This window comes from Rattus norvegicus, chromosome X, assembly GCF_021556685.1.
Source record: "Rattus norvegicus strain SHRSP/BbbUtx chromosome X, alternate assembly SHRSP_T2T, whole genome shotgun sequence".
NCBI lineage: Eukaryota > Metazoa > Chordata > Mammalia > Rodentia > Muridae > Rattus > Rattus norvegicus.
This window is the reverse complement of record NC_141554.1, coordinates 151,466,758-151,538,846: the sequence shown is the minus strand read 5'-3', so window position 1 is coordinate 151,538,846 and position 72,089 is coordinate 151,466,758. Positions and strand designations below refer to the sequence as shown.

Below are 72,089 nucleotides of genomic sequence, written 5' to 3'. Positions count from 1 at the left end.
TTCTGCCCTCTATAGTTTTTGTGATAACATATGATTAGTCCTGTTAACAAAGAACAGTTTTTGTTGTTACTATACAGAGATTTCACAATACAAACTTTAAAATGATGTATTAGAAGCTACCTTCTCAGTATATTCATGCTGTCTTTCAGCACTTCAATGGCTGTGGAAAAAAGATGAATATAAAACTAATTTTATAAAAAGAGATAAGGCCTGAGTGTGGAGCTCAGTGGTAAGCCCTTACCTAATCCATGTAAGACTTGAAGTGAAATTTCCAGTAGTCAAGAAAAAATGAGGAGAGAATATTGATAGCCCTTAATGGCATTGCTGTAACAGGGAAATAACTCCAGAGAGCAAAGGAACTGCTGAAGGGGTTGAGGAAAGGGGTAATTATAAATATTCTTCAAAGCATTACTAAAAGCAAAGATGGTAGCTATAACTATTTCCTGCCTTTGATGGCCTTGTGTATGATAATAATTAACTTATTAGATACATGTTCATAGAAGTTATTTTGGTGTGTGTGTGTGTGTTTGAGTGTGTGTGTGTGTGTGTGTGTGCGTGCGTGCGCGCACGTGCGCACACATGGGTGTGTTTGTTTAGATGCATAGGAACAAAGCTTTTTTATTTTATTTTGTTTTCCTTCTCTCCATTCATTCTTATTTTATGTGAGGGATTCCTGGCATCGAAGTTTATGATTTAATAAACTGGACATAAATTGTTTGCATAAAATAAAACATGTATTTAATACTCCCTAAAGATTGACATCATAATTGACAGTGTTTTATGTTGAGGAAGGAGGAAGACATCTTCAAGTAATGAATGTGGGATCATTGTAAAGTGACTAAAGGTATATGGGAGGATGGATAGGGATACTAACTAGTTAAGTAGGACATGCTGATTATTTAGCCCATCACATTGTGCTAGCCAGTTCCCTATTTGTTTTGGACAATGGATGGGCTTGAGAGTGGCCACAAGGTTGGAAGAGAAACAAAAAGTCTTCTTCTTCTCAATCAGTTGTGGATCCTGTGCAAATTCTCTGTCTTATAGCAAGTATCTCCTACATTTTGTTTTTAAATCTTGTTTTGTGTTCTTGCTTTTCTCTTACTTTCTACCTTATCAGTTAGGTTTATTCTAATCTATATATTATAATACATCTTGATATCTATTTAGATTCTTCAATAGGTTTGTATCAATAAGAAAATATATGTGATGCTTCTTAAATACAAAAAAAGAGATCAAAATTTGAGCTAAGGCTCAATATGAACAAGGAAACAATCTTCCATATTAAGCCTTTTGGAAAACATACAGGCAACAATCCAGATGAATGACTAATAAAATAAAAAATCAGTCAAATAATAGTACAGCAGGAACAGCAGGGAAATATTTTTTCTTTGCAAATAATTTATTTAAGGAAAATCCAAACTTCAAATAGTTTTAACAGCAACAGCAGATTTCCATGGAAGATGCCAAACAACAAGTGTTTGTCTGTTTGTTTCCTTTCTACCTCTTTTCATTTAGGGGCCTGTGGTACAAAAGGGGGCAGAGTGTTTTCACTGTTGTTTAATTGTTTTGTTTTTGTTTGTTTGTTTCTTTTACTTTTTTGGTGCAGCAAAACAAGGGAATTCAGCAAAGAAAGGTAATTTCCTGGCTACCAATTTTCTAATGAAATTATTCCTTCAACTGAAATACAGTCCACAAAAGACTTGTTTATTGGTGGTGGGCTGAAGAAATAGAGAAATTAAATTTCATCTTAGAAAAAAAGAAACAAACCAAAACTAAGAGAGGGGAAAACGTAAAGTATCTTGATATCCATAAACAACAATTAGAATCACCAACAGGTTAAAGTATTTATTCCAAGGCTAAAGAATATAAGTAATGAAGCCTTTTGATCTATGGAAAGAAAGACCTAAAAATTAATTATTTTTTCTATTATTGTGAAATATTTTTGAGTAGAATTCCTCTCAAACTAGAATCATTTTCTGAGTGACCCATTTCACTATTATTGTACCTAGGTGGGAATCATTGAAAATACAATTTCAAACTGCATGTGTTTACATTTAGGTAGTTACAACCAGCTCATGTTTATTGAGACTATGTTCAATTTTTTTTGTCATTGTTGGTTCTCAGTCACTAGAGAGCCTTAGAATTATATATACTAAGTGAGAAAGACATGTGTGCATATAGTGTTCTTAGTTCCATTTGTGAGGCCAAGATCCCAACAGCTGCACAATATTCTCACCATTCTTATGTCACCCACTCTAAAATTCCCGTAGTTTCGACAACAAATTTGATAGGATCCCTTTTGTTTGAGGCTTTCTTTCCTTTTCTTTCTTTTGCTTATGTGGGTTATTTTTATTTCTGGCCTTTCCAAGTGATTTGATTTCTTATTTTATAGAACATTTCCTGCTTCTGTTCTTTCCAAATATGCCTGGCACACAGTGAATTGTGACTCTGTATTCTGGAGGAATATCAAGGATTTAGACTGTGTCATCTCCAGAAGGACATACGAGTTACCGACCTTACCATTAGATGGAAGGCAATGTACTGATTTTCTTAATTTCTTTGATTAGGTGCCATGGAAGCCTACCATTACTGCCTTCCACTCTAGTGTTTCACATCAGTCAATAAAAGTAACAAATTTGATAAAGTTTGAAGATTAACATTCAGAAGTTCCAGGTCATTTGCATTTTATGCATTATATAATAGTATTTGATATAATCCAATCCCATTGAATTATCACTAAGATGCCAGATCTTGGAGGACAGGCAGTTCTTTTTCCCTTGCTATCCAGAGCCTGATGTGTCATAGGTGTTCAATGAAGACTCATTGGCCTAAAATTTCTGATTGAACAGATAATTTGAATGCAGACTACCTTGACAATTTTTTGTTCTTCAAGTCCAAACTAAAAGACAAATTTCTATTTCAAGAATAGCTTGCATGAAAATGCTAAGTTGTTTTAAGGGTTTGCTTGATTCTTTAAATAGGTACATATCAAATATTACTATAGCATGAGTATAGGAAAGATAAACAGCAGTGATGTATTTTGTGTAGTTGTAGAGAGTTTATTTGCATATGATGTGATGTAAGTGACTTCTTAACAACATGAAAAATAATCATTCTTTCTAGAAAAGCTTTGGGTGCAGCTCTGGTTAGTTCAGAGGTTTCAGTGAATAATTAAGAAGAGAAAATGCTTGGTTTGCAAGAGGTTAATTACTTGAAATAGGTAATAATGTGAATGAGGACAAACACCTACTTGAGAGTTATGTGTAATTTATAAATTGAATTCATGAGTGTGCTGAAATGTCATCCATTTCTCCTTTATCAATTTTCCCCTCTAGGCTAGTCTGTTCTTGCCACTAGTCTTAATAAATGATAAAAGCAGAATCTCTAATGAATTGGAGGCATCTTATATAATAATTTCCAATAGTGAGCTGAAAAAGAGACCCAGATATGGTTACCTTTTGAGCTAAATTCCACTTAATTTCACCAGCAGTCTTGTGGGTTTATTGCTACTATGAAAACTATACATAAAATGTTTCTCTTATAGCATTCCCATTGTGTTTATCAAATGCAAATTCTTTTATGAGATGTTGCTTTCTATATAAATTTCTCTTTCATAAAATATAGCAAACTTTTAAAAGCATATTTTTTAACAAAAAGGGGAAGAATCTTGTTCATACATATGTAATATCAATATTAAATGTTAGGAGTAACTAACGGACATTCAGCTGTAAAAAGTGTATATGGTAAATACAAATTTAGTAGTTTCTATATTTAAATCAACTCTCTGATTTGGTCCTCAATCAGGGGTATATGGAAAGACGACCAGACAGATTCCTAGAATTATGGTCCAGGGACAGAGAAGCCCTATCATATGTTACATAGGACAGATCCTCAAGGAGAAAATTAGAACGACTATCAGTGAGAATCTCCTCCGGTCAAGGTTCAGGAAACTCATATCTCTTGAGACACAGGCAGATGAAAGGAGTCATCACTGTATGGTTCATTTATATTTTTTTCTCATCGCCCTGAGTACTTGGATCTCATAGTTTTGGCATGCTGAATAGTCCTTCATCCATAAAGATAATAAAAATGAAATTTTATAAAATAGCTTCAGTTATAAATGGAAGTAGGATGCTCAGAACTTTAGCTCTGTGGGGGGAAAAGCACTGCTAGAGGTCACCCCCTGAACGATTTAGGTTTTAGCTTAGAATAATTTTACTATAAGAAGGTTTTATAAAAAGCATTGAGATAACATAAGTTATAGCTCAGCACTTCCAACAATGAATATTCTAAGATTTAATTAACAGTAGATATAGTAGAGAGTATATCTTTCTGAATACTTATTGAATGACTGAGGTTGAATTAATTTGCATATAATTTATGAGATTTAATGTTATCTTAAGTCTGACTGCATTACAGCTTGTCAGGTATGACTTTCTTTTCTCAAAAACCAGCGTATGTCATCCTTAGTGCACACAATTCTTAGAAAAATACTAGTTATATATATATATATATATATATATATATATATATATGTGTGTGTGTGTGTGTGTGTGTGTGTGTGTGTGTGTGTGTGTTGTCTGTGTGTGTGCTCCCAAATCATTTGAATCTATTGTGCATATTAAAACAAAAATATAAATGCTTGGTTCCATTTTCTTCTCAGATTCTACTTTCCTTTAAAGATATTCAGAGATAAGTTTTTGAAAAACATTTTAATAATCCCTCTGGAGTCTTGACAAGGAATTTTCCTAAAATATTAACAATGTTTACTGTTTTGAGCTCTTTAAATACAGTATCCATTATGATCTATCAAGTCAGATTTCAAGAATAGTTGCTGAATTTATAATGCTTAGCTGTCCAGGGCTACTATTATTAATTGCTTAAAAACCCACTATTGGTCAAGGGAAAATAGAAAATTAAAAAGAAGATAGCAGGAAGATTAACAATTTGTAGATTTATTTAAAAAATAGTTCTAACTTTGAAATAATTTAAACTGTTCTAACACAAACTCTATAATGAATCTCACTGATCTGCATTGTCTACTTGTTATGTTTAGACTTAAATAGAAAGTGACCATATGATCTGTAAGGCTTGCTTTTTGAACATGCAAAAGTTGACTTTGATTATGAAAAAACAAAAGAAAACTAGCTTTCTAGAAAGGTATGAAATTGTGTGTTTCAGTTAATCTTCATTAACTTTGAAAAGAATTGATTTCTCATTCCCATTTGACAGATGAGGTAATTCAAAGACAAAGATGACTGCCCTAAATATGGTAGACTATTAAGTATGGACATGAAATTTTTAGTACAAATTTATTTGAGGGTAAATTTCACAATCATTTTATCCTAGCAGCTCTAACGTTATTCCATTTACTTATAAAGACAAACATTTCAAATTTTCTGTATTATTATTCTGGGAGATCACTGGATATTCCTTCTCAGTGAGCTCTCTGTCACTGGGTTTCATCAAAACAATTATCGTTTACCTGGTGTGTATTTCAAACTTGATTGAAGGTGGTTAAAATAGAACTTCATGGTTTCTGTAAGCTCTAAAATTGCATTTAGCAAGAATGTTACATGCATTAAAAGTAGCATCAATTCTCTTGGTGACACTGTTTGTGTCTATAACAATCCCTTGGCTTGGGGCTGAGGACAGTTTTCTTATGACGACCTTATGTGGGTGGACATTATTCAATTTGAGTCAGAGTGGAGAATTAGAAGCTCCAATTTTGAGCTGAAAAAAGTAGTCAATCAAATATATGTGACACTAGCTTACACAGATATTCTGTTTTCCTCTGACTCATTCTTAGAAGATCATAAAGGGATAAATTTTATTTTTGATACAGTAATTGGGGTACAGTCATACTATAACTCATGTCTTTCATAATATGGCTTTTTGCTATGTTTTAATGCTCCTAATTTTGACCCAAGTTTTAAAGTGTTGAAGCAGGCTCTAAAATAAAAGAGGATATGTTTGTACCAGGATCAATTTTGAAAGGAAGTTATAAGCTCATATTTCTAAGGAAAAATAATGCTCTCATAAAAGGATTAGGGAAAAAGGACCCTCAATCCTTATGATAAAAAATAATATTGGCGATGTTTTTCTGGCTGGTTATAACTCTCTTGTTTCCTAAAAAGAGTCAAGCATGGTAAAACCAAAGTATTCTCATCAGGTTTTTATCTCCTTTACAAAGTATTAGTTGGCATTATGGAACTTGTATAGCACATGGGAGTAATTCTTATACAAGGCTGTTTAGCTCTTAACTTCATATTTTTTATTTCACAATCTTTATTATCTTAGAGAGGTTGAGGACAGCTCAGGTTATTTGTAGGCCCTAGTCTTCGACAGCCAGTGACAAAAATGTGATTTGTTCAAATTAAGGAATGCACACAAAGAAAAATCGTAAACAAAACAATGACATCCCCATGTTATATCTGTGGAAAAAACAATATTGTAGACAATGTAAGTGATACCAAATAGACTTTAAAGATGAAGTTCCAAATGCCCTTCAACATAGTTCACCCTTCTTTATTGCTCTTCTAGTTTACAAATGGAATTCCATGACTGTATCAATGACTAGAGTTTTTCAGCCTTTAATATGTTAACCACTCACCACATAGCTTCTGAGTAAGAAAAGTTACTAGTCATTTTATAAAGAGATATGGAGGACATGGAGCAGGGGATTCAATATCATGTCCTCTAATTCACTCTATATCATATTGGATACCATTTCTTTTGTCACTAGATGGGAATAAACCAAGATATGAACATTGTTCCTTTACATAATTCCTCTTGGCAGTAATAGAAGCAACTGTCACTTACAAGGGACAACTGAGGTATCATTGAAGACTGAGGATCACCTTGATCAGAGACTCTGAAGACCAGCATTCATAACACAAGCAAACTATTGGCAATGGGTAAAGACAAGTTTGATTTAAGATATTCTGTCATAGATAATTGTTATAAACTGCTTTTTACATAGTTATTGATCTATTCTTGTGCTAAATATTGATACTTTAGTACTTGAAAACAATTATGTCTTGAATATTTACATATGGAAAATCTATAATGCATTCAAATCTATTCTCCTTTCAAACTTAGAGGTGCCAAAATTGCTCTGAAGAAAAAGATTTGGGAGCAATAGAATGGCCTCCAAGACTTGAAATTAAAATCCTGATTACCACTTATTTACAGTGTGATCATCAGCAAGTTATTTAACTTCCCTGGTATATTTTTTAAAAGAAACACAATCACTCCCTGTGTCTTTAACTAAATAATGGTAAAGAAGAGGCATTCACAAAGTAGAAGTTGCCACTATTCCATTAAATTATAACCCAAAAGCTTTCTTTTACCCTTAAGTTACCAAAAAAATTACACAAATAAACAATCAATACAAAGTTCTCAGAGTAATAATAATAAGTAAAGTCCGTTGTCAAAGAAGTTTGCTACATGCTGTATCCCTTTTCTCTAGTGAATAAAAGTTCATTTTAAATCAAATATATTGAGGAATCTTAAATTTTTAAAAATAACTTGGTCAATTCAAGGAACCAATGGTCTTACATACACATTTGATTATGAAAAAGCCTTTCCCAAATTATTAACTACTTAATAATGCTTTCTGTTTCACTTACAGAAACAAGAAATGACAAATTTTTAATTGTTAAAAAACCAGATGATAGATAATGAATACTCCATATTAACTTTAATAGTCTATGGTAGCTGCACTATAAAATTAAGACTAAACAGTGAAAATATCAAAACAGAATAAACAGCGAGGACTACTATACGAGTGGCAGGACGTTGTCTAGGAACTAGCTTTGCCATTGTAATCATATAGACCTACTGTTGTTTAATAACTGAGACTTTGTTTGAAACTCAAGATAGTCAGGAACTTGTTTAAACTCCTGGTAAAATTGTTTGTCCTGAGTGAGAGATACACAGCATATCTGAGCATTGTCATATTATGGGAAGTATTCCCACAAAGACAAGATTATGTTTAGTACGACAGTTAAAGAAATAAGGGGAGGTAGCACAAAAAGTATTGCATATTGTATTCAAGGGCATCAACTATATTTTCCTTAGTTTTATTTATTTTATTTGTTTGTTTGTTTATATTTCATGTGCATAGGTGTTTAGTCTGTATGAGGGTATTGAATCCTCTAAAACTGAAGTTGCAGACAGTTGTCAGCTGCCAGCTGTTACTGGTACTGGGGATTGAACCCTAATTCTCTGGAAAAGCAACCAGTGCTCTTAACCATTGAGTCATCTCTCCAGCTCAACTCTATTTTTTAAGTAGCATAACTAGTACTAAAGTTTCTTTAACATATACCATTTCTGTATCTGGTACCTGCAATTGCTTTCAGTTTGCTTTTCTCTCCCTTCATGTTACGTGAACATCTTGGAAGTGGGAAAGTGGCTACAGGACTCCATGTTTCAACTTTAAATTGCTTCTAAGCAGAAATAAATAGATAAATAAATACATAAATAAATAAAGCATACAGCTGTTACCTCTATTTTATGGTTCCATTTAATTCTTTTTAAATAGAGTGATATGTTATTTTAAAACATTCATTTTAGTGAGTTGTTGAATATAAATCACCAACACAGTTTTAGTAATATTAATTGCAATTTTTCAGTGTTCTAGGTGGTTTTGCTTTCAGACTTCTCTCTTCATATTTGTGTAAAATGCAATTTTCCATATTTATTGCAGTTAAGTATAAGTAAGCTCCAGAACAGTTTTAAAAGTTGAATAAAGATGCACATTTAAATAATCTGGTATTTACTGTCCAACTCTGGCCTTTTGAACTATTCCAGAACTTGAAACATGCGTTATATTTTCAGGAAAAATAGTTCTTTCTATTGAATCTTTTTAACATTTATAGCAAAGAACAAACAATTCACCTACCCTGATAAAATACATGGTAGCTTCCTGAATCCTTTGCATTTAAAATAAATGCCAACTTGTTTTGTTAGCCATTACCAGTTGTAAATTGCACTATGGGAAGTAATGCAAATTTGAGCTCTTAATTAGCAGGATCTGTTTGATCAAATTACAACATTGGGGAAATTTTTCAACATATTGCAGCTGATACCTAGGGAAGAAACACGTTTCACCTCAGTGATAGAAGATCTGCCAGTACACATGTTGTGGACTGATCCCTTAGTGTGTCTTTAAGCAATATTATTTCATCGTGGGTTTCACAATGAATGTAACAAATTTTACCATTGTGGCTCACTCAGTTTCTGCCTCTAGGTTGTTTTCAAAGGGGAAAGGGATAAAAAAAATCAAGGCAATAGAGAGCATAGATAAAGGATGAGTTCTTTGTGAAGGTTGCATAAAGAAACAAGGTCATATATATTTGGATGTTTAAATACTGCCCAGGCCTTTCTATAACATGATGTGTTCAACTATCATTTGCATGAATATAAACTGATGAAATGGCAGACTGAAAAACAAAAACCAGAAATAGACAACTACCTAGATAATACAGAAGGTAGGATATTAATGGAAAATAACATGAATCCATTGCCCGTTGACTTTTGTTCACTAGTTTGGTTTGTTCTGTGGATATTTGGAACCTTAAATTTCAATCAGTTATTGCATATGTTTGCCTGTAGACAGCATAACTGATTTCAAAGCTATTGCTAGTTTTAGCTTAAAGAATTTATCATTTGTAAGCAAATGCATTTCTGGGTACTGGCTATACTAGATTGTGACTGGAACCATTGAGATTTGAGTAAGTGAACTGAGCAGAACACAGATCTCAAAGAAATGGGTCTTAAACTGTTTCTTGACTTGCTGCAAAGAATGGGTTGTTAGAAATTCTAGGGGAAAAGCTTCTTTAACTTGGATTTATTTATCTAAAGCCACTTCCCTCACAGACAGAAAGTAAAGAGAGTCTTGTTTTCCTTAGCCAAACACCTATGAGGTGCGAGTTTCTTGTTCATGAATCAAGCAATTGAAAGGTGTGCACACAGCAGAACCCATCTACCCAGTCCCCTAGGTTTTTTTTTTTTTTTCTTTCTAGCTAAATTCTCAATCTGTTTTAAACTGGCTTGAGCATTAGCTTTTCCTTAGGATATTCCTACTTTTTTGTGTGCAAACATTAATCTTTGGTTACAAGGGATTTAGATTATCTAAGGGTGAGATCTGCAGCCTTTAGATTTTTACAGTCAGCTGCTAAAGCCTCCTTAGTATAAACAAGTAGGAACTAAAGAAGTGACTTTTCTTAATTATTTTCCCTCTTCTATTTCCCTAGTATGTCCCTTCCCCTTCACTCTTCTTAGTGCCTTCTGGGCAGCCTAACTGTTTCAAACCAGTACCCTCCACCCCCTTCCCTAAAGACTCCCATCATCCCCTGCTGCCCCCAACCAAAATCCCTTCTGGGTCACCTCCAAAGCCCGGAGAAGTGGAATGCACACAATGCCTCTCTTATAGGGCTTGAGCTTGAAACTGGGCATGCTCAGTAGCCAAAGCGGGTTTTTTTTTTTCTTTCTATTTCTCCTCCCCCTCTTCTAGTTTCAAGTGCAGCCCCAATCCGTGTCCCACACCTCTTTCCTCTACCTTTAACTCCCTGTCCCCATCGTAGCTTCTTAATTACCCTGCTTAATACCTTTAATACTGAAGGCCTGTGGAGTTCTAAAATACATAGAAGCCCTTTTCTCCTAACCCTGCTAAATAAGCTCACTTTGGGCTAAAACCTAACACTTTTGCCTTTTAACTATCAGGTCCCTTATGCGCAGACAGGTAGGGGGAGTGCGAATACCACTGGATCCCAGGAAACCGTCCTAAGAATGCTCCATCCACAATCGCCGGAGTCTGAAGTATTCCCAAAGCCCCCTGTTCTCCCGAATGACAATTAGTCAAAGGAAGCATGCCCACGATATAAAACCCAAGTGCGACTGGCGCAATTCAATGCCATTGTTATTAACTCACCCCTCTATTCTGGAATTATTCAATTCCACCACGTAGACTTGAAAACCCTATGTCCCCTGCTTCCGCCCCCATTCCATCTCCTTGCTTCAGGCACTCCAATTTTTTTTTTTCCATCTCTCTGGGGTTTTTGCTTGCTCTCGCAGAGGAATACCTCCCGTGTGTGTGTGTGTGTGTGTGTGTGTGTGTGTGTGTGTGTGTGTGTGTGTTCGCGCGCGCGTGCGCGAGCATGTTCCTTTCCTTGTTAGGGTGCTGGAGGAAGAGAAAGGACTCGAGTGTGCTTATGTGGTAGGGTGATGGAGGTTAGTGCAACCCTGTTAGGAAACTAGGGTTCCAATGTCCAAGGATCAGGGTCTCTCCCTCCGTAGGTGATATTTTAGGCAAAAGAGGAGGTAGATGCCAGGAGGAAACCGTGTTGTCTTTCCAGTGTGTGGGTAAAAAAGGACTCAAGTGGGGGCATCTGCTGGAGGGTCAAGGGGCTCAGGAATGTGCGGTGTTAGAAGTGGTTGGGTGTCCGGAGGGAGGGCTGCGTGTGCGCCAGGGGGCGGGGGCGGGGGCGGGGATTCGGCGCGTGTATGTAAAGGTGCAGCCCGTGTGCGAGGGTCTGGGTGCGCGCGCGGTGTCTGGCCGGGTGCGCGCGCGCGCCGCTGCCCGCTTGCTAGCTTGCTAAAGGCTGTTCGGTGGGTTTGACCAGCGAGCGGGAGCCAAGAAGCTGGATCCTAGATCAAGTAGAGAGCACCAAGGAAACTGAGGAGCGAGTCGGAACGCAGTGGGCCCTCCAACGGACTTTGGGCTCCAGAGGTGGGTGAATTTCAAGCCCCGGCTGCGTGAGCTGCAAGGAAAGGGGCGCTGCTTCTTCCTGGCTGGGCTTGGCACAGTGCATGTGCGCGCGCGCGGAGGGAAGCAGGTAGCTTATATTTAGTTGTTGGAGTCCTGTTGGTTTGGGGCCCGTTGAGTAGTGGACGTGTTGGTTAACCCTCCACACACACACACACACACACACACACACACACACACACACGCGCGCGCGCGCGCGCGCGCGCGGAACACACACAAGCACACACCTCCCACTCGCCTGCCCGTGGCGCGATCTCTTGTCCTCCAGGACCGAAAGAATTCTGGTGTCCTTAACATCCCTGCCCCATGGGCAGCCTGGGTTGCAGGCAAAGTCCCCTGAGCTGAGCACCCTGAGCTGTCGGGCTGCTGCGCTGGGTTGGGCTTTGTGCTTTGAGCCCTACTCTCAGGCTCTGCGTGTGGACTTGAATGTGGGGTTTCAGGCGGTGGCCAGCAGACTGCTCAGAGATTGCTGGCACTCAGCAAGACAGGCAATGTGGGAGGAAGGGCCGGTGGGTAACTCTGAAAGCCCAGCGAAGCTAGGGGAACGCTAGCAGTGACACTTTGCAAGGTTTCTAAATGTTAAAGTGATTTCTGGCTTGGTAAATAGGATCTTATAGCTGGCGTGGGCAGGTGGGGGTTGGGGGCAAAGCCCGGGCCATAGCTCCAGGCAACAGAACTATGGAGTCACTCTGACTGTAGCAAATGGGTCTTTGATGCCCCAGTAGCTATCCCTCGCGGCCTGAACTAGTCATCTCCTTGCTCACCCACTGCACGTTCGGGTCTAGAGAGGCCAAAGAAAACTCCAGCAGCTACCCCTTGTGGGACGGGAGCGCGCGGAGAAATGTGTGCGCAGAGGGACTGAAGGCCCCCGCGACATCGTGCACAGTACCCCGCCCCCGCCCCCCAGCCTGCGAGGCTGCTGCTCAGGCCGGGTACCCAAGAGGGGGCTGCGCGCCGGCTCTGGGCACCGGGATGCGGCAAAACATTGCGGTACGCGCCAGCGGCCCCTCCAACCGCGTCGCCTCCAGGTCGAGGTACTGCTCTGGGGAAGGCAACAGCCGATCTCTCCGTCGTTCTCCTGCACCCCCACCCCCACCTCGGCCCTTGGGAAGGGGGCAGTTAAGGTTTCCCTTGTCCGCTGCTCTGGAGCCGCGTCGACCTGCGGACCCCTTGGCAGTGGTTTGCACTCCGCAGGCTCGCTCTCTCTGCTTGGACAGGGAGCGCTAGGAGCGGCACTCTGGTGGATGCTGGATTTGTGGTAGGGCAAGGCTTGTGCAGTCCTGGGTAGCCTTGGGAGCAGAACATCTTGCTTGGCACTCTCAAGAGATGAAGCAGGAACAGGGAAATTCGCCCCCTTTGCAAGCCTGGGGGGTAGTTTTGGATACCTAACACATACTTTGTAAGGTTTTGTTTCTCAGTTTGTATATTTTTGCTGCTTGTCACGATTTTTTGAGTTTATTAGAGGTATTTCTTTTGCTTGCAGTTACTCTTGCCGGCTTCTTTTTCCTACCCTCGTTTTTGACAGTTCTCCAGCTCTCCATATCTGTTGCCCTCCCTCTCCCTGCCTCTTTGCCTCTCCTTGGTGGACTCTTATTCAGCCTTGCTTGCTTGCTTGCTCCAGCTGCTTTTGGCTCCCTCTGTTTCACCAGAGCTGCATTTGGGAACTTCCTAGCTCATCCTTGCGCCTCCCCCCACCCCCTTTGCTACTTAAAGTAGAAATTACTAATATAAGGGCAGCTCTTCGTGGATGTTCACATCTGTTATTCTTCTGCTTCTTGTTTTTGAGCTGAAGTCCGCTTATTCGAATTTTATTTTGTTTTGGGTTGTTTTGCTGTCTGTGTTTTGTTTGTTTTTAGTTTGGTTGCGTTTTGGCTTCTTTGTTTTTGGATGGGGGTGGTTAGGAACAAGAAATGACTCAACTGAACCAAAATAGCTGTTGAAAGCTACATCAACACAAGGCAAAAAAGACCAAGTGAAAATCTCGATTTTACAATTGGAGTTGGTTTGGGTGATGTCATGCTTAGGAACTATGACTTCTTTTTGCAAAGACAGTCATGCTATAACAGTGAATAGGGGAAATGCCTGGCTATATGGCAGCCAAAAGGCATCTCAGTGGTGCTGGCCATATTCTGAACCGAAGTACTTAAAATGCAAATCTTCCTGGGTTTTGGCTAATGGTTTGTCTACCTTGTGACACATTTGGTTTTACCACTAGCTGATTTCTTGTGAGAAAAATAAGAGTTTCTGTGTGAAATTTTTTGTATTTGCACCATTTCTCATTGTGTCCCTGGGTATTTTATTTATTTAATTAAGATTTGGTGATGATCATATAAAAATTGCAGCTAGTTTCCTCCCATTCACTACTGGAAAGATTCACAAGCCTAAAATTGCATCCGTAAAATGAAATCCATTAAATACCTTTCCATGAGGCAGAAACACATACACACACACATACACACACAGGCACACACACATAAGCTGTCTCTCTCCGTCTCTGTGTGTGTGCGTGTGTGTGCATGTATGTGTGCATGCGCACACGTGTGCTCGCATGTATGTGTGCGCCTGCACGGGTAATCAAGAGAGAGTTTGAGTTCAATGGGTTAATTTTTGAACTATTGGACTATTCCAAAAAGTAATTTTTCATTTGTTTACAGGCAGGGCCATGGAGTGATCGTTTTGGAAGGGTGTTTGGGAGCTGAGAGCTTTATGTAGAGCTGAAATATGTAGAATTGAATATATCTGCTTCTGCAGATAAAGCTGCTCAAAGACCGTGGCATGTGGACTCCTCTTCTTCACAGTGACAGACTGTGGTCTGAGTGAAGGTGATACACATTTAACTGACCAAGGGGTCAGTTGTGACTGGGTTCAAACTGACAAATGAAGAACAGGAGAGGGCCAGGAAGGCAGAAGAACCAGTTCTGGTGGGTGGAAATCCTGCCAGGAAATCAACTGAGTGGTGTAGGAATAAGCAGGTCCCTTTTTTGCTTTCAGGGACTCAAAGACAAAAGGCTTTTTAACCCCATTTGGGAAATGACTGACAGCAAAGTAGGTGCTGTTCATTAATCTGACAGTTGGTTTCTAGAGCTCCATAGGGTCACCTGTGCTTTTGAAGGAGGCAAATTACAGAAGTGAACTGATTAATGCCAATGGGCTTACTTAAGTACCGAAGTGACTGCAAATTTCTTTCCAGGGCACCTTTCATGCAGCTCCTTTAACTGTCTCTTTTAAAGCAGCCCAGTCCACCCACTGCCATCCTCTACTGAAATTTGAGTTCAGTTATGGTCTCTACCCAGCCTCTTTAGCTAGCAGAAGCCTGGGGTATAAATTTTCACCAACTGAGGGATCTTTGTGGGGTAGAGGACGTGAAATAAATGATGCTTTAGGTATGTTCATTCAAGTCGCAAATAGCCAAGTTGGAGGCTTGTGCTTAAGGGCAAAGTTTTGTGGTTCAAGTTGAAAATTAAATTTATTAAGGTCAAACTATAATTTAAAATCACCTTTCTTGCTGTTTCTTGTATATTCTACACATGTACATGTTGTACAAATTACAGATGTAAAATTTGTGGCTATTATTGTTCAATGGAAAGCAAATCTAGCTCTATTAAAAACTGCAATGTTAGAGGATGTTCACAAGTGTTCACAATGGGATGATTTAAGCACAAATATTTTTTTCAAGGGATGACCAATGAAAAACTGTTTTCTTTTTATTTTTTAGATTATTTGTCTTTATTCAGAAGCATAGAGTTGTTTGCTGATTGCAAGAAGATGTTTCTTTGGCTCTTTCTGATTGTGTCAGCCCTGATTTCTTCGACAAATGCAGATTCTGACATATCAGTGGAAATTTGCAATGTGTGTTCCTGCGTGTCAGTAGAAAATGTGCTCTATGTCAACTGTGAGAAGGTTTCAGTCTACAGACCAAACCAGCTGAAACCACCTTGGTCTAATTTTTATCATCTGAATTTCCAAAACAATTTTTTAAATATCCTCTACCCGAATACATTCGTGAATTTTTCTCATGCAGTATCTCTGCATCTGGGAAATAATAAGCTGCAGAACATTGAGGGTGGAGCATTTCTCGGGCTCAGTGCATTAAAGCAGTTGCACTTGAACAACAATGAATTAAAGATTCTCCGAGCTGACACTTTCCTTGGCATAGAGAACTTGGAGTATCTCCAGGCTGACTACAATTTAATCAAGTATATTGAACGAGGAGCCTTCAATAAGCTCCACAAACTGAAAGTTCTCATTCTTAATGACAATCTGATTTCATTCCTTCCTGATAATATTTTTCGATTCGCATCTTTAACCCATCTGGATATACGAGGAAACAGAATCCAGAAACTTCCCTATATTGGAGTGCTAGAACACATTGGCCGGGTTGTTGAGTTGCAGCTGGAAGATAATCCTTGGAACTGTAGCTGTGATTTGTTGCCTCTAAAGGCTTGGTTGGAGAATATGCCATATAACATTTACATAGGGGAAGCTATTTGTGAAACTCCCAGTGACTTATATGGGAGGCTTTTAAAGGAAACCAACAAACAAGAACTATGCCCCATGGGCACAGGGAGTGACTTTGACGTGCGCATTCTGCCTCCATCTCAACTGGAGAATGGCTTTACCACTCCCAATGGTCACACTACTCAGACAACCTTGCACAGATTAGTGACCAAACCACCCAAAACAACAAATCCTTCCAAAATCTCTGGAATTGTGGCAGGCAAAGCCCTCTCCAACAGAAATCTCAGTCAGATTGTGTCGTATCAAACAAGAGTGCCTCCTCTTACACCTTGCCCAGCACCTTGCTTTTGCAAAACACATCCTTCTGATTTGGGGTTAAGTGTGAATTGCCAAGAGAAAAATATACAGTCCATGTCTGAATTGACCCCCAAACCTTTAAATGCCAAGAAGTTGCATGTCAATGGTAATAACATCAAAGATGTGGACATTTCAGACTTCACTGAGTTTGAAGGACTGGATTTGCTCCATTTAGGCAGCAATCAGATTACAGCAATCAAAGGAGAAGTATTCCACAATCTTACTAATCTACGCAGGCTTTATCTCAATGGCAATCAGATCGAAAGGCTGTACCCTGAAATATTTTCAGGCCTTCATAACTTGCAGTATTTGTATTTGGAATACAACCTGATTAAGGAAATATTAGCAGGCACCTTTGACTCCCTGCCCAATTTGCAGCTACTGTACTTGAACAACAATCTCTTAAAGAGCCTGCCAGTTTACATCTTTTCCGGAGCACCTCTTGCTAGACTGAACCTGAGAAACAACAAATTCATGTACCTACCTGTCAGCGGAGTCCTTGATCAGTTGCAGTCTCTTACACAAATTGACTTGGAGGGCAACCCTTGGGATTGCACTTGTGACTTGGTAGCATTAAAGTTGTGGCTGGAGAAGTTAAATGATGGGATTGTTGTGAAAGAACTGAAATGTGAAACTCCTGTTCAGTTTGCCAACATTGAATTGAAGTCCCTCAAAAATGAAATCTTATGTCCTAAACTCTTAAACAAGCCATCTGCACCATTCACAAGCCCTGCGCCTGCAATTACATTAACCACTCCGTTGGGTCCTATTCGAAGTCCTCCTGGGGGCCCAGTGCCTCTGTCTATTTTAATTTTAAGTATCCTGGTGGTCCTCATTTTAACTGTCTTTGTTGCATTTTGCCTTCTTGTTTTTGTGCTGAGACGCAACAAGAAACCCACAGTGAAGCACGAAGGTCTGGGGAATCCAGAGTGTGGCTCCATGCAGCTGCAACTGAGGAAACATGACCACAAAACCAATAAAAAAGACGGACTGAGCACAGAAGCATTCATTCCACAAACCATCGAACAGATGAGCAAAAGTCACACCTGTGGCCTGAAAGAGTCAGAAACTGGGTTCATGTTTTCAGATCCTCCGGGACAGAAGGTCATGATGAGAAGTGCTGCTGACAAGGACAAAGATTTACTGCATGTGGATACCAGGAAGAGACTGAGCACAATTGATGAGCTGGACGAACTATTCCCTAGCAGAGATTCCAATGTGTTTATTCAGAATTTTCTGGAAAGCAAAAAGGAATATAACAGCATTGGTGTCAGTGGCTTTGAGATTCGCTATCCTGAAAAACAAGATAAGAAAAACAAGAAGTCACTGATAGGAGGTAACCACAGTAAAATCGTCGTGGAACAAAGAAAGAGTGAGTATTTTGAACTGAAGGCAAAACTTCAGAGTTCCCCCGACTACCTACAGGTTCTTGAGGAGCAAACAGCTTTGAACAAGATATAGGTCATGTAATCTGACTTCATACAGAGGACATTATTTAATGATGAAAGTGCCTTTTGTTGACTTCTAACTTCCAAATACTATATTATCATTAGGCATAGAGGCAGGTGTTTCCAAGGGTATCTCATTAACTATAGCTGTAAAGATGTGTCAAGTAGAAGAGAATTCCCTTAATAGATTTTACTACATAAAACCTATACTGTGGAGTCCTGTGGGGATACTGCAAACTCTATTGCCAAAGGGATGCTTTATAAACATAATACACTGAATTTAACCTCAAGAGGCAAATCAGTTTTGTGTCCAGATGCAAAACCTTCGTCTCTTTGTGCTTTGTAAAGCAAACTCAAGAAAACTGGTACCAGTGTTTGTACCTCAGCTGGGTCCTTCATCTTGCACGTAGATTAAGTTGGTGAAACTGGAATAACCCTTTTGATTTGTGGCATTGTAACAACTCTGTGTAAAGATTATCTGAAAAGTGTACAAAAACAAATAAGCATGCAAAGAGAGAACATTTGATAGTATTTGTAAATTGGTAAAATTTATGGCCTGCATCTTGAAATCGCTGGATTTATAATGTTAAATTGTGCAAATACGTGTTTAAAATATACCATGCATTACATAATTATAAAATAAATTTGAACACTTTAAGTATTACCTGTCTATACATAAAAACCTAAAGGAGAAAAAAATCAATGTGAGTTACATAGCATTTGTGGTGATCTAGAGAAAAACATGATGTTTATCAGAATTAAACATGGCTCAAATTAAACTAGAGTTTGTTCTCAGTTATGTCAAATACCCACAATCCTTAAAGGTTGTCCAAAATTAGCAAGTGCTTACCGTGTGAGCGCACCCAAAGCTATTTTTGTAACATAATTCATATTTATGAAGTACTTTGTATACTAAATAGGAAAACATGTAATCCTTAATATGTATTTAATATGCTTGACTTATTCTCCTGATCACAGCAAATTTATCAGTAAGTATAAATTTAGATAAGAAAAAGAAATATAAAAATGAGGCTGAAGCTAATGTGTACAGAAATATTTTGGATTCTGTGATCAGGTATAATTTAAAAGCAGAAAAAAATACAAAAAAATACATAAAAAGTTAAAAAAACAGTTCTGTGCTATTCTTGTGAATTCAGCATATTATCTTCAGATTTGTTACCAACTGTGCATTTTACAATAGGCTCCTTAGTTTTATAGTATTGTGTCTGGGGCAGTTGTTATTTGCCATCAATTGTCTTGCTTTTCAGGATTCTATGAGCTTAATTCAAATAGTTTTAATTGCAATATTTAACAAATTAATGACTAAGGTTAATAGTATCTTGTATGCATCAGTATCCTGTTCTTTCATCATTCTGACTATCGGATAATCTAATAGAACTGTAAACATCATGGTAATCTTGGCTAACAAAGCCACCCTCTTAAATGCTTGCACTGGTCTCAGATGAATTCATGATCTACAACTACAACTGATATGCCCCTGTGTTTGCGTGTGGTGTTAAATTCTAGATCAAAATTGGACAAATGATTGAAGTATTTGATAATGGGTTGATATCTGAAGATGTTTAGGAGCTATGATTAGCAAGTCAATATTCAGAAAGTCATCGTCTTCTTGGCGCGCTCTCTCTCTCTCTCTGTCTCTCTCTCTCTCTCTCTCTCTCTCTCTCTCTCTCTCTCTGCGCCTCCCTCCCTCTCTCCCTCCCTCCTCCTTCTCTCTCTCACACACACACACACACACACGCACTATGTGTGTGTGTGTGTGTGTGTGTGTGTGTGTGTGTGTGTGGTGTGTGTGGTGTGTGGTGTGATATGATGAATTACTGTATTATTCAGTAAGCTAGCCAAGAAGGTATGCAGACATTCTTCATGAATTTCAAGTGGCAGATGTTTTGGTGCAGCTTCCAAAAGGATATTACAGTTAAAGTTGTAACAGCAATCCCTTTATTAAATGTTAATTTCAAGATTTTATGTGTTTGTTCCAACTTTTTTAAAAGAAAAACTGACATTATTATAGGGGTGTGTATATGTATGTGTGTGTATGTGTGTAAAGGCATGTGTGTTTGGGTGTACATTGACAAGTAGAGATAATTTGGAGATTTTTTTCTAGATAGCAAATAAAAAATCTCCCTATGTATGTGCTGGTGCTCTTAAAACTTTAATGTGTAATTTTCAGTTTCATGACAATGTCTGTGAATATAAATACATCCAAACAAATAATTGCTTTCTGATCTTGAAAGAAAAGAATTATATTCAAATGCAAATTTTCATCTGCAGTTTCATAAGGACATTTAATATGCCATTACCATGCATGCATGCATCCATGGATTAAAGGGCTCCTAATGCACACTGACAGGATAAAGATGCAAAGTCTTCTAACAAAGTGTTTTTGTTTATTCCATCAAACTGTGGATTCAGAAATCTCAAATGAACACTTATAGGAGGGACCAGACAGCTCCATGCGTAAGCTTGGGCTTATAGGTCATTGGGATGATACAGTTTTATTCAGTGTGGTAGTGTTTTAAAGATGTTTCCAGGTTTCCAAAAATTGTCAAGCCTAAGAGTACCTGCCACCATCTCAAAGCTTGCTGTAGTATAATGGCTATCTCACCCTCTTCTACTGAAAGCTATTAATGTTCAAACTATTTTTAAGAACAAAAGTAATTTAATTGTACGTGGTTATTTGGAGATTCTAATTGTAAGTGGAAGTAACAAATCCTTGGTTAAGGCTAGTATACTTTCCTTAACTAAAGTCATTGTGCCTACATTATACCGTGTATGCTAATTTGCACCTGTCTCTCATTAGTTCTTGTATCTTTTATGATACTATAGTTAGGTATAAATTCTGAGTTGAGTACAAGAGCAGTAAAAATGCTGTATCTACATTTTGTTGGCTTCAACTATAATCTTGATGTTAGTTTAACCCCTTGAGATATGATATGTAAATGGTAAAACATTTTTAGTAGACTTTGATTCAGATCTTAAAAGCCAAGAAGGGATCATTTCCAATGTGGTATGACACATCATGGCAAGATATTCTTGTGTATGAACTGTGTTGGAACAGTTGCAGAGAAAACTAGATCTTATGAAATCAGTGAAGGGGTGAGATAATATATTGTGTTCGTGTAATATAAATCAAGTTTTAAATTATTTTTTATAAAATCAATGAAAATGATTCAATTCCTTATAATTAAATCTTTGTGTAATTTTATGAGAAAGCAGCTATTAAAGTACAGTGATTCAAATATATAAGGCAATTTATATCCTATACTTAATTTTCCATGCTAAATAACAGTATCAACAAATATATTAATTAGGAAGTTATTAAAGACCATTAGCATTTGTTGCTTTACGCAAACATTTACTTTTGTATGCCATAAGGATGCATAAATACTAAAGGTCATGGCCTCGTGAGTAATGTCATAGGTATTTTAGAAATATCAGAGTCAATCTTAGAAGTGTATGGAGATAATCTTAATCTACAATATCATCTGCATGACTATTACACAGAGAGTATATGAAATGAGCACAGTGAGATTGTTTTATTTCATTCTTTTTTATTTTTTCATTGTTGCATCCAAAGACTTAGGGAGAAAATATATTAAGAATGTATTTATAGTTACTATTTTGAAATAAAGTAGAGAATATGTATTATATTGTTTTTACCCTGATTTGGTTATTTCTATTTTAGATAAATTCATTTTAAAAATCAAGTAATGCTATAAAATCTAATGTAAATCACAGCAAAGAACGGTTCTAATGAATTTTGTTTGTGTTAAATTACAACAAGATATTAGAATTCATTAAATGCCATTTTTTTGAAAGTAATAAAATCGTTTGGTACAGTGTCATTTCTGAAGCAGCATTTTGTTAAGTATATTATCTTTTCATTATTTTATCAGAAGAAACAAAACAGTAACCAAACTGATTATATCACTCAAATTTGAGGGTAAGATATATAGCTTTATAATACTGTTTACACTCAATTGTTAAGCCTCTGTTAAAAGATGTTGTCTTTACAAACATAGTTGCAATATGTATTCCTTTGTACTAGCAATCCCTTAGAGAACAGTTTTCAGTGTCAAAAATCAATATATTTTGATCCTTTTGCATTCTCATTCATCATTTGGAATGTAATATATCTTTAAATTAGCAAATACTAGTATTCAATCAGAAATATCACCTCAAATACTTTTAGAGGAACTTCAGAACTTTTACATCATATAGCAAGATTGACTGATTTCAAGTTACTGTGGTAAATGGTTATTTTTAACATGGTTTCTTTTAAAGTAACCAAAAAATATCAGTCAGTCATTTGATGCATTTGCTGTGGTTGAAAAAAAAGTGAACCAATTGCATTATAGTTAAATTGAAAGCAGGAAAAAAATATCAAAAGGCTGCATTTACCATAAAGTGGTTTTAAATCACGTATCCTTAAGCTATGTGAAGCCAAGTACACAGAAGTATAAATTAAGATTTCTGTGGCTTTACAACTATACATAAACTGTGCTGAAAGTTAACACACTATAGATAGCAAGCACAAGGCATTTTTCTCAGTCACTCCATTATTTAGACAACTGGCATCAAATCAAAAGCCATGCTCATGTTCAGTGTTCATACAATTACTTACTAATCAGATGAACTGAACTACATTATTGGTGGTATCGCTTACTAGGAATAGTTACAAGTTAATTGATGATTTTTATCTCTCAATTGCAGATTTCTAGGTCTGTCTTTTGTTAACTTAAAACCAAATGGGAGGTTAAATGAACATAAACAACTTATTTTTTATTTAACAAAAACTGCCTGTAGTGTAATTTTTAATTTGGTTTCACTGTATTGTTTTCTTTATTCTATTTAGTTTCCAGTGATTTATAGGATAGCATTGGAGAAGGACAACTTAAAGAAAGTGGTTTTACTATCTCCTGTGTAAAACACTATGATTTTCTAAAATTTTATTAACAAATTTTTAATTTGTTGTTCTCATACCCACACAGGGGAAATACATTGAAGCTCTGAGGCAATTGAATACTGTCCCATATAATATGAGACTTAGAGTATAAAAGATTGGAACTCAACATTGCTTGATAACTACAAGTTAGATTGACAAAAGAATCCAGAACCAAGAGATAACCATTCACTCTTTCCTTATAGTTTACGTTTGTAGACATTGCCTGCATATGACATAGACTCTAGCCATTCTAATATTACAATAGAACAATTGTTTTAAAAATTCACAAATGAAGCCTTTAGAGAACAAATGGGAGTATACAGTGAACCAATATCCTTTACTTTTAAATTGGCTATAGAGAGACAAGGCAGTCTTTTATACAGTTTTTGAACAATATATTTCTCCCAGTTGGCAATACACAAATAGTAGTTCATGTCAGATGCTGTTATTAAACATCTAAAGAAGCCCTGTTGTGCAATGGATATTAATGATGGCAACCTTTGAGAATCACATTAAGCTCTGTTCTCCCTACTAAAAATCGCAATGTATATTTCCATCATTGTTTTATGTAAATGGAATCATTGTACTAAAATTCTGGAGTTGGTATGAAGTAACTTTAATGCTGTTTTCATGAATAAAAGTCTTTTCTTATAGGTCATATGTGTAGCCATTCAGTGATTTTATTAGTCTGATATTATCCAAGCTCAAGAGCAAAGAGAAATTCAAATAATTTGCTCTATACTCAGTACAGTTTTCCTATTAGTTTATATAATTAGGGAACTTATACCTGTACACATGCACAAAGAAAATAATAGACACAAACAGTGGATGATACACAAATATAGATATGTAACTGATAAATATCAAAATGTCCCTGCCTCATCTAAAGTTTACAAATGGATTAGCTACTTCATCCCCAGATAAAAATTACTTTGGTATCATTTTAAATTGAAACATAACCACTGTGTTGTACGTAGTCATAATTGGACTGAGCTTATCTTCTGACTTCCTTAGATTTCAGGATTTCCTTTTGATTTTCCTAATTTTTAAAATTTCTCATTAGGGTCTTCATTGTGTGTGCTTACTAAATGACTGGTGTCATGTGTTACTCACAGAACATTAGCTATGGTGTAAGTCAAGCCTTCTACACCCTGTATAAACATTCTCAGAAAACAATGTAGTTGCACCTATATAAAAAATAAGCAATCCAAGGGTTATGTTTATAATTAAAAATTACTAGAACATGTAAATCTATTTTAAAAGAAGGAACATTTAATAGAAACTGATGCCTAAAGACTTGATAGAACAATAAGGTCAAAGGAGTTTTCACAGAACAAATATCAGACCTCAAAATCTAATTGCTGAACACTTTATGGTAAAAATATATCAAGTATTAGACTCATTTTTTAAGTATAATTTTTCTTTTAAATAAACATGCAGTGCCTATAAGATTTTCATAATTACACACACACAGAGAGAGAGAGAGGGAGAGAGAGAGAGAGAGAGAGAGAGAGAGAGAGAGAGAGAGAGAGAGAGACTGGTCAAATGAAAGGTATAATTACTTTGATATCCTCAAATGATCATTTTTGTTGAGTAATGTTATGGACTGATGTTGAAGCCTTCTGAATTGTCACATCTGTTAAAATGATGACAAGCAATATTTTTGTTTAAGAGAAGTACTAGACAATACATTTATATAATATGTATTTTCAGGAAATAAAATAGATCATTATAAGCATTTGGGTTCCAATGTTGTAATAAAATTGTGCTAGGTCTTCTGGTTTGTTTTCAGAAATTTTACTTCAGCGGAATATATTAAGTGCCTATTTCAGAAGTCATTTCCTGAACGAAGCCCCAGGAAGTCATGTATCTGCCATGGATCCCTTTGCTCCATAGCAGGATATGCCATCTCTGCCAAGTCCTCCCTGCTGAAAATTATTCTGTTCTGCTGTTGTGAACAGCCATGACTATCTATGGCACAGGCTAGTTTAGGGAGATTTTTTTTTCTTTTTTGTTTTTCTATTGGCAATACATATAAACTGTAGGATTCAGAGGCCAATACTCACTAGCATAAGATTATGATACATGAGAGCATTTCAGTTTTGTGTTTCTTCCACATTGCATCTTTGTTTTGGTTCATCAGTTATCTTCCAGCCCAAAGGAACTGCTTGTCATTTTATTCTATACTATTCTTCAATGTGGAACTACTCTCCACTGTGGAAACTCAAAATTATTTATAGAAAGAATCACACACTGTACTACCATTTAACTTCCCAAAGTTCTAGAAATATAGAAAATTTAGTGAAGTCTGGTTGTCATGAAAATAATTATAAGAAGATAGACTGAGTTATCAGCAGAAAATTCAACTTTTGGAACATGTTTTTTTGTCTTTTAGATTTGCTTGCAATGTGATTAGAGCTCAATGGTTTAGGCTGTAAACCAGAATCCAAGGAATTAATTTCTCACTCTGGAGCCTCTACTCTAACTACAGAAGAGCATTATTGCTGAAACTGTTAGGGTTGCTCAAGGGTTAGCACAAGCATGACTATTATTTTTCTCCTTACATTCAGTATTTCAGAAAATACTCATTTTTTTAAAGATTTGGTACAGCTGCTGAAATGCTGCTGCATCAATTCCAACCATGAAAATTCACTAAGCCTTTTTTCAGTATGTAACGAAGGCGTTATGCAGAAATGTGTATTGAAAACTTGATAAAGCCACCGGGATTAAGAAGTCAACCAGTGCATCCTGAAGGAAAACAGGCTTTAAGAGAATCAAATGGAAGCATTTAATTAAAATTACATCTGGGTCCACCAAACCCCCTTGAACTTGTCAATGTTTCCCTAAGCTTCATTGTGCATATTATAAGAAAGTAAAGCTTAGTCTAGAAACAACTTTTCCACTCTCCGTTTACTCATTCCAGATGCCTACTCTCCAGCACAAAGCAAACTGTGCTTGCAGACTTGATCATCTAATCCCAAATGCATATAAGATTTCAGGTATCCTTCTTAATAGAAATCTGTCAAAAAAGCTTAGCCTTTCAAGTGAATCATACTATACCCCGATAAAGCTATACACTAAATGGTCTTTTGACCAGCATACTCATTATCAATATTAGGGTAGACCATATAAGTGTTGGTGAATAAACATCTTCCCTGTTTAAGGACCATCAAAGGGACATAGAGGATATGTGCTCAGTAACTTTCTAAATCAAATGACTTGGTTCCTATCATCCCAAGAAAGGTTTGAGAGGGAGCATGAGTTAGGTCACATAATCTATCATTGCCACCATTGTCCAGGAACTCCTGACACACAGCTTAATGATGCTTACATTGTACTGTTTGGTTTTCTCTGTAAGTTCCATAGAGGCTATGAGAATCTATAGCTGAGGTTATATGAGAAACTCCATTGAAACCGAACTGCAATTTTCACAAGGTCCCACAGCAACTTATAACTAAAAAGAATCAGCTATAATACCTGGACCTCTTTTTACTTAGTGTCCAAAGTAAGAATGATTCAGAAAAGGAGAACAGAAGTTATCTGAAAACAATTATCTAAATTCAGGCTTACACTGGATGGTCTTTGAGGACATTCCACATATTAAAAGTGTAAGGAAGTTCTGGATTGTGCACTGATAAAAGTCAAGTCAAAATTACCAAGCAAAATTTACCCTGAACATTCAAAAACTTGTTCTATTGAAGTTTATTAGTAAACACTATCTTCTATGCATTGTAATTGCAAATAAAATATAACCACCAAATACTAATTATATATTAAATATCATGTTAGATGAGAAATACAATAATCCCTCTAATTGTCAACACTTTTATATTGGGTATCGGCATTTTAAAAAGGAAAAACAGCTTGCTTGGTCCACTGCACTAAAGGTGGCATTATAGTACCAACCTCATGGAATATGCTGGTATTTATTATTTCAAAGAAAAATTTCAATTTTTTACTGTACTTTGGGCTGGTAAACAAAACACAGGGGTCTGTAGCATTGTATTGCCTTAAGTAATTGCAGTTGGGCCATTTGTTTTTAAATTTACACTTAATTATATGCAATTGTAATTTATGCCAGGGAATTATAATTATTATAGTTAGTTAAAGCTGTAGATCAACAGAAAATATTAAGGACAAGTGAAAATTATCTTAACCAGAAAAACATTCCCATTAATATCCATTGCAATTTCATCCTACTGAGATAGAAAGTTATCATTAAAAGAAGAGGAAAATAAAAACTATGTCTTCAGATCTCAAGAGTTTTGATTCTTCAGGCTTTCTAAGGTTTTTTTTTTTTAAGATTTTGAAGTATTTTGTGATGGCTGTAAATGCAATTACGATTTTATTTTAGTTCACTACTATTAATGAGAAGCCATCAAACGTGACTATTCCATAGTCCCTGAGCCTTTAAATTACAAAACGAAACAACAATAACAACAACAAATAAAAAAACAAACAAACAAAAACCCACAACTACTCCTACAGGTACTGTTAACTCATTCAGAGCTATCAGCTTTATACTTTCAACTCCTGTTTCACTTCTAAATTGTCACAGTGTTAAATAAATAACCTCTGTCTAATCAGTTTTGCATTAAAGTTAAGAAAAATAGAAATAGATACTTCTCTTGATTGAGCACTGGCATGCTTAAATGTTGAGAGTGTGGGGTACTCATGTGAGACCTTTGTGCTTTCTACAGTGCATGTAGCCTTGAGGCTTCTACCACTTCGTCGTGTACTGGAAGTCCCATCACACCTCAAGCAAGGATCTTCCTTATGGTAGTAGTCAAGTACTCCCATTCACATTAAAGCTTTTTCCGTTTTCCGTTGTTTTTCATCAGATAATGGGTTTTCTTAATTCACAGTCAGATACCACATTCCCTATCGGGTTTGAAAGAACACAATGCCTAGAAATAGGAAACAAGACTACAATAATGGAGCAGGTGATAATACTTCAAGCTAGTCAACAGGACAAACTAAGCCTCCCTTAGTACCCTTTAACCTTATCATGTGTCAAACTTCTACAGCTCAGATCAGTGGTGAGTGACAAGGACTTAAGCCGAATCTAAAGCTCATTCTCATGCCAGAATCTTTTAAGGACTTCTCTTTAATTCAGTCTTATTCAGTATAAGCCTGGAGCAAAGGAGTGGGCTTGGCCAGCTAATATAAGCTAAGAAGCTTATATTAGTCGTTGAAGACTGGAGTTTATAAGGGTCTACGATGCTGAAAAACCAATCTGAGCTAATGCATGCATGTGGTGAGCAAAGCAGAAGCTCTACCAGGATTAGTAGACATTTCTGTGAAGTAACAGAGAACAAATATTGATTTCACCATCCATATGATCTCTAATACAAGTAACTTACTATGCTCTTGTAGGACAAACCAAGAGGCAGAAAATAAGCAAACCTATTGATGTAGTTCTGTTTCTGATAAAATATTTATTGACAAGAATAAAACGGTGAACAAATTTGGCCTCTAGGCAAAGGGGCTGAGTGCCAGGCCACTCAAGAGCCTAGTATGAGTGGAACTTTGCTGTATATTAGGAAGTCAGTGAAAGTTTTCAAAAGCATTGACATCATAAATCTTGTTACAGACAAGCTAATGCCTGCTATATGGAAGTTCAGGTAAATGGAGTGAGGAGCAGAGTTTAAGTGGAGAAAACAGTAATTCACTCTGTAGACCAAGCTGCACTGGAATCCTCTGCATCTGTTTTGTGAGTGAGTGCTGGGACACAAATCATTCACCACTATGACCACTATCACTTACATAGACTCTGCAGTACTAGTCAGTAACTTACATAGAGGGTCAACAGTGACAGCGACTTTACATTCCTAAGTTTATAAAGATGCCTTCCATTGAGATGTCTAAGGGAAAGTTTTAACAGAAGGGAACAATAGGACCAGAAAGCAATGATTGTAGCTGGAAGATTTGTTCATTACTAACTTAACTTCTCTTCTGTGTTTCTTCGGTATCGAAATCCCCTGATGGACTCAGAACTCCTTCCCAGAAGCCTTGTGTGTAATGCTCAGGAAAACACATTTTAAAGTTTTCTGGGTTGTTTTTTATTATTTATATTCAATTGTGAGGATCCACGATGTTTGGAAAACTTGGATATATGCTTGTGTATGTGTGTGTATGTATGTATGTTTATGTGCATATGTATATATGTCTCCGGACAGCCAAAGGGAAATCCAAGGGGCTTTAGAGTCCAGGAAGCAAAGGAAAAACTGACATCTAAATATAACACAATGTCTAATGTGTTTAGTGTTGTCAAAATACAGCAGTGCTACCAAGTCAGAGTTTTATGGTGTCAGACCTGATTTAATTCATTACAAGGCAGATGCAAAAACAGCTCTAGGACTATATGTCCTACAAAAAGAGACAAATTTTCAAACAAAATTGCAAAGATAAGGGGTAGACTAAGAAATGATAAAGAGAACCAGGTCCCAAGTACTGGGCAAAGCAGGAGAAAAGATGAGTACAGATAAAATATTAGAATTCTTCAGGGAATGATGGAATCAGCAAATCCAGCAGCAGTAGAGTTATGCCAAGAGGAATAAGTGAAAGGGAACATGCACAATCAGTACCTGAAATCATCAGAACTGAGCTTTAGGAAATGCTCACCAAAATGTAGCCCCTTTTAAGGCATTCTGTACTGTGTTAGCCTATGCCAACAAGGACGCATGACAAACAAAAGTTTTTGAGCTTCAATTGTTTGCTGAAAGGATTAAATTTCAGTATATTTAGTCAGGAAAAAAATACTCCCATTCTTTTCCTCCAATATCTCCTTAATAGAATGTGTTATTTAAATGAAAGTTATTGTACATTCTCTGCATACCTACTGTGTGTTTTGTCTGAGCTGTAACTGAAGGAGGAAGAAGCATTAGAGCAGAGCAAATGTGTGACTATATAGAAATCAGAATCTAAGAAGAATGAAAATATGTTTTTAAAAAGGCTGAATAGCTAGAATTATGTATTCTCTGTTCTGGATAATCAATGCAATGTACCACTAAAATCAGATGCTTATATGTGAAAGGGAAGGAAAGCTTCATTGTAGAGGTACATTGTCATCTTACATTTGAAGGATAATAGGGGTGTCTTATTTGCTTTCTAATTCTGTGAAAAATACCTTTACCCAAAGCTACCTATGGAGGAAGGTGTTTCTTTCAGATTACTGCTTATCATGAAGGGAGGTCAGAGCAGAACTCAAGGCAGGATCCTGGGGTCAAGAATTCAAACAGAAGCTATGGAGGAACACTGCTTACTGTCTTGATACTCAAGGCTTACTTAGTTACCTTTCTCATATAGTGTAGCATCAATTGTCCAGGGGTGGCAGAGACCCCTTTTGGCTTGACCCATTGATTTCAATCAAGAAACCCCCTCATAGACTTGCATATAGGCCACTAGGATGGACTCATTTTCTCAATTGGGGTTCTCCAGGATGATGCTAGTTTGTGTCAGGTGACAAAATGAACCCCTAATAGAAGAAAGAAATTAACCTATAGCAAACAACTGATAAGAAAACATAGAAAGGTAGATGAGCAAAGCATTCTAAGGGAAATAAGGAAGTAGCTCAGTGCTGCCTGAGCATCTACTCCTTGAGGCAGAGTCACTCGACTTGTTTGTTATGTGCATCTGAATGTCTTACAAGAAACTCAAGCTCAAAGATGCTTTAGCATTCTACCTGCATACAAATGTTTTTCACTGAGTGGATGGATTCTAATAGGTCAGTTTTTCAGCTATATGGATACTAGAGCTGGAACTCTGGTCATAATGATAATCCCCTCCTTGTCCTTCATCAGGAAGACATGGACATCTTCCCCCATAGTCTGCTTTCTATCTCACTGACCACATGCAGGAGTGAGATTTAACTCTTAAGTCACCCTGATGTTCTCTGTGTTCTTTTGATATAGTCTATATTTAATTTTCCATACAACACCAGCTACTAGCCTAATCTTTAGCATCAAGCTTTAGTGAAGCCCCTCCAATGGTTTCCAGTTGCATTTGGGATAATTTTAAAATATATAGAACCATTTTAATTTGTCAAGTGCTTATGGCCTGCCACCATTTGAAGCAGCTAGTGTTATTTTCTGTCATCTTTCAATACTTTCTTTTTGAAGTTTGCATGGTTGCTTGCTTTTAATTGTATATACTTAAGTGGTACACAAAAGCATGTCCATGTCATCTACCATAAAACATGCTACAGTGAACAGTGAATAGAAACTTGTCTCTACATGCCTTAAATTTATTTTCTTTGTACATACAACAGAGAGATTGCTTGACCATGTGATTAGTTCCATTTTTCATGTTTTTGAGGATGCCACACACTGTTTCCCATAGCAGTTGTGCCAGCTTACATTCCTACAACACTGTATGAGGGTTTTCTTTTTTCTGTCACTTTGCCTAATATTACTTTTGCTTTGATAATAACCTCACTGTAGCTTTGATTTTTTTCCCAGATGATGAGTTATAGTAAACATTTTTTCTTATAACCATTGGGCATCCTTATGTTCTTTCGAAATTACCTTTTTATACTTTTGTTTGTTTTGAACCAGGTTGTTTGCTATGTGTTTTATGATTTTGTATTGCTTTTGATATTATTCCTTTATCAGAGAAGTGATTTGCAAATATTTCTCCCAAATTTTAAAGTAATTTTTATTGTATTTTTTGTATATAGAAAACTTGTATTTTCATGTATTCATACATGTCCATCTAAGCATTATCTAAGGATATTATTAACAACTTTTCTACAAGTTTTATTTTGTAGACATCATAATAATCTTCAGTTTACGTATTCAGAAATGGCTAACTGGGACAGAGGAGGCATTTCAGTTGGGAAAATGCTTCTATTACAAGCACGAGGACATCCATCTTCAGAACCTACATTAAAAAGCCACCCATGTTGACACATGCTTGTCACATTTCAGAACAGAGGCATCAATGAGAGGCAGACCTCTGGGGAGCTCACTGTCCAGCCAACCTACCTGACCAGTGAATAGGGAGCCCAAGTTATCAGTGAGAGACCTTGTCTCAGAAAAGACAAAATAAAAAGCAAGGTGGGTGGATCCAGATGGACAAAACTCAAGGTGCATACATATATACACCTGCACACATCCATACATCTACATACCTGAATTCACATACCAAAAGAAAAAGTGCTGCTGAACTGAGAAGTCTATATCATAATTCAACTTCTTTGGGCTATGAGTATCTTAGTCAATTAGAGTAGCTCTGCTTCTGAGGGTAGATAAATAGTGTAAGCATAATCCCTTTCCAGAGTGTAGTCTCTTCTTTCTTCATTTTATGTTCCTTAATCTTTGCTGCGGTAAAAATAAAAATGGATCAGCAGCTACTGTTACCCACCTGTTTCCACTTTGCTCAGATCTGCGGGAGCCGCACACTCTGGCTGTCTCTCTGCCTGCTACTTTCACATAGTGTCCCCTTGGTGGGTTGTTCCCATGCCTGACACACACACACACACACACACACACACACACACACACACACACACACACATTGTGTTCCGCGGGCCTTTTCTAGCATGGCACTATCCCATGCTAGTTCCAGGCATTCTATAGCCTAGAATGGCTACCAAAACTGAGACAAGCTGTCTCTTTCTGCCTGCCAGGAACTTTGCACACATCCCCTGTAGCCCGGTAAAATGAAAGCTCTAGAGACCAGTAGTTTAACAATTAGATCTATATGTTAAATTCTCAATCTACAATACACAGACAGAATAAATACACTGCCAATTAATAAAGATAAAAACTGCCCACTTAGACAGGATAAAATTGACCTTGACCACCTGGGTTGGAATTATCCTCCTCTCTGTCTCCATCTTCCTCTTTTTTGTTCTCCCTCCTCCTCTCTGCTTTCTAGACTTTTCCCCACCTACCCTTCCTTCTCTTCCAATGATAGGTTTTGCCTTATCCTGGATCCGCCTTGCTACAAAATGACATCATCCTACAATTCTCCTGTACCCACCTAGCTACTCAAGAGAGGGCATTTTCCTAGAATGGAGGCACAAGAGGGCAAGATCAAATATACCATAATACATAGCAAGCTTCTGATGCATCATACATTTAACCAAAGCAGGTACAGAAGCAATTCTAGCATCAAAAAGACACAGGAAATATTCCTATTCTACAAAATAAAGGAGATTACATTAATAATAATGTAATGTGCCACAGCTCTTATTACTAATAGTAGTATTATATCTTGGAGGTCTGGCAGAATGAAATAAAAGCTTGAGAAGCATTGCTCCAGATGACAGATGATGTGTGATTAGAAGTGCGAGAGTGGAACAACACAAAAAATGCAAGTGATTAGATTTAGAGTAAAGAGAAAGAAGAGTCTGTGATGACCCGAACTTCTAGAGGCAAGACAACCAATAACACAGAAATGATTTGATGAAAATAGAGGTGAAGGAAATCACTCATTTACGATCTTTAGATGATGTGCATGTCCTTTACTCACAGACATAGATAATAATAGGAAAGCATTAGCTCTCCAGCTGAATATCTCTACTTTCCTTTGCTAATAAAGCCGCCTTCCATCTATGTACGAATGTTATTCATTTTATTTATACTATAGATTGAGAATACTGACTTTCTACCAGTCAGTAGCTATCACCTATATGCACAATATCATTATATTTAAATTATAAAAGTCATAAAGTTTTGAATGCTAACATGATGTACTCAATCTAGATACCTAGGAACTAGATCAACTCTTGGCAAAAAATTAAAGTCTTAATAATTTTGGCTGACTGAATAAAACTGCAAGGTGACAGTTCATATTTGCATGGCACAAGGAGAACTTATGTATGCATATGAAGGTCTTGCTGTAGGAGAGATAGAAAAATGTAGTAAAAAAGTGTACTTCTGCAGTTTAAAATTCATTATATGATGTCCTGTGATTCCTGTCATTAATTCCAGTTAATGACTTTCCTCTATATGCTACCCATCTCTAAACAACCGTCTATAAACTTAAACATTCAAATACATGTGCAATTTGCTTATGTATGTGTATCTGCTAGTTATGGCATGCCTATGAAGCTAATTTTACCTGTGTCTTTTGCTCCTGGACAAGAATTACAGTTTAGCAAACATTTCACCCTTGTCTGCCCTGAAATGGTGCTTGGCATAGGGAAAAAATATGAGAAGATTTCCCTTGGATGTACAGGACTCAGCATAAATAATTAGCTAAAATGTTTATTCCCACTGACAAATCAAAACACAATGTGACCAGCTATCATTAGTCTTTTCTTTCTCTGACCTGCCTTCAGCCTTCTTTGTGGGCCACTTCCCAACGCTGACTAGCATTCTCAGTTCTTCTGTCTAACCAGCCATGCTGTTCCCTTCACTTTCTAATACCTGTTTTTTTTTTCTATCCTTTTTATTTATGTCCTTGCCTGAAGACCTATTGCAATAGGATACCTCCTTATTCACCAATTTATTTCATTAAGTTCAGATTCATTCTTCATTCAGCATTTGTTAATTCATTTTTATTTTTTATTGGATACTTTTTATTTACATTTCAAATGTTATCCCCTTTCCCCGTTTCCTGTCCATAAACCTGCTATCCTATCCCCCTCCCCCTTCTTCTATGAGGGTGTTCTGCCACCCAACCACCCACCCCTTCCCGCCTCCCCATTCTGACATTCCCCTACACTGGGGTGGGGGGGGTCCAAATGGCAGGACCAAGGGCTTCTCCACCCATTGATGCCCAACAATACCCTCCTCTGCTATATATGCTGCTGAAGCCATGGGTCTGTCCATGTGTACTCTTGGATGGTGGTTTAGTCCCTGGGATCTCTGGTTGGTTGGTATTGTTGTTCTTAAGGGGTTGCATATTTTTCTTAAGGAAAGGAGCTACACATGGATCATTTCTGGATATTCTGTGCCAACACTAGACCTGCCATTGTAGACACTGCTGTGTGTATTCACTGAACGAACACACAGGAGGAAATGAATACTGTGTGCTGCCTCCGCTGTATTTACTTAAAACAGTAAAAGCTCCTTTTCCTCCAGTGATACTACACTTCTCACAGTTCCCTACGACTCTGAAGTTTTGTATTGTTCAGGCAAAAGTCTCACATCACAATAACATAGAAGAAGCCTGTCATAAATTGGCCTGCTTTTCTGCCTATTCCTTCTTGATTTAAATTAAGAAGGATGGAAGTCAAGGTGTTTTCTCTCAACCGCCAAAGTTGGTATCTCCTTTGATCAAGCTAGGCAAGAACCTCAAGGGAGAATAGGGGTTATTGTTTTTAAAACCTTGAAACCCAGGCTGGCTAGTGTAATTCCTATTTCTATCAGTACATGCATGCTGCTAAGCTCAAGTGAAACTTTTGCTACAGGAATTTGTGCTGTTCTAATTCACTTGCCAGCATGTCAGGGTTGAAGGAATTAAGTAGTGCAGATTTTAAGCAATTTTTGCCAAAAGAAATTCTCTTCACCTGCCTAGTTATTTTAACATGGAAACCTTATGCTCTCCAGTTTGATCTGGAGCCTGATTTCAAGGATGAGAGAGAATAATCTTCACATTTATTTGCGCATTTTCTCAGCATTGCCTTTTTCACTGTAAGGAAGTGCCTGCTTTCATTTCCTTTATTATGAAATGTCTGCTATACTGCTTGAGCAAAGGGAGTCTTGGTGAGCTCACCACCTTCTGACAACAGTGCTAATATTTGGAGGTTGGTTCCTGTTCTCTCTTAGAAGGAAAGCAGCAAGGTTGAGTGGTCTTTTCCATTGTATATGGGTCTCAAAGGACACAGGATTGTGGATCAAATATCAAAAGAATAGAGAGGGTGAGACAACTTTAACTATAGGCTGTGTGACCTACACCACTTAGTTCATGTTAAAACTGATGCTCCACTCTCATGATGAAACCTTTGTGATTATCCCTTCCCATAGGGCTTCTGTTGACATATATGTAGGTACCAATTTTCTGTGCAGAGCAAATTTGGGGAAAACATGGAAACATAAGCAATGCCACAACTTCCTATGACACAGAAGAGAAAGGCAGAAATGTAGTTTCCAATGCAGAGTGATACTTAATCAGACTGGATTAGACCTCAGCTTGAGGGGACAAATGAGAGAAAGCCTAAGAACCATTTGTTGAAACAAGATGCAGTTTCACACCTCCAAGGGCAAGGGGGTTAAAAATAATGCATGAACTTTTTCAGTGAACTCAGAAAGAGCTACACAATTTTCAAATTTTTAAATAAAGTATTCTACCATTCGTCATGCCATAGGCAGTAAGCATTGTCTTTCCTTCTATTCCTTACATATATAGATTCATTTGTCACTATGATAAGACTAAAAATTACTTTATAGTCATTCTGTTCTTTTTGGCAGCTCTGAATAAGGCAACTGATTTGAATTCTTAAAGCCATAAGAAACTTAGGAATTATGAGCATTTTAAAACTACTCTATACAGCAAAAACATTGAGACATTTCATAAACCACAAACAAACAGGTTTCTTCAAAAGGTGGATAAAAACTCATTTGTCATCAAGACGGGTAGCACATGCCTTGTTCTCACAGCAATCAGGAGGCAGACATGGGCACGTGTCTCTGAGTTATAGGTCAGCCTGGTTTCTATAGTGAGCTCCAAGCTGGAAAGGGTTTTATAGTGTGACCTTGAATCAAAAGAGGTAATAATTTATCAAAAAGATTTTGGCTATGAATAACTTGAATTAGACAAAATCAATGTACTTGTTGAGTTGAACATTAGAACAAAACATCTTTTCATGCTATTTTTATTCAATAGCAACTTTCATATACATCCACTAAAAGACTCTGAACCTCTCTTGTGGTGATTTCTGTGTTCAGAAACTGTTGCTTGTTTGTTTGGGTTTTCTTCTTGCTTTCGCTATTAGGCACATTGCATTGTCTACCCAACTGAGATATTCCTTTGGGGGTCTAGAAAACAGCAATAAAACACTTGAAAGTTCAAGTATAGCTAATACCATTCTCCATCTGGTGATGAATGTTTTTCTTCCTTTTTGCCAGCTCACTATAGGAGTGCTGCGAACAAACAAGAGTGATTAAGTGCATTAGACTGTCCAAGTCAAGGAAATCCCAGCATATCAATGAAGCTTAAGAACTTCTGGGTAAATTCCCATGCTGGAGCAAAATGAAGGATTTTGTCTCATAGTTCAGCTTGTCCAAGCTTGAAAACAAAGCTTCAACAAATTTAGAGAAATTTAGAGAAATATAGCCTCTGTCGATATTTTATGGAACATTTAGAATTAAGGCACCAAGAATTCTATAGATTTAGTGATATTAATAGCTCATTACTTGTTTTCCTGAGGATCAAACAGTTAGTTGATAGATTTAATCATATTTCTCCCTGGCTTACCAATGTATATGCATCTAATAATCATGAAACTTAGGACCACCTAATCTGTGCTATTAGGCTAGCTTCTAGAAAATGAAATTCATTATTGTGACCCCACTCTTTATTCTTCCAGATGTTTCCAGATATTCTACCTGCATTTAAAGAAATTTACATATTCTATGATTACCATATTATAAATCTACTGAAGCAAAACAATTTCACTTCTCTTTCTATAAAACTAAAAAATCAAATGTATAAATGAGCATCATCAGCACTGATGTGTTACCCTTAACCAGAGGACTCCATCTTACATTTCTATAGAACACATGTTAATTGTAACAACTGGGTTTCTGTCATGTGTTCATTTTAGTAAACCATCATTGTTCAAATAATGAGTTACTTTTCCATCACTGTAAATGAATTTTAAATCTCATTTTAGGCAAAATAAATTAACTTTAGATCTGTTCACTTAGCAGATATCTGATTGTGTAATACAAGATTGTGAACTCAACATTACACATCCACACTATGGCATTAGATTTAGTATCTATTCTTGAGGTTTCACATTAAGTAGACTATCAAGCCCCACTGAATAATCACTCACAAGCCTTGCTCCATCTCTACAGCCCCTATGAACAATTGTTCTCTCTTGTGCTCCTTTAAATTTGTCTATTATAGATTCCTTCTATAACTGAAATCATATCAGTTTTGTCTTTCTCTGCCTAGTTTACTTCCCTTGGTATACCACCATTCAGGTTTATCCTTGATGTTAAATAAGACATTTTTTCCTTTTTACTTAATGTAAAAATGTTCTATTATCTACATATATAATAATGCTTTAATCCTTTTTAATTTTTTCATTAAAATTGGATTATCTGTATCTTCTCTATTTTCTTAGCTAAAAGCGCTTAAGAGAACTGACTGCTCTTCCAGAGGTCCTGAGTTCAATTCCCAGCACCACATGGTGGCTCACAACCATCTGTAATGGGATCTGATGTACTCTTCTGATGTATGTCTGAAGACAGCTACAGTGTACTCATATAAATAAAAATAAATAAATAATATTTAACAAAAAAGTTTCCATGATTTTATTACTGTCAATAACAAGGTAATGAACACAGAAGCACATCTCTGATGCATAACTTTCAATTTGCGGTAAAAAAATACCCAAAATTGATATTGGGAAGTCATGTAATACTTGAAGTTAATTTTTTTGAAGAACTGAAATAGTAGATGCACTATTGAGTATTACCATAGGGGTTCCAATAATCTCAATCTCACCAATGCGTGCATTTGATTAGCAAGATTTTGTAGTTTGGATGTGAGTCTTATTTGCTTGATGATTATTGGTACTGAGACTCTTTTCATGTACCTTCTGGCAATTTCATATCTAACTTAGAAAAAGATCTAAAGTCTTTAAAGCATTTTGAACTTGAATTGTTGTAGGTTCTCCTTAGGGTTTGTTTTCCTTGGATGGGTTGTCGTTGAGCTGTAGTAGATCATCAAACAGTAAATTCTATTTAGTAATTCTTATAAAACATATGTCTTGTGAGTTATTTTCTCCCATCCTTTAGGCTTCCTTTGCAAGTCAGACACTTCAGCAATAGGGTGTTACAGACTCCATTTCTGGAAACCATTATATCATTAAAGCTCTGATAATATAAAATGATTCATTTCCTGATAAATTCATAACATAATGGTATTATTGACATCTGTTGAAAATCTGAAGGTGGGGCCTAGTGTACAAAGCACATCATTGGGTATAATACAAGAAAATCTATATTTCCATGATTGCTTCCTCTATTTCTTCTCTTTATGATTGCTGAACACCACTACATAAGTTATAAGTGCAAATGAAACTTTCCTCATTACACTATTTTCTCCTGTCCACAGCAATGAGAAATTATATCTATCCTATAAATGCACAGATTGCTGATGAGTAAGTCATCATACCAGGAGTTTCTACTCAATACAGTGACAACTAATTGTATCTTATTGAGAAATATTCCTTAGTCAAGAAGAAATATCTTCAAACAACACACCTGTTCTAGCAATAACATCTGTAATGTTTCTCTCCTCATCCACAAAGTTTGTTTTGGTGTTTTTTCATATATCATGTCTTCTTGAGATAGTAGCATACTCATATTATATTTTAGAAGTAATAAATTAAAGAATACTTAATTTGTCTATACTGAAATTGAAACTATTAATTAGAATGCTGCATTTCTGTTTGCTAATGAAATAGACACTGCTATTATATTAGCACTAAAATCTGTTCCAAGCACTATGGTAAGCTTTTAACACACATTACCATATTTATTAAACAAAACATTTCATGGTAAAATTCATGGTAATTTTCTTTTTACATGAAACTAAAACCAATGTCAATAACTAAATAATGTCCAATTATGTAATGAATGTATAGTAAATAATGTTAAATATCAAATGCAGGCTTCCTACTATAAATCATACATACATTTCACTATGCTAAGTTATCTCTAGAAATAACTGAATATATACTTTAGAAGAGGCAGAAGTCAATGTATTGTCTGGCACATGTGTAAACAGAAATAACAAAAAAGGAATTTTCAATATACACAAATATATATTATTTTAATGAATCCATACAAGAAAAATTACTGTTGTGTCTCTGTCTCTGTCTGTCTTTGTCTCTGTCACTCTCTCTTTGTGCTTCTCATACACACACACACACACACACACACACACACACACACACACACACATAGTGCTCCATGGCACATGTAAAGAAAGTAAGAGGATAGATGACATTACAAAATTGGTTCTCCTTTCTATTATGGGTTTTGGGGATTGTGAGATGAGAGGTTTTACACAGAGATTTATCTAACTGGTCCCTGTAGGAATATACAATAAGAAATTCACATATTTCATTAAAAATGCTCTAGACCAACATTTCCTATAGATAATGTAAATTCTTCAGTCTACTGTGTGGTGTGTCTTAAAAAACTTGTTCAAATACCTAAAATTTTTATTTAAATAAAGTTATACATTTTAGTGGCTGCCAATTTTCTGTGCTATATGCATGTTAGTACAAGAATTAGTGTTTCTGATGGCCATTTGATTGGACATATGAAAATTTACTACTGTAGAAGCATATACAGACATATGTGAAATAAATTGAAGTGGAGTCACCAAATAATGGGGTAGGTAATGTCCAAACTAGACATATTTTGCCACTGAGTCAAAACTCCAGTGCTAGGAATGCCTTGCATCTAGATGAGTCTTTGGCCACATAGGCTACACTGTAACCCTCAAACATTTCAGACTGTTGCCAAGATTATCTGTCGTTCTCCATAAAGTGATGGTAAAGCTGTACTTCTGAAAACAATGATTAGCTATCTTACTAAAAACAAAGTTGGTCTGGTCCCTAAATAGTACCTTCATCCCTTCAGACTAGCTAGAAGCTACTCTGTGCACTACCAGAGTAGAAAGGTAACCACTAACTGAGCGTCAAGTCCTGCAATCTCTATTGGCAACCAACCTGCATGATATGCTGGTGCAAGGGTGGTATAAACATTGTGGGAATAACAAACTCCTACCTGGTGAATTTAAAAACCCTGCCATGTGGTAGAACTCATTACTAGGATATCCAAGAACCTGAAATTGGATAGACTATGAACCTCGGAGAAAATCATGTTATTGTTTGTGGTTCCACGTTTCACCCCACTGCTGGGGGACAGAAACTCCTCAGAGCAGAGGAAACACAGAGATACTAGACTGCATTTACCCTATGTGTAACTCAGGTGTGAGGTTCAGTGGGAAGTGCTAATAACCTCTAAGGAGGTGGGAAAATGTAGCCTAACATATGGGAAGCCGAACACCACTGGAAACCTTACAGAAGAATCAAGAATGGAGGGTTGGAGTTCCACAGGCCTGTAATGAGGAGTCAGGGGTCAGGGGCTACCAAACCCCTAGACATTCAGACCACTGGATGTCCAAGAGCAGAGAACAAAGGAGGCCTGTGGGCTACAGTTGAGACAGGGAGGCAGGGATGCACACTCTGGCTTAGCTCATCAGCTGAAGTCCTTGGCTTTGTGGAAGTTGTCTGGGTGGGCAGAAGGACCTTCTGTGGGTGCATGGCTCTGCAGAAATAGGCTTTCTTCATGCTTCCAACTGCGGTTCTTGGTGAAACAGATATTCCTAGGTTCCAAACTGTTTATTGATTGTTCAACGTGGAAAATAGGTGCATACCACCTCTTCAGGGTGGACCAGAGATTATGCATAGAGAAAGGTCTAAAAAGAGAAGCTTATTGGCTACACACTCAGGGCTCATCTAGATACCTCATTAGCCTGGAGAACTCTGTTCTGGGCTACCTGACCACAAGTCACATTTCCTATGTGGGAAGTGTGGCACATGTTCCAAGCCAAGAATCTGGTAGGGAGCAGGGAGCCACCTACTGTCTCAGGTGGGTGCTTGGTTACTGGGAACTCTGAACCCGCTCAACCTTATCAAGTTTTCTGACACTGCCTATTGTCCCATAATTGTTGTGCTAATGGAACATAGCAATAAAATTATTCTAAATGACATTCTGCTATACCCATAGATCACTCTATGCTATAACCATACCTATACTCGCTGACATCATCGTCAGACAACCTTCCTCCTTCACTAAGTTGGAACGAACAGAGAGACCGAAGGGTGGACTCTGTGTAGAGAGTGACAGATTTTGGAGCACTCGATGCTAAATCAAATGTACATCAAACCCCATCTTTCAGAACTAAGGGAACTATGTAGAAAAGGAAATAAAAATATTTTAAGTGCCAGAAGGGGATGGATGACTCCAAGGTAACTGAGCCTTCCAGGTACAGCAGAACTGACGCACATGAAAATCCACTGATGCTGTGACAGCACGCACAATATCTGCACTGCTTCAAGCCAGAGAAGGTTCCAGTGCAGTGAGAGGGAAGTACACATGGGCTCCCATCCATAACAAAGAAGCTCTCTGCAACTGATACTTGTTAACAAAGAGAAAATTATTTTTCTCCAATGATGTTTCACTGGGTATATTAAACACACATAAGGGCATGCCCCACACCCAGCAGTAGGTGGCTAACATACAACAAACTCAATAGTATTTCTCTAGTTTTTGTCTCATATTACTTGTTGGGCATGTTTGTTGGTTTATTGCTCTTTTTCTTGTATATTACCTTTTCCAGTTTAGAGTTTTGTGGTCTTTGGTGGGGGTGGAGAGAGGGGAGAGAAGAGATTTTTGAGATTGGGGGAGAGGATGTTTTCAGTATTTTGTTTTCCTTCTTGTTTTCTAGAGAGAGAGAGAAAAGGAAAGGTCATGGAGTTGGGTAGATGGGGTGATGAGAAGGGTCTGAGCGGAGTTGGGGATGAGAACACGATCAGAACATATTATGTGGGTTTTTTTTATAGAAAAAAGAATAAAAATGAATCAGTGTTCTATGGTTTCCCATGTACTTTGCCTTTGAAATACTCCATGTAACAGAGCATTCCTTCTAACTTCCATCCTATTTCTAGTTTCAAATCCTTTTTAACTCTGACTATGTATGATTCACATTTTCTGTGAGCAACTATGAAGATTAAGGGAAAGGCATCATAGAAAGATGTCTTTACTGTGCTTACATATGAAGCTCAACTGCTGGAAGTCTGGAAATACTAAGGAAAGAAAGCATTTAGTCTCAGAGAATGGAAGGAAATTCTAAGAAAAAGGTAATTATGGCTGAATCAGTGTTCACTATTTTTTCTTTCTGCATATATTATTTTATTTATTATAAATATTCATGGAAAACTTTGTGCAACTAATTGTTTTCTCTTTTTAAATAGTAAATATATTTAACATTAGGGTTAATAGGATCAAATAATTGCTCCTGTCAATTTTAGGACCAGTAGCTACTCTCAGAAGTGATGTGTGAAGGATAATCCTTTTATGCATCTGCTCTAACAATTGGTATTTTCCATCTTTTCAGTACTCTTTTGAATATTGTCAAGAAGCTGCTATTGACTCTTGTTCTACACAGCTTGAAAGCAGTATATCTACATTAGATTCACATCTTGAAGCCTCAATTACGGCTGCTTAAAAATTTCTCTGGAAATGAACTCTCAGTGTATTCCTTTTTAATCAAAATTGCTTCAATTGCTCTGGGCTTTTTATAGTTTCAAATAAAATTTAAATTAATATGGTCAAGATGTATAAGTGAACCTGTTAAAGTTTTACTGAAGTACTTCAAATTTATAAATCAATTTAATCAAAATCAACAGCTTTATAGGACAGAAATTTGTAATCATAGAAAATGTATCATTATTATTGATCTTGTTTGTTTCCACTATATAGCTTTAGTATATTTTGGTGTTATTTAGGACTTTTCTTTCTTTTTTTTTTTTTTTTGGTTTTTTTTTTCAGAGCTGGGGACCGAACCCAGGGCCTTGCGCTTCCTAGGCAAGTGCTCTACCACTGAGCTAAATCCCCAGCCCCGTAGTATGACTTTTCTATTTTGAAGTTTTATAGATATTATAAGATATGTGACATCCCATTTTTTATCTCATTAAAGAGAAAAATAATTAAATTTTAAGTATTAAGCATGTAACTTAAAGAAAACTATCTTTATTGTATATTATATAACATAGTGTATGTTTCTAGTATGAATGTTCCTAACTGGCTCAAAGTGATATTTACTATAAAACTTCGTGGTAACTGGTAGTCCTACATATTTTAGTAGAAAGATGAAGTACATGTCAGAGTTTTTCAATCCTAGTGGCTCAACAGGTCCAAATGGAAGTAGTGTAACAGTGCATATTTCTGAGACCAACTTCCAGAAATTCTATTTTTGGTAAGAAGATTCTCAAAACAATTTTTGACAAACACTCCAGGTGCTCTGAAGCATATGTTGCTCCATATGTGAAAGTTTGGAAAGAACATAAGATTATGTATCAAGAAAGTTTGTAAGAAGCTATGGGTGATGGCCCACACTTGTAATTTCCACAGTCTGGAGGCATTTTCAGGTGGATCTCTGTAAGTTCAACGCCAGTCTAGCTTACATAGCAGGTTGTAGCCCAGAAAAGGGTAAGTGGTGGTGAGAACTTGAGAATATGTCTCTTAAAAAGGCAGTGGACAGGTTATATAAAGGACTAAAGTTTAGTTCAGTGCATTGCACAGCATAGAGAGGACTTTTCCACCCCAGAAAAAATATCGAACAATGAGTTTTTCTACATCTCCATGCACCAGTTTCTAAAATTTTAATGAAGACTTTAGATGTGATGGAGCAGTGCCTGTGAATAAATATATATTCATTAGGTTTATACTTATTCACTATATACTAGACATGTTGATGCTTGCAATTTTCCTCAATTTGGGACTTACATTGCAGAATTTTTGGTGGTGAGGGGCTGTTTCATGCTTTATCTTAATTATTAGAACACTTCATATAAAACAAACAGACCACACACACACACACACACACACACACACACACACACACACACACACACACACACCTCTTCACATTGATCTGGTATTGTTGAGTTATAAATGTATGCCCAGAAACGACTAGATTAAATGACTTCCAATTCTTTCCAACCATTTTATCCCTTAATTGTTAGAACATTACAGTATACTTTAGTGGCATAAGGAGAAGCATGGTGTACAAGCTATAGTTTCTTATGAGCTCAGGTATAAACTACGCTGATAAAATGAAATTAGTGACACTGTACTCAGATGTGGTCTTTGTTTTCAGAGAAAGCAGAGACAAATGTAACAAGGCTGGATGAAGGAGATGAGAGTATTCAAACATATGACATTTCAGGAATGGCTGATAAGACTTGGGGACTTTAGGTTAAAGCAGAGGATAAGTATGTACAGAGAGAAATGCTATTTTTAAGTATGCAAAGGGCTGATCTCTGGAAAATGTACTACATTTATTTTACAGTACACTAGAACAAAAGGAGGAAAGGATCACAAGAGAAATGCAATGCTCAAGACCAGAGATAACAAAGGTATAAATAAATCTTACACATGAAGAGTAAATTTCCATACAGTCATAACAGTATTACAGTAACTAAAGCCAGTCTTAACTCTCTATTTTTCTTCCTTTCATGAACATGGTAACATTGAAATCATATATGATCATGTGATTTGGGCTTATAATTTAAAGTCAATAAGTTATTCACTGTATTCACCCTCCTTGTAGTGCTGATGACACAAACATGGCAGGGTGAATCAGAAGTCTTCCCCTTTACAATGTGGAGCTCATACATATAACGGCAAAAACAAATAAATATATATCATAAGCCATGAAGACGCAAGAAAATCCTGCTATGTGCATATGCTTGTTTTTTGTTATTTTGTCTTAGCTGTGGATGGTATGCTGTATAAATTATTGTTCTTCATTGCAATTTTTGAGAGTATTTTTGTGTTACCTTAGGAAAACAGCACATTTTTATCGATATGCTTACAAGCCATTCTGCTTCTCAAAGTTGTGTTCCTGCAATTGTAATACCTGCTCTCCCAAAATGACCACTGTGTGCTCTTTAGCAATGAATGAGAGCATCATAGTAGTTTAATTACGTAAATATTTTATGTGTTCTTGGAGCTATTACAGATATGGTTGATAAATTAGGTATTTGAATAGCCTATTTAAATTCTGGTATTATATGATTTCTTGTGTCTATATCAGATTGTACATCCAGGTACAAAAGATATGTATGTGTGTAGGGGGGAGGGTGTTCTTCCTTTGTGTCTGTACTAGATAGGCTTCAGATGTAATCACTTTGTGAGAACATTTCCTGGTCACATTTCATTTAATCTTGCTAATAAAAAAGTGTAATTTCTGCTTTTTACCTAAAAGCCATAAAATCTGGCAGAAAATTATAGTGACCTTTTAATTCTAATGCCTTTTGGAAGAAAATATATTTGTATTTCAGCTTGCTATATACTGGAGCATAATCTGTTTTTATATTTATATATAATTGAGGGGTTTCAGTTCTCAATATTTAGTCTGATGCCAAAGTATCGCTTCTCTAGTTTCTGTAATAATTAAGTTGTAGAATAACTTCTGTCCTGACTTTGTATTGTCATAACTATTTCCATATCATTATTAAAGTAAATATGGTGATGGGAATGAACTCATTAAAGCCATGCTATGACAATAGTCATGAAATACTTTTACTTCAATAGCATCCTATGCTTTAATTGCCTTAGTGCCTATTTTGGCTACTACTCAGATTTAAAAAAAATAACATCCAATTGCAGAGACTTTAAAAAAATTAAAGGGCTATATTCACATAAACTTTACAAGGATGAGAAATGACAAATTTGTGTTTCTTATTATTAATTGCAACCTTGACATTGGTTACTAGTATGTTAGTAATAGTTTATATATAAGATCATTCTGTAGAACTTTGGATTAAAATTTGAATACATTATGCTCTGTAACTGAAATACTAATTGTATAAGAACCAACATCTTCATATAATCTCCCAGAATGGATAACATATATAGCAAGCATTGTTGAGGAAACATTACATCTTGCATTTGTACAAGGAAGATCAGAGTGTCTCTAAATTGTATACAGATATCTGGGGGGTCTTTCAATGTAACCAAAAACATATAAGAGACTTATATAGCACTTTGCTGTGGGTGTAGAGATAGCTCAGTAATTAAGACAATTTACTACTCTTGTAGAAGACCTGGTTTAGGTTCTATATGGCAGCTCCCAAGCATCTGAAATTCCATGGGTACCACGCATGCATATGATGCACACACATATAAAATAAATCTGAACAGTAAATAAATAACAAAGACCCCACTTTAGCATTGATGAACTGAGAATTAGCCAAATATGTTTTGCTTATTGAATCATTAATGTTTCCTCTATTTGTGAGAATTTCATTCATGTATACAGTAGGATGTGACTATATCTATCACCCACTTCTGATCTGACTGCTCCCATATCCCCCCAACATGACCATCATCCCAATTTCATGACATTTTGCAGGGGAAATAACCTACTAAATCCAGGTGGTACTTGCAAACTGCATGTATGCGAAGCCCTCCACTAGAGTATGGGAAACATTCCAGTTGCCAGATATTATAAAACAAATCATTCTCCATGAGGAACTATCCACTGCCAAAATCTCCTCATTATGAGATGTAGCCAGGAAATCATATAGTACATCTGTTCTGGCTTGGTATTGGGCAGGTGAGCACAGCTGCTATAATTTCATGATTGAAATAGCCACATGATATCCAGAATAAAGCATTTTCATAGTCATTCTTCCCATTCTCTGGTTCTTCATTTTTTCTGCCTCCTCTTCTGCAGTGTTTCTTGAGTCTTGGTGTGGTGGGATTACTATAGATGTCCTATTTGGCTAAGAGAGAAAATATATTAATAGTCTCATCCAGTACTACATGTTGCCATAGTGACCTGTCAGATAAGATCTGCCTATTGGTGCTATAGTGGCATTTCTGTTACAGTGTAACTCCCCTCTTTTTGATAGGATTTGAGACAGGCTTCACAGGAGGAAATTTCATGTCTGGTGCTATAATGGTGGACAAAAGGCCACAAGCAAGGAAGACATAAACCTTAGAGTGGAACTTGCAGTTATTATTTTCCTAAATGAATGTGGTGGTTTGGATATGTTTGGCTCATGGAAAGTGTCACAGCTGTGGCCTTGTTGGAGGAAGTGTGTCACTGTGTAGGAAGGCTTTGAGGGCTCTTTTGTTCAAGCTTCACCCAGTGTTGAAGAGACACCCCTGCTGGCTGCTTATGGAAACCAGTCCTTTACTAGTTGCCTTCAGATCAAGATGTAGAACTCTCATCCCTTCCAACATCATGTCTACCTACATGCTGCCATGCTTCCTGCTATGATGATAATGTACTGAACCTCTGAAATTTTAAGCCAGCCCTAGTTAAATGTTGTCTTTTAGAAGAGTTTCCTTGCTCATGTTGTCTCCTTGCACCAATAAAACCCAAACTAAGAGAATGACCATGCTGTATAATTGACTTTTCAAATATTTTTTATACCCATACACCTTGGCCACACCCCTCCTTATTCAGAGAAACTTCTTTTTGCAGAGGACAACAGTCAATGGAGAGATGCATAATGTGTCCAAGTGTAGAGAATAAGACAGCAATGGAAACTTTCAAATCACATGTTGTATATGGAAACCAATGAAGAAACACATTTTGGAAAATATTGAGTTAAAGAAAAGGCAAGTTCTAAGTAAATCACATTTTAAAAGTGTGAAAAGGTTGGTAACTTTGACATAAAAACAGAACTTTTCTACTTGTATCATCTCAGAAAATTCCCTGATCCTTTCTATTGAAAATCAACTTCCATTTCTATGAAATGTTAATGTGAATCCTGAATTTAATAGGGAATTGTAATCCTAGGACTGCAATATGTCTTGAAAATTAAGCACACAGATTTTAGTGCCACCAACATGTGATGACAATTCTAGTTTCCTTTTTACCTACTTGTGTAATGTTGGACAAATTCTTTCAGCACACTTTTCCCACTTATAAATTGGATTAGTAGTAGGGGTTGCAAAAAGACTTGTTCTGACTACTAAATATCATTAAGATATTCAGTGTGCTATTTGTGGATTAACAAACTACGTAAATTGCTGTGGTTGCTAAGTAAGTAATAGTTGAAACACAGAGGATGACGTCTACATGAAAATTTGAAGTAGAAAAAGAGGGAAAATTATGCAAGAAAAAAATTCATATTTATCCAGCATCCTGGTGGATGGATATTTAGAAATATTCTCTTCCTTTTGAAGAGGTAACACTATACATTACCCTGCCACTATACATTAGTGAAGAGAATATTGTTAAAATTCATGGAGCAGCGAGCTGTGAAATGTACCCTGATTCCCAGTCGAGACAGGTCAAATCCCTGGGGACCCTAAAAAGGATGGCAGGTGGATTCCCAGCCTCCCAGATCAGGGCCTCACTAGCTGCATCCCTCCCCTCAACCCCTACAGAGAAGTTTGAGACAGACCATTCTCATAGAGCAATACCTCAAGCACCTCCTCCACAGGTGAGCACATGACTACAGGTCATATAGCTCAAGACAGATCAGTCATAGAAACAGGACCACTCCCCTGAATATGCAGATGAGTTCTTCCCAAGCTTTCAGGCTGAAGCAATAGGAAGTACCTAATGTCAGACACTGACCCATCCAAAAAACTGTTTAAGTGTCATGTTTAGAATTAAAGGTGTGCAGAATTATTCCATCATCTGAGAGATTCAGTCATAAGACCTGTAACACCACCACTTGGGTAAGAGATCCACTCTCCTGAAATCACCACCAGAAGCTCCCCTGCACCCCTGTGGATTAAGTCAGTCTCTTGCTGGATCAGCCTGGGCTGGCAGCAGCAGAAAGGAGAAGGACTGGCAGATGGATACAGTGAAAGGCATTCCCCCTCCCTGGCACAGTTCTCTCCACCTCACCCTAACTTGAGCACCTAACCAGGCAAGAGATCTCCGTGGGAGAGGCTCTGCACTAGAGCCCTACAAAAATTCTCAACTCTTTATCTAATGGAGTGCTCTACCCACCTCTGAAAGAATTTCTGAGAAACACTCATACAGAGGAGAGACACAAATTAGAATTATCTCATTTTCAAGATCTTTGACTCAGTGCCAGTTTCTAAGGTGAACTTAAATATATTTTTATAATTGTTTGTTTCCAAGAGACTGAAGGAAAAGGTTCAGAGTAAAAGTACATTATCAAACAGTGGTTTAAATAAACATCAGGAAGAGTTCAAAAACCAGAGAGATGAGAGAGGTAATTATGCCAGGAAAGGGGGCAAGTTATAATTATTGTAATTAAGTGCTAATTTCATCTCTGAAGTCATTAAGATCTGAATTTCACTCACTGTGTTCCATTTGTTATCACCAAACTTTCACCTTTATAAGACTTAAGATTATATTAGCGACTCATTCAATTTTCTTTTATTAAGCAATGGATTTCTGTCATATAAAGGTCAGTGTATAAATATTGAAATCTTCAATCTAAGATATGATTTTTCAAAGAAAACATTATATATTTTACTATGTATATGTATACAACTGCCTGGACACACACATGGACAGGGACACACACACACACACACACACACACACACACACACACAATAGAGAGAGAGAGAGAGAGAGAGAGAGAGAGAGAGAAACAGAGAGAGAGAGAGACAGAGACAGAGACTTTCTCCTTTTCAGCATATCATAAGAGATAATGACTTCTATCTAAGATCAATAGACTTAGTTAATTTTATTCTTTAGTCTCACTTTCCTCAGCCCACCATGAACTATAATATTCCTTTTTGATCCCATTGAAACAACTGGAAGAGATGAGGCAAGAAAAGTTCCATCTCATATTTCACATTTTGTCAGGTCCATTGTAATGTCCTACATGACTTGAAACAGCAATTAATATAGTTTACCTTTTACTCCTCTTGTTATAGTTTCTGAACAAATATTTTCTTATTGTATCCTACCTCATTAATAGCATATTGGTCGCCTATGCTGGTAACACCTTTCACCCCAAACTTTAGACACAAAGGAATTGCCATATTCTCCTGTAAAACCATGGATCCCTATATCTCAATGAAATACCCCAAAGTCTTGCATGATTACACTCTCACTTGAATACTGAATTTTCCTATACTTTACATCAGTACTTGAAATCAACTGCTTCTACTTATTGACTTCTCTTTCTACATTTTAATTTTTTTTCCTAAATGAATTCTAAGCATGCTTTTTTGTCCAAACCATACTTTTGTATTCTACTGAACAGCCCCTGTCAAGGTCAAAAGTGACTTCTTAGTTGCTAAATATAACAAGGAATGCCTATTGTTCTTACAAGCCTTGCATATAGCATTTTGATACACTTATCTCTTCTTTGTAATATGCTGATTTACTTGATTTTAAAGCACCTGTGCTCCTTGTTTCTTCTCTCACCTTACTGTCCTTTTGCTCTGCTTTGAATTTGGTGTTCACCAAAATTTATAAATTTAAGAATTGATACTAAGGCATGCTCTTGGAGGAGATGAGGACAAACACTCTTTCCTCTTTCTCTCTCTTTGTTTCTATGGTGCTATGAGGTAAGACACTTTCATCTGCCACAGACTAGCAACCACAGTATTTTGCCCTAATGGGTCATCAAAATAAAAAGTCAATTGATAATGATAACATGGAGCAGTAACTACAGTACACCCTACTAGCTTCATCTGAATAAACTAAAGTAAAAATAAAATCAAAACTATCAGAGAACAAGGCCATAACCCATCATCTATTCTCCACTGTTTCCATCTTGATGCAAGTTATTAAATAATAAACAAATAAGTAAAAACAAGTAAAGAAATACTTTTTAAACTTATGACTTCCAGAGTCTTAGAAGTAACTTTCTGCTGCTTCTTCCTTTGCTCTTCTGGGTACAGCTTAGTGATCCTGTGAAAAAATGACATAGATACTGTTACTTCTCAGATACAAACCAGACAATGGATTTCATTTCACAGTGACTAAGCAACAAAGTCAAAAATCATAGTTTTTTTAATTTTCATTAATTTATTTATTTTACAACTTTCTTGCAGCCCCCCTTTGCCACTCCCATTCCCACCCTCAAAAGTTCCCATCCCCCATTACTCCCTTCCCTTCTCAGAAAAATGGAAGCCCTCCTTTGGATATTACCTCACTCTGAAATGTCTAGTCGCAGCAGGGCTAAGCAGATCCTCTCCCATTGAGGCCCAACTAGGCAGTCCAGTTAAGGAAAGGGGTCCCAATGGCAAACAATAGAGTCAGGAACAACTCCCATTCCAATTCTTAGGAGACTCACTTGAAAACCAGGTTGCATATCTGCTACAAATATGTAGGGGGGTTAGGCCCAGCCCCTGAATGCTCTTTGGTTGGTGGTTCAGTTTCTGTAAGTACCCATGGCCCCAGGTAATGTTGACTATGTAGGTCTACTTGGAGTGTCCTTGACCCACCTGATTTACTCAATACTCTTCAACAGGACTCACAAGCTTCAACTTATGTTTGGCTGTGGGTCTCTGCATATGTTTCAATCAGCTGGTGGATGAAGCCTGTTAGAAGACAGTTATGCTAGGCTCCCATGCTATGAGTGCATAGCAGGGTATCATTAATAGTGTCAGGGGTTGGCTTTTTTTCATGGGATGGGTCTCAAGTTGGGCCAGTCATTAGATGGTTGTCCCATCAATCTATTTTCTATCTTTATCCCTATTTATTTTGTAGGCAGGACAAATTCTGGGTCAAGCATTTTGTGGATGGGTTGATGTCCTCCTCCCTCCACTGGAAATCTTGCCTGACCAATCAGTCTCCATATCCCCCACTGGTAGGAATCTCAGCTAGGATCATCCTTCATAGCCTACTGGGAGTCACATCACTCCATCCCAGGTCTCCAGCTAGTAACAGGGATGTCCTCCATTGATTTCTGCTCTCGGCTCTCTTCAGCCTCCTTCTCTCTACACCTGATCCTCATACTTTCTCCCCTCCTCACCCCTTTTCATACCCAGGTCCCTCCCCTCAGCCACCTACTGTGACTATTTTATTTCCCCTTCTTAATAAGTTTTATGCTACCTCCCTTATTCTCTCATTAATACTTAGTTTCTTTGACTCTATGGATTGATTGCAGCATGGTTATCCTGTACTTTATGACTAATATTCACCTGTGAGTATATACCATGCATCTTTCTGGGTCTGGGTTACCTCATTCAGGATGTCATTTTCTAGTTCCATCCATTTGCCTGCAAATTTCAAGATGTCCTTGTTTTAATAGCTAAGTAGGTATCCAAGAAAAGACTGCTATCTAACGTTTATAAAGAACTCAAGAAATTAGACACCAACAAAACACATAACCCAATTCAAAAATGGGGTAAAGAACTAAACAGGGAATTCTCAACAGAGGAATGTCTAACAAAGGAAGCAGTTAAACAGATGTTCAAAGTCCTTAGTCATAAAGGAAATGCATATCAAAACACTTTGAGATTCCTCCTTACACCAATCAAAATGGCTGAGATCAAAAAGGCATAAGGCATCACATCTTGCTGTCAAGGATGTGTAGCATGGGGAACACTCCTCCATTGCTGGTGGAAGTACAAACTTGTCTAACCATTTTGGAAATAAATTTGGCAGTTTTTCAGAAAATTGGGAATAGTTCTACCCCAAGACCCAACTATACCACTTCTGGGCATATACCCAAAAGATGCCCCAGTATACCCAGGTACACTTGCTCAACTATGTTCTTAGCAGCTTTATTTGTAATAGCCAGAAACTTGAAACAACCTAGATGTCCTTCAACTAAAGAATGGATAAAGAAAGTGTGGTAGATCTACACAAACCATAACTTTTACAGATCTAAATAATCTAGTTTTTTTTTCTTCCTTTGACCTCATGTATTATGTCACTTACACTTGTTCAATTCTCCAAATTACAGTGATCTGCTTTTTATTCTTTGAACATAAAGGTGCTGATATATCTCTGTCATTGCCCTTTTTTACATAATTTATTTTTTATTCTTTTCTCAGCAACAGACCCATGACACATTCCATTCCACTCAGCTCAGCATTCACTGACCTTTTTAGTAAAGCTATCTCTTTTTACTATATTTTATTTCTTTTTTTCATTTGTTTTTCTTTCTTTCTGTGTGTTTCCATGCTTGTGCATGTATAGGAATACATGTGTGAAAGTATGCGTGTATACTTGTTAACATGGAGGCCAGAGGCCAGAGGCCAGAGGCCAATGTTCTGTGTCTACCTCAATTGCTTTCTACTTTATTTACTGAAGCAAGATCTTTTGCTAAACCCAGACTTCGTCAATTCAGTAGCTCTACTAGATGCCTTCCCTTGGGATTCCCCATCTCTGTATGTCCAGAGCTCACAGGTGACAAGTAGGTTGTCATGCCTGTGTGGCTTTCATGTGGTTACAAGTATTAGCAATCTGGTCTTCATCCTTGTACAGAAGTTTCTCTAGCCATTTCCCCAGCCACTGACAAATTTTGTTTGAATATACCTAGTCATTCTTTAGTTCCATACTACTTTATTTTTCAACTAAAATATCACACATGCTTAAAATTCTATCAGGCCTGTAGTCTTTGTTTATTAACCCTAGATCAATACATAGACTGAGATTTCTTTTCATTCCTCAGCAGAACCCTTATATTCAAATTACTTCAATGATACTTCAAAAAGAAGAATGCAAGATCTTTTATCATTTTAATATTTGTTGAACCATGCACTGGGAACATAATGGTAAAAAAATAAGCATGTATTATATTCATGGACTTTTATCATTTTTTACCTTCTCCTCCATTTCCCTACTATCCCATTATTTCCATAAGCATATGGTCCCTTTGTTGCATAGACCTTAATGTGATTTTAATTTTTTTTTACCATTCAGGTGGACCTAATTCTAAAGGATAATTTTGTACCCGCTTCCTTATATCCTGAAATCCAATAATGTACAATGGCCAGTCAATTTTATCTAGTAGAATCTCTATGATTTATTTTTCCATCACACTTCTACTGCCAAATAAATTCTAACTTCACTGCCTCACCATCACCACATTATTAGACCTCATTATCTTTCCTGTAAAATTAATTCAGTAGATTATCCTGCCATCTTTTCTATTTTCTGCCCCTCTACTTTGTTGTCTACAGTAAAGTCAGAATGTTTTTTTTTCTCAAATGCAAATATGACAACATATCTCATCTGCTCAGAATGCTTTCATGGGACCCCATTCCCCTGAGATCAAAATTTACATATCTTTCTGCTGTACTTAAGACTATAAAGGATCAGGTCCCTTCTTTTCTCCTTAGCATTATGTGCTGTAGTTGTTTAAGTTTAGTCCATATATGTCTTTTTTGAGAGTTCACTCAGATTTTATTATGCTCCTGTGAATGAATATTCCATTTAGACCACCCACCTACCTAGACTACACTGTCTGACCATGGTCACAATATCCAGGTTTGCTGTCTTTCTCAAATACATGTCAGCTATTAACCAGCATTTGGACTTCAAACGTTACCAATGGATTTCAAACATTTCCCTTGCAGGACTTAAGTCTCATCATTCCCCAAATTTGCACTGTGTTTGATCTGTCCCTTTTACTGAACTCCATTTATTACAATTTGCCCTGTATTCTTCTCATCAGTAAAGGCTGTCAGAGCCTGGGAAGCTTGCTTTTGTGTCTCTTCCTATTGTCTGCTATCTACTATCTATATTGCTGAGTCTCTTTCTTTTTGTAGAGTATCGACTCATATATTATTGTTGTTGTTGTTATTAAATTAATGAATGAAGGCCACTTATGAGTATTTGTACTTATTATGAATTGCTATCATTTCTTTTTCCTTCTAATTACTGTTACGGAATGTGATTGTATTTTTCTGCTATTGTTGATGTTGTTGTTAAATAACTGTTTCTTACTTGCTAGGTTCTGTTTTTAAATTTGGTAAGAAAGCCATTATAAACCAATTGCTAAATTTCTCACTGAAACTGAAGCACTTTTTCTGCTTAAGAATTTATTTTAATGGTAAAATAATTTTTATGATGATAAAACAATCAGACATGTAATCTTTTATTCAACCACCCATGAAACACTAAGGTGTACTGTATGTCCATTGATGCCAGAGGAGCACTGCAAAAGCAAAAAACCACATTATTAATCTGGATTAGAATACTTGAGTGTTAAATGTTACTATAGAATTTTATGTTGCATTGTGTTCAGATTAAGTCATTCCCAAAGTTTTCCTTTTTTGTTTCTTTTGTTTTACCAAAATATTCATCTTCTTTTGTGTGTGTATATATTCTGATGTTTGGGGGTAATTGTGTCAGGTGCATATGCATGTGCATGAAGGTCAGACAACAATGTCAAGCACTATTAGTCAATATTGTCCATTTAATTTTAATTTTTTTTATTTTCTTAATTTAAGATCTTATTTTACATGTACTGGTGTTTTTTCAACATGAATAACTGTGTGCCAAATGCATACCTGGTGCCTTGCAGAGACTAGAAGGAGCAATTATATTCTCTAGAACTAAAATGACAGATAGTTGTAAGTTTTCACATAGGTTCTGGGAATTCATTCTTGATTCTCTGAAATACTACCCTTCACAGTTAACCAATCAGCCATCTTTTCAGCCTAATAATTCCAAATCAAAATCAGTCATGGAGGCTTTGCCATCCACAATAGCAAAAGGAATTCACCTTTTTCTTGACATAGTCTCTTATTTTTAATTAGTAACTATTTTGAAATAAAATTCAATTTTGACAAGATTACAACTCCATTGTTAATATATTCTCAATGTCTTTTCTACTTGAGAATTTTACATATAAATACAATGCATATTGATCAAATGTATCCCATTCTGCTCAGAGCCTTTATTGTTCTTCCCAGGTTCAACCACAAACACAAAAATTGCTTTCTGAAATGTATATTCTCTCCTTTTATTATATATAAACAATATATTGAGTTATAAAAAACAATATATAGTTAAGAATTTCCCTGAAACTTAATAGAGTCAGTTAACCACCCAAGCATATATAAACAATATGGAGGTCTGAAAGACACTCCCTGACCAGTCAAACTGACTAGAAAACCCTCAAACCAGATGAACAGTCTGAAAGAGGTATTGACCAGGTTAGCTATTTAGAAGTGGCAGAGACCAGAGGACCTATACTGGAAGGATGCTCTTCTAAACACTTTTTTTTATTAACTTGAGTATTTCTTATTTACATTTCGAATGTTATTCCCTTTCGAGGTTTCCGGGCAAACATCCCCCCCCTAATCCCTCCCCCTCCCCTTCTTTATGGGTGTTCCCCTCCCCATCCTCCCCCGATTGCCGCCCTCCCCCCAACAATCACATTCACTGGGGGTTCAGTCTTAGCAGGACCAAGGGCTTCCCCTTCCACTGGTGCTCTTACTAGGATATTCATTGCTACCTATGAGGTCAGAGTCCAGGGTCAGTCCATGTATACTCTTTAGGTAGTGGCTTAGTCCCAGGAAGCTCTGGTTGCTTGGCATTGTTGTTCATATGGAGTCTCGAGCCCCTTCAAGCTCTTCCAGTTCTTTCTCTGATTCCTTTAGTGGGGGTCCTATTCTCAGGTCATTGGTTTGCTGCTGGCATTCACCTCTGTATTTGTGTATTCTGGCTGTGTATCTCAGGAGAGATCTACATCCGGCTCCTGTCGGCCTACACTTCTTTGCTTCATCCATCTTGTCTAATTGGGTGGCTGTATATGTATGGGCCACATGTGGGGCAGGCTCTGAATGGGTGTTCCTTCTGTGTCTGTTTTAATATTTGCCTCTCTATTCCCTACCAAGGGTATTCTTGATCCCCTTTTAAAGGAGTAAAGCATTCACATTTTGATCATCCGTCTTGAGTTTCATGTGTTCTAGGCATCTAGGGTAATTCAAGCATTTGAACTAATAGGCACTTATCAATGTGTGCATACCATGTGTGTTTTTCTGTGATTGGGTTACATCATTCAGGATGATATTTTCCAGTTCCAACCATTTGTCTCTGAATTTCATAAAGGCATTGTTTTTGATAGCTGAGTAATATTCCATTGTGTAGATGTACCACATTTTCATTCCTCTGTAGAAGGGCATCTGGGTTCTTTCCAGCTTCTGGCTATTATAAATAAGGCTGCTATGAACATAGTGGAGCATGTGTCTTTTTTATATGTTGGGGCATCTTTTGGGTATATGCCCAAGAGGTATAGCTGGATCCTCAGGTAGTTCAATGTCCAATTTTCGGAGGAATCTCCAGACTGATTTCCAGAATGGTTGTACCAGTCTGCAATCCCACAAACAATGGAGGAGTGTTCCTCTTTCTCCGAATCCTCGCCAGCATTTGCTGTCACCTGAGTTTTTGATCTTAGCCATTCTCACTGGTGTGAGGTAAAATCTCAGGGTTGTTTTGATTTGCATTTCCCTTATGACTAAAGATGTTGAACATTTCTTTAGGTGTTTCTCAGCCATTCGGCATTCCTCAGGTGTGAATTCTTTGTTTAGTTCTGAACCCCATTTTTAATAGGGTTATTTGTCTCCCTGCGGTCTAACTTCTTGAGTTCTTTGTATATTTTGGATATAAGCCCTCTATCTGTTGTAGGATTGGTAAAAATCTTTTCCCAATCTGTTGGTTGCCGTTTTGTTCTAACCACAGTGTCCTTTGCCTTACAGAAGCTTTGCAGTTTTATGAGATCCCATTTGTCGATTCGTGATCTTAGAGCATAAGCTATTGGTGTTTTGTTCAGGAAATTTTTCCAGTGCCCATGTATTCAAGATGCTGCCCTAGTTTTTCTTCTATTAGTTTGAGTGTATCTGGTTTGATGTGGAGGTCCTTGATCCACTTGGACTTAAGCTTTGTAAAGGGTGATAAGCATAGATCGATCTGTATTCTTCTACATGTTGACCTAAAGTTGAACCGGCACCATTCGCTCAAAATGCTATCTTTTTTTCATTGGATGGTTTTAGCTCCTTTGTCAAAAATCAAGTGTCCATAGGTGTGTGGGTTCATTTCTGGGTCTTCAATTCTGTTCCACTGGTGTATCTGTCTGTCTCTGTGCAAATACCATGCAGTTTTTATCACTATTGCTCTGTAATACTGCTTGAGTTCAGGGATAGTGATTCCCCCTGAAGTCCTTTTATTGTTGAGGGTAGTTTTACCTATCCTGGGTTTTTTGTTATTCCAGATGAATTTGCAAATTGTTCTGTCTAACTCTTTGAAGAATTGGATTGGTATTTTGATGGGGATTGCATTGAATCTATAGATCGCTTTTACTAAAATGGCCACTTTTACTATATTAATCCTGCCAATCCATGAGCATGGGAGATCTTTCCATCTTCTGAGGTCTTCTTCAATTTCTCTTTTCAGAGTCTTGAAGTTCTTATCGTACAGATCTTTTACTTGCTTGGGACTATTATGAAGGATGTCATTTCCCTAATTTCTTTCTCAACTTGTTTCTCTTTTGTGTAGAGGAAGGCTACTGATTAATTTGAGTTAATTTCATACCCAACCACTTTGCGGAAGTTGTTTATCAGCTTTAGTAGTTCTCTGGTGGAACTTTTGAGATCACTTAAATATATCATATCATCTGCAAATAGTGATATTTTGAATTCTTCCTTTCCAATCTGTATCCCTTTGATCTCCTTTTTTTGTCTGATTGTTCTGGCTAGAATTTCCAGTACTATACTGAATAAGTAGGGAGAGAGATGGCAGCCTTGTTTAGTCCCTGATTTTAGTGGGATTGCTTCAAGTTTCTCTCCATTTAGTTTAATGTTAGCTACTGGTTTTCTGTATATGGTGTTTACTATGTTCAGTTATGGGCCTTGAATTCCTATTCTTTCCAGTGCTTTTATCATGAAGGGGTATTGAATTTTGTCAAATGCTTTCTCAGCATCTAATGAAATGATCATGTGGTTTTTATCTTTCAGTTTGTTTATATAGTGGATTATGTTGATGGTTTTCCGTATATTAAACCATCCCTGCATCCCTGGGATAAAGTGTACTTGACCATGATGGATGATTGCTTTGTTCTGCCCTTGGATTCGGTTTGCAAGAATTTTATTGAATATTTGTACGTCGATATTCATAAGGGAAATTGGTTTGAAGTTCTCTTTCTTTGTTGGCTCTTTGTGTGGTTTAAGTATAAGAGTAATTGTGGCTTCATAGAAGGAATTGGGTAGCGCTCCATTTGTGGAATAGTTTGGATAATATTGGTATGATGTCTTCTATGAAGGTCTGATAGAATTCTGCACTAAACCCGTCTGGACCTAAGTTGTTTTTTTTTTTTTTTTGTTTTTTGTTTTTTTTTTTTTTGTTTTGTTTTGTTTTGTTTTTTGGTTGGGAGACCTTTAATGACTGCTTCTATTTCTTTAGGAGTTATGGGGTTGTTTAAATGGTTTATCTGTTCCTGATTTAACTTCAGTACCTGGTATCTGTCTAGGAAATTGTCCATTTCCTGCAGATTTTCAAGTTTTGTTGAATATAGGCTTTTATAGTAAGATATGATAATTTTTTTGAATTTCCTCTGAATCTGTAGTTATGTCTGCCTTTTCATTTCTGATTTTGTTAATTTGGACACACTCTCTGGGTCCTCTCGTTAGTCTGGCTAAGCGTTTATCTATCTTGTTGATTTTCTCAAAGAACCAACTTTTGGTTCTGTTGGTTCTTTCTATGGACCTTTTTGTTTCTACTTGGCTGATTTCAGCTCTGAGTTTGATTATTTCCTGCCTTCTACTCCTCCTGGGTTTATTTGCTTCTTTTTGTTCTAGAGATTTTAGGTGTGCTGTCAAGCTGATGACATATGCTCTCTCCTGTTTCTTTCTGCAGGCACTCAGCGGTATGAGTTTTCCTCTTAGCACAGCTTTCATTGTGTCCCATAATTTTGGGTATGTTGTACCTTCATTTTCATTAAATTCTAAGAAGTCTTTAATTTCTCTCTTTATTTCTTCCTTGACCAGGTTATCATTGAGTAGAGCATTGTTCAACTTCCACGTATATGTGGGCATTCTTCCCTAATTGTTATTGAAGACCAGTTTTAGGCCGTGGTGGTCTGATAGCACGCATGGGATTATTTCTATCTTTCTGTACCTGTTGAGGCCCGTTTTTTTGACCAATTATAGGGTCAATTTTGGAGAAAGTACCATGAGGAGCTGAGAAGAAGGTATATCCCTTTGCTTTAGGATAGAATATTCTATAAATATCTGTTAAGTCCATTTGGCTCATGACTTCTCTCAGTCTGTCTACGTCTCTGTTTAATTTCTGTTTCCATGATCTGTACATTGATGAGAGTGGGGTGTTGATATCTCCTACTATTATTGTGTGAGGTTCAATGTGTGTTTTGAGCTTTAATAAGGTTTCTTTTACATATGTAGGTGCCCTTGTATTCTAAACTCTTGAGCTGCTTTCAGTGACCTTTATATTTGCAGCTATCCTGAAGTGTCACCAATACTGGGTGTGGGTTTCTGGTGATGCAGCTGTCTTTGAGTCATTCATGCTTCTGTAAATAACTCCAAATAAAACTCATTAGTGGAATCCTCACTTTGGTCTGTCATTGACTCCCTACCTGTGATGATTAGATTTTAATTCATGTCTTCCCAGAAAGAGTAATAACACATACACACACACACACACACACACACACACACACACACTCACGCATGTTCATTTATATTATATATGATATATTATATGTGATATGATATTTTACATATTATATCATATATCGTATGTATTATATATGTATTATTGAATACAGTTACAGTTTTCATATGTGTGTGATTGTAGGGACAGCCCCTTATGAATTGATAACATATCACAAGGCTTTTCTCTAAAATAAACAACCTTTCCGTCCCTTAGCCCCTGTCTAGTACCTGTAGCTCCTCAGCTAGGGTAGAGATTTTGTCAGGCCTATTTTCCATCTATGCTGGAATATTTATTGCCATGATATTGTGTTGTGAAGGGGATTTGTACTTCCCCAACATGGAGTTCTCAGCACTTAGTGATAAAAGGAAAACCTCTTTAGTTAGATTGCAGGTACAGCCTTGACCTATTGCTTAAAGAGACCCAGGCCCGATCAGAAATATTCCATAGCATTTATAGGGCTAGGTCCTGTCATCATCTTGTATATATGACGATCCTAGAACAATTTTTTATCCCTGCCCTAAATGAGATTTTTCCCAAAGCTCAGCAATCTTTCCAAAAGCTGAAATTTGTAGGTTTCTAGTTAAAAGAGCTTTAACCCAAGCAAACAGATTTTGTTGTTCTTTTCCAAGAACAGAGGAAGGAGTAAGCAGGTCCATAGAAGTAAAAGTTAGTTGTTCAAGTACTTAAATCTCGACTCTTATAAGTAGTTCTTCTCTGCCCACCTTAATCAAACCTGCAAAGCCTGAACCATACAGATTAGGTTCCCTTCCCTGATCCTTCTCCTCTGCTAGCTGAGTCCTCTGGGACACTGAACTATCTAATATCCCTTATGGGCCTCCATTCTCCCATTATCTCTTTTCCCACCTTCATTGAACTTGCAGATCCTGAACCATATAGACCTACAGATCTTGACCCATACAGACCTGCTGATCTGGAAAATTCCAGCCCATGGATACCAATCACAGCCCTGCCACACAAGGACCATGAACATTAACCCCTCTCTCAATACCTACAACAACAGGAATGTTGAAAGATCAATACCATCCAGATGGCTAAAGGCCTTCAAAAGAACACAACAAAAGTCAGGGCAATATGACAACTCCAAAGCACAGATATCTCACTACAGCAAGCCCTGGATATCATAAGACAACCAAATCCATTCTTATAGAGATGATAGAGGCCTTTAATGAGAAAAAAATAAATTCCTTAAAGAAATAGGAAAATATTTTAAAACAGAGATGTCTTTAAAGAGAAAACAAAGTCCTTTAAGATATACAGCAAAATACAATCAAACAGGTTAAGGAAATAAAACTGTTCAAGACCTGAAAGTGGAAATAGAAGTAATAAAGAAAACAAAATATGAAAGAATCCTAGAGAATGAAAACCAGAAAAGACAACAGGAACAGATACAAGTATCACTAACGGAATACAGGAGATGGAAGACAGAATCTCAGGCATAGCAGATTCAATGGAAGAAATTGATATGTCAGTCAAAGAAATATATGTGTGTATATATATATATATGTAAACCTATATATATATGTAAACATATATATACACATATACATATATATATATATATGTATATATATACGACATAAAACATCCAGGTAATCTGGGATACCATGAACAGACCACACCTATGAATAATAGGGATAGAAGAAGGTGAAGAGTCCAAATTCCAAGACCCAGAAAATATTTTCAACAAAATCATAGAAGAAAATTCCTTTGACCTAAAGAAAGAGATGCCTACACACAAGAAGCTTATAGAACACCACTTAGAATGGATCAGAAAAGAAAACCCTCCTGTCACATAATAACCAAAACACAAAATCTATAGAACAAAGAAAGGATATTAAAAGCAGCAAGAGAAAAATATCCAGGTAAAATACAAAGACAGATCTATCAGAATTACTCCTTACTCCCAACTTCTCAACAGAGAGTCTAAATAGAAGGACTTGGACAGATATCATATAAACTCAAAAAAAAAAAAATCCACAGGTGCCAATCTAGATTACTATATCCAGCAAAATTGTCAATCACATTAGAAGGAGAAAACAAGATATTTCAAGACAAATCCAAATTCAAACAATATATGTCCACAAATATAGCCCTACAGAAGCTACTAGAAGGAAATTCCAACCCAAGAAAGATAACTACATCCACAAAACACAGGAAATAAGTAGTTACTTACCAGCAAAAACAAGGGAAGCACACAGTAATACATACACACTAAGACCACCAACTTCAAAATACAGAAATTAACAATTACCTGTCATTAGTATTTCAAAACTAATGAACTCATCTCCCCAATAAGAAGTCACAGGCTAAAAGAATGGATGTAAAAACAGGATACATCACTCTGATGCATACAAGAACACACCTCAGGAATAAATAGATACTACCACAGAGTAAATGGTTGGAAAGATTTATTCCAAGTAAATGGACCCAGCAGCTGACTCAGACAGATGCAGACACTAGCAGCCAAATAGTGGAACTCTTAGGGAAGAATAGGAGGAAGGATTGCAGCTCCAAAGAGGATAGGAACTACATAGGAAGACCAAGGGTGTCAACTAACCTGGAACTTTGGAGCACTCAGAGTCTATACCACCAACCACAGCTTGGACGTAGGCCTCCCTGTACAAATGTGGTCCATATGTAGTGGTTTTCATGTGGGTCCTGAACAACTGAAGCAGGGACTATCCCAAAAGCTGTTGCCTATATGCGGGATATGTTCTTCTAGCTTGACTGCTTTGTTTAGCCTCAGTGAATGAGGATGTGCCCAGCCCTGCAGAGACTTGATGTTCCATGGTTGAGGGGTATGCCCAGGGATCTCCTCACCCTCTCAGTTAAGAAGGGGAAAATGGAATGTGAGGAAGGATTGTGGGAGAATATGCCCAGGGAGAAAGGTTAAAAATATTTTTAAGAGGTTGGGGATTTAGCTCAGTGGTAGAGCGCTTGCCTAGCAAGCGCAAGGCCCTGGGTTCGGTCCTCAGCTCTGAAAAAAAAAAAAAAAAAAAAAGAAAGAAAATGGAAAAAATATTTTTAAAAAGTGAAAGAAAATAAAAACTAATTCTTTATGTTTCTATATCTAAAGCAGTTGTGATGGTATTACAATTGTTTCATGTCTACTGTTGAAATTAAATGAGTTGTGCAAGACAGTTCTATGTATAAAAGTACTTAACTTATAGCATGATAACCTGAGCTCACTCCATGGAACTAAGTGTTAAAGGAGAGAACCAACTACTGAAAAATGTTCTTTTGAGCTCCAGACATAAACGTGCTCAGTATGAGTGTACATATGCATAGTGTACATATGCATAGGCACATGCTCATATGTACATATAAACTGACAAGAAAATTTAAAATGAGCTAATAAATATCATGATTTTTGTCATTTGTTGTCTTTACTAGACTTAAGACCATAAGAATAGCATGCAGGGGTAGAAATGGAGAAGAACTTGAGGAAAAGTAGGTCCAGTGACAGGCCCAAAGTGGGATGCAGCTCAAAGGGAGGCCCCAAGACTTGAAACCATTACTGAGACTATGAGGCATTGGACCTATCATGACTGCCCTCCAAAAGACCAAACAAGCAGCTGGAAGAGTCAGATGCAGGTATGTGCAGGGAACCAATGAACAGAAGCTGCTGACCCCTGTGGTTGAATTAGGGAAAAGCTGGAAGAAGCTGAGGAGGAGGGCAACCCTGTAGGAGGACCAGCAATATCAATTAACCTGGACCCCGAGATTTCTCAGACACTGGATCACCAACCAGGCAGCATAGACTAGCTGAGATGAGGCCCTCAACACATACACAGAAGAGGACTCCTGGGTCTGGGTTCAGTCAGAGAAGATGCACCTAACCCTCATGAGACTGGAGGCCTCAGGAAGTTTAGAGGTCTCATAGGGTGGGTAAAAACATCCTCATGGAGAGAAGGGAGGTAGGGAGGAGATACAGGATGTGGAACAGTTGGAGGGTAGACTGGGAGAAGAATAAAATCTGGAGTGTGAAAGTTAAATATATATATATATATATATTTAAAGAAAATAGCATTAATAATTTATTCTTGTCAGCAATTCTACATAGAATTACAAATTAAGTGATTTTATAATCATAAAGATTTTGAGAGAAAATTTACCTTAAAGAAACAAAACAATGACATACCTTCAGTGACATTTACTTAGAACTTATTTTACATAAAACATTGAGGTTTAGAATATAAAAAAAAACAGTTCCTTTAATTTTCTTAAACTTACTTGTATCTTGTAGTTTTGAGGCAAGGTGTCCTGTATCTTAGGCTAGTCTGAAACTCTTTATGTAGCTTACAATAAATACTCTTTAACTCCTGGTTCTCTTATTTCTATAGTACAGATAACAATATAATGAGATATTTCAGAGTAAATCTGTCTTAATTCAATGAAGTTTTGTGTGAATAGCCAGTGTGTCCTGTCACTATTGCTTTCACTCTATCTGGGGTGGTATTCTTTAGTTTTATTTCTTACATCTAGATGTAGCTTTACAATTTACAAAATGACTTCACTGTGTTTGTGCTTCAACAGTCATAGCTCTTAAGTTTTTCAGGGTCTGAAGCTACCCCTTTCTAAAATATGATTCCCAAGATAACTATGGGAATTACTACATAGATGATGAAAGAAGTGATTTAATGATGTGTCAGGTCAGGGCTGTAGTATGCATGCCATTACCTACAATTGAAAGTCTAGTAAAGGTAGCCTATATGTGATCAGAGGGAAAATAAAAGAAAGTTATCATATGGCTTCAGTAACTAACATATATTATGGTTTGTTACAGGATATTTGATCACATTTTTCCCCTGAGATTGTAGACTGGGAAAACCCAATTCTTGTTGTTGTGTGGCTCAGCCCTAGCACACACCTTTAACCCAAGAGCATTCTGCAAACAAGAACTAATAAAATCAATGGTAGGTCAAGATGAGGAGCAAGTAACCAGTTAATAGGGAGTGAACATAAGAAAACTCAGGAAAGGAAAAGGAGGGTCTTTGTTTTGAAGGTTATTTAAGACAATGAGAAGAAAGAGGAGGAGCTTTTTTCTTCTGGAACTTCCTTGGAGTAAGAATGTCAGCTGGGTGCTTTGTTTACCTTTCTGAGCTTATAGGCTTTCACCTCAGCATCTGGCTCCTGAATCTTTACTGGTAAATAAAATGTTTGGGATTTTGGGTTTGTGTTTTGTTTTTGTTGGTTTGTTTTTAATGCACATTTTTAAATTAAATCATTTTATTAATTTATATTCCAAATGTTGCTCTTCTTCCTGGTGTACTCTACAGAATTCTTCACCCCATCCCCCTTCTCCTTTTTGCATCAGAGAGGGGGCTCCTCCACCCTCCTCATACACACACTCACTCCCAACTCACCTTCAGCATTCCTCTTCTTTGCGTCATCAAGGATCTACAGGATTAAGCACATTCTCTCCCGATTTAGGCCAGAGAAGGCAGTCTTCTACTACATATGTGCTAGGGACCATGAACTGGGCCATATATATTATATTATATAGTAATATTATGTATAATTAATTAAAAAGAGAATAACATTAATAATTTATTCTTGTCAGCAATTCTACATAGAATTACAGATCAAATAATTTTATAATCATGAAGATTTTGAGAGAAAATTTCCCTTGGAGAACCAAAACAATGACATACTTATATCTTCAGTGACATTTACTTTGAACTTATTTTATATAAAACATCGAGGTTTAGAACATAAAAACACAGTTCCTTTAATTTTCTTAAACTTACTCTTTGGTTGGTGGCTTAGTCTCTGGAAGATCTGGGGGGATCCAGGGTCCTCTGAGAGACTCTACCAGCAGCTGAGTGAGACATATGCAGCCAACCATTGGACTGAGCACAGGGACCCCTATGGAAGAATTGGGGGAAGGACTGAAGGAGCTGAAGATGATTACAACCCCATAGGAAGAAAAACATTATCAACTAACTGAGACTCCTCAGAGCTCCCAGGGATTTTTTTAAAGCAATACATTATGCCATTTGAACATCCTAAGGATTTTGAGGTCCAGGACAAATTAATATCCATGTTTATATAGATAATAAGAATATCTAAAGTGAAACATAAAATATAATGCTGCATTTCTCTTTAGCTGGAAAAGGCCAATGTTGCAGTAAAACACAGAATAACTGCTCTAGTCCTCAAAATGTCTACACTTTTCTTTTGATTTGTTTTATTTTTAAAGACAGGATGTCTTTGTGTAGCCCTGACTATTTAACCACTTAATCTACAGTTCAGGCTGGCCTTATACTCAGATATGTCTACTCCTGCATCCTGAGTGCTGGATTGAAAACACAGCCAACTCAAACTTCCACTCTTATACAATGTGATCTGTTGGTTTCACTGAAATATAATACTTTCATGTCCAGAGAACCAAATCAAAATGAAACATGGATTGTGTACATCGAAAATATTTGAAGGAGTCATTAAAAGGCAGAATCTCTGGTCCATTCTACTTAGTGGCTTAGACTCAGGTGGATGGGCAATACAATGTATTGTGTGAGAACTCTCAGCATTATGAATTTACCGAATTTTCATCTCTATACTGGAAAAAGAAAGAAAAATCAATGGTTCTCATGGAATGCAACACTTCTTCACTCATGTATAGTCTGGTCTCTGCTGGAAGACTTCCAAAGTTGGTATGAGAGAAAGTTGCATTTTAATGTTTAAATATAAATGACTTTCTTTCTAAAAATAAGCAAGTGGTGCTAGGGAAAGGCAAAGTCTACAGAAAAATTATCATTCCGGTAGAAAGATGTTTAATAATGCTAGTTACCTCCACAGATGACATAACTAGAGACTTGAAGCAAACTTTTTGTTAATTCATTTTTTTTTAAATCTCTCTCATGAAGTGAAGGTTTTCTGTGCAATTCTGAGTAAATGTTTAAAGTTGAACAAATGTTTAGGAATAGTTTGCTTTCTTCCTTTATGTCATTGCTGAAATTTTGTACAGATTTCATTGTATGTGTGGCATACATACTATATGGTCTATGATATCAGGAATATGAATAATTTATATTTATGTAAAAGATGATCACACATCTGGTTGAATAAGCATCTGAATTTGTACCTTTGTATTCCAACCCCTTAGAATTTAAGAATTCTGATAAGGCACTTAATTGTATAATAACTCGTTTTAATGTAAAATTATGCATATTGTTTCTCTTTCAGGTGGAAATCACTATCAATCTGTAGAATGTTTGATAATGTATCCAAATTTTTCAGAAAATGCTAAAAAGATAGTCAAAACATTTGCCATGCATCCCCTTGAAGGTGGTTTTTATATATTAATTGCCTTAATTCTAACTTTAGCTTAAAATATCTTTCTAGTAACTATAACTTATTGTGAATTAGTTAAAAATCTTCAAAAGAATCATGTAGAGAGTTATGCTGAGTCATGAAATGGTACTTACGCCTTATGATAATTGCAAACATTTTCCAGTCTACTTGAGTAACTCTATTTTCTGCCTTTATATGTATAGGTGGTTGGTTGGTACATTTTTAGACATACTGGGGCTGTGGAACACCCAGTCTGTGTCTTTTACATAGAGCAATTAAAGGGGTATTCTGATGCTCAGAGAATGGGAGACAGTTAGATTTCATTTATCAATAAAGTTTAACTCTTGCTGTCTGCCAGAGTTTGTCTCTTATGAAGGAATTTCTAGTGCTTTCATAGGGCTCTAATAGGCTGTGGTGATAGAATATACAAACTCAAGACGGATGATCAAAATGTGAATGCTTCACTCCTTCTTTAAAAGGGGAACAAGAATACCCTTGGCAGGGAATAGAGAGGCAAAGATTAAAACAGAGACTGAAGGAACACCTTCAGAGCCTGCCCCACATGTGGCGCATACATATACAGCCACCCAATTAGACAAGATGGATGAAGCAAAGAAGTGCAGGCCGACAGGAGCCAGATGTAGATCGCTCCTGAGAGACACAGCCAGAATACAATACAGAGGCGAGTGCCAGCAGCAAACCACTGAACTGAGAATAGGACCCCCATTGAAGGAATCAGAGAAAGAACTGTAAGAGCTTGAAGGGGCTCGAGACCCCATATGTACAACAATACCAAGCAACCAGAGCTTCCAGGGACTAAGCCACTACCTAAAGACTATACATGGACTGACCTTGGACTCTGACCTCATAGGTAGCAATGAATATCCTAGTAAGAGCACCAGTGGAAGGGGAAGCCATGGGTCCTGCTAAGACTGAACCCCCAGTGAACTAGACTGTTGGGGGGAGGGTGGCAATGGGGGGAGGGTGGGGAGGGGAACACCCATAAGGAAGGGGAGGGGGGAGGGGGATGTTTGCCCGGAAACCAGGAAAGGGAATAACACTCGAAATGTATATAAGAAATACTCAAGTTAATAAAAAAAAAGAATATACAAACTGTGGTGATGGAATGGTATTTTTATTTCATAGTTAAATGTTGATGTTAGCAAAAATACACATCCAGCTGCACACTTAATCATTTGTATCTGAAGACAAAAGTAGGCATGTCAGTCAACTTTGTAGCAAAATATAATTTACTCATAGCCTATTTACTATTTACATAAAGGTGGGGAGGGTAAAATACTTGGAAAGTATGTTTGTGTGTGTGTGTGTGTGTGTGTGTGTGTGTGCTTGTATACTGTATAAATGTAATTATCAAGAACAAGATTTTAATATTAGAAAAGCTTGTGTTCAAATGATGTCTCTGGTTCTGTACCCAAATCCCATGGGGGAGAGAGTTGGACTCTCAGAAGTGTGGATAATCCTGAGAGCTCAGAAGAGACAACTACTTCTCTTCACAATCCTGGCCCAAGAAGAACCTGCCTAGTGCCGTCTGGATACAGAAACCTAGGAGCAATTAAGGGCAGGATCCTTTCCAGTATCTGCCTGCACCAGGAGCTGAACCAGTCCCACAGCTCTCTGTACCCAAATCCTGTTGGGGAGAGAGCTGGACTACAGAAGAATGGACAATCCTGAGAGTTCAGAGAAGACAAATACTTCTGCTCACATTCTAGCCAAAGAGGAACCTGCCTAGTCCCCTCTATGCCCTCTGGGCACAGGAACCTAGGAACAGTCAGGGGCAGGGCCCTTCCAGTTTCTGCCAGCACACCAAGCTGAAGGCCAGTCACCAGGAGCAGTGACAAACCTGAGATCAGAGGTAAGAACAACACTTTTGCTCCAAGTGATCTGCCTGGTAGCTTTAGTACACACAAACCCAGGAGCAGTCTGGGACAGGAACCTTCTGGTTTCTGCCTGCACCCTGAGCTTTTCTGCTTCCACAGTTCTCTGTACCCAGATCCATCTGAAAGAAAACAGGTCTACAAGAGTGCTGACACACAGGCCTACAGGAGGGTCAAGCCAGTTTCAGAGACAGCAAGACAAGCTAACACCAGAGACAATCTGATGGCGAGGCAAGTGCAGGAATCTAAGCAACAGAAACCAAGAATACTTGACATCAACAGAGCCCAGTTCTCACAACAAAGATCTACTGGATATCTAAACACACTGGAAAAGCAAGATTTGAATTTGAAATCACATCTTATAATGATGAAAGAGGACTTTAAGAAGGACATAATTAACTCCCTTAAGGAAATACAGGACAACAAAGGTAAAGAAGTAGAAGCTCTTAAAGAGGAAAGACAAAAATCCCTTAAAGAGTCACAGGAAATCATAACCAAATGGATGAAGGAATTGAAAAAAAAATCCAGGATCTAAAAGTGGAAATAGAAACATTAAAGAAATCACAAAGGGAGACAACACTGGAGATAGAAAACCCAGGAAAGAGATCAGGCGTCACAGATACAAGCATCACCAACAGAATACAAGAGAGAGTAGAAAGAATCTTAAGGACAGAAGATATCATAGAAAACATCAACACAACCATCAAAGAAAATGTAAAACACAAAAAAGCTCCTAACACAAAACATCCAGGAAATTGAGGACACAATGAGAAGATCAAACCTAAGATTAATAGGTATAGAAGAGAGCTAAGACTCCAAACTCTAAGGGCAAGTAAATATCTACAACAAAATTATAGGAGTAAACATCCCTAACCCTAAGAAAAAGATGCCCATAAGCATACAAGAAGCCTACAGAACTCCAAATAGACTGGACCAGAAAAGAATTTCCTCCCATCACATAATAGTCAAAACACCAAACGCACAAAACAAAGAAAGAATATTAAAAGCAGTAAGGGAAAAAGATCAAGTAACATATAAAGGCAGACCTATCAGAATTACAGCAGACTTCTCACTAGAGATTATGAAAGCCCGAAGATCCTGGGAATATGTCACACAGACCCTAAGAGAAAAGAAATGCCAACCCAGGTTACCATGTCCATCAAAACTCTCCGTTAATGTAGATGGGGAAACCAAGATATTCCATGACAAAACCAAATTTATACAATATGTTTCTAAAAATCAAGTCCTACAGAGGATAATACATAGAAAATTCCAATACAAGGAGGTAAACCACACAATAGAAAAATCAATAAAGTAATTTCCTTGCAACAAATCCAAAAGAGAGCCACACAAACATAATTATA

General features: G+C 37.1%; 1 protein-coding gene across 4 annotated transcripts; it reads left to right on the top strand.

Moving 5' to 3' along the window:
• Positions 1–11,537: 11,537 nt before the first annotated feature.
• Slitrk4 (SLIT and NTRK-like family, member 4) lies at positions 11,538–40,379 on the top strand. 4 transcript variants are annotated; one of them, XM_087599434.1, is made up of 3 exons: positions 11,538–11,734; positions 15,486–17,957; positions 38,244–40,379. In XM_087599434.1, exons 2-3 carry the CDS (start codon positions 15,536–15,538, stop codon positions 38,255–38,257), a joined length of 2,436 nt encoding a protein of 811 aa, XP_087455560.1. In that variant the 5' UTR covers positions 11,538–11,734; positions 15,486–15,535; the 3' UTR covers positions 38,258–40,379. The 4 variants fall into 4 exon arrangements, with proteins under 4 accessions (XP_087455560.1, NP_001420917.1, NP_001100417.1 ...); NM_001106947.1 differs by lacking the exons at positions 11,538–11,734; positions 38,244–40,379 and adding exons at positions 12,784–13,028; positions 14,522–14,592 and having other exon boundaries at positions 15,486–19,133; NM_001433988.1 differs by lacking the exon at positions 38,244–40,379 and having other exon boundaries at positions 15,486–23,657.
• The last annotated feature ends 31,710 nt before the right edge of the window (positions 40,380–72,089 follow it).

Bases quoted from the DNA above. Each gene is read 5' to 3' on its own strand.
- Slitrk4 (NM_001433988.1), top strand. From the start codon at position 15,536: ATGTTTCTTTGGCTCTTTCTGATTGTGTCAGCCCTGATTTCTTCGACA.